We start from the raw sequence: 71,300 nt of genomic DNA on the forward strand, positions 1-71,300 counted from the left end.
GGATGTAGCCCAGGCCCTTCCTGGGGCCAGCCAAAGAGGGGCAGACTCAGCCCCTGATAGCTATACGGGCTGTCATTTCCAACCCAAACCTAAAAGCCTGCCCTTCACTCTCCAATTCTCCACTCTCCAATTCCCTCACACGCCTAGTAGGTCCACAGCCCAGACATGGCAGGGGAGATCAGCATGACGGTGGGTTCCAAGGAGGCCATGAGAGACCTGGGCTGAGCCGGAACTGCAGCCGTGTGCCAGCCTGAAGCCAGCCCTCTCCCCCATGGTCACCGCCAGCCAGAGCTCTTTGAAGCCAGATGGGACCCCACAAGGCAAGGCAGCAAGTTCTTGGCCTAGTGCAGAGGGAGAAAACCAAACTGGCTCCACCGTCCCACCTCCACCTGCTCTGTGCCTTAGGAAGGCAAGGAGCCCAAGTCCCCAGGACAGTGGTATCAGCTGTTGGGGAAGCACCGTTGTCCAGGTGAGGCCTCAGGCCGGAAGCTGTGTTTGTTCAGTGGGCTCGGGTAGTAGGTGGTCGTGTACACATTGGTCTGCTGCAATGGGTAGAAGTTGGCTCTATCATCGGGGATCAGGTTATTCTTATTCAGGGTCTGTGGGAGAAGGAAAGAACAAGAGAGGAAGGGGTGAAGGGAGAGACGGGGAAAGAGGACAGGCCAGAGCAAGGGAATCAGGAGCCAGTCAATGAGAGAACGTCTGGCTGCTGACACAGTGTTCTGCCCACCATGCCACTGCTCTCTCCCGAGTGCCCAGCCTAGTTATGTCCAGCGTAGGGCCAGGACCACTACACCCTTCACCCTGCCCTCTGCTTCTCCGAGAGGACTCCCACCTTGAATTCCATGGGTGTGTACTTCTCATTCTTGGGGGCACCCCCGCCCTTGTAATGCAGGTGGTTGGGGGTGGCGGGATGGACGAGCGTGGACTCCTGGGACTGGTGCCGGCAGTGCTGGCAGTACAGGTACACCGCCAAGGTCAGCAGCCCAGAGCCCATGAAGCAGGAGATGCCTGTGGCCACCAGGTGGAGGAGACTGAACTCTGGGAGAGAGAAGAGACAAGAGGTAAGGAAAGGGCCACTGTGAAGACCCCCAACTGCCCCCCAATAGGAGGCTCTGAGACATAAAGGGAAGGGCTTTGAAGCCAGAGTCATCAGAAACAGGAAGGCTGCGTGGCCTGTCCCCAGGGGCCTGTCTCACAGGACCACCTGTGGCTTGGGTCGGAGGAGGCAGCCAGTGGTGTGGAGTTGGGTGACTCTTCTTGAATACAGACTTGACCACCACTTCTTAGCTGAGGGGCATGGATGGAATTGCCCAGACTCTCCTACACGTGGTCTAAAGCAGTGCGGGACCTCAACAAGGTTTGTGGGTCTGGAGCGAGAAGTGGAGAGACTCCAGGTTTCAGAGTAGGTGGGTCTCCTTGTTGGGGGGGGGGGGCGTGGATCGTCATGAGGTGGGGCAGGTCCCTTTTACCTCCACAGCCAGTGGCCTCATCCGCACTGGAGGCAGGCAGGACCACTGCAGGAAGACAAGCAGAGTGGGTGTAAGAGGCCGGGAGCAGAGGACGTGAGTCCCTCCAGGGCGGTGTGTGTCTCGGAGGACCCCGGGTCAGCGCCGACCTGTGGGACTGCACCTGGGGACCTTCATTTTCCTTGGTCTCCCCCCAGGCCCCACCTCTGAGAAAGGTAGGCCCTTCCGTCAAATGAGGACGTGCAAAGGCCCAAAGTGTGCGAACCTCCCACCCCGGCATTTCATCCTGCACCCCGCAGGATGCTTCAGAAGGGGAAGGAAGCTGGGGCTCAGGGCAGGAAGGGTCAGTGTGAAGGTGCTGGCACCCCGCAGGATGCTTCAGAAGGGGAAGGAAGCTGGGGCTCAGGGCAGGAAGGGTTGGTGTGAAGGCGCTGGCTCAGAGACCTACCGGGCATCTCCCGGACACTTCAGAAGGGGAAGGAAGCTGGGGCTCAGGGCAGGAAGGGTCGGTGTGAAGGCGCTGGCTCAGAGACCTACCGGGCATCTCCCTGGAGGGGCAGGGGCGGCTCTGGCTGCTGTTTCCAGCACAAGTGCTGGGCCCGGGGACCAGCTCCTCGCAGTACCGGCCACGGCTTTGGACTCCATCCTCCGTGCATGCACTCCACTCAGACCATGGCGACCAGCCTTCTGTGTGTTGTGGGTTGGGACGAGGTTAACCACCCAGACCCCCTCAGTGGGGATGCGCAGGCTCCGCATTGCTCCCCAGGCCCTGCCAGATGCACTTCGTACCTGGGCAGGCCTGTGTGGCACACAGCGCCTCCTCCGTGTGCAGCCCGAGACAGATGTCCTCGCCCGGAGAGGGGGCGGGGCTGCTGCAGGAACGGGTGCGTTGATAGTGGCCGCCACCGCAGGAGGCTGAGCATGGGGACCAAGAGGTCCAGCAGGACCAGGCACCCCGCACTGCAAGGCGATGGGGTGGGTGAAGAGGGGCTGCAGGTGCAGGCATGGCCCAAGACAGTCTTCTACCCCAACCCAGGCTAGGCCTCTCAGGGCCACACTGCCCTCAACATCCGCCCTGCCCCAGCCCTACGGTCCACTGTTAGGGAGTCCCCCTCCCCTCAGGGGTGGCAGGAGAAATGCAGGCTGCAGAGGGGACACCAAAAACCAACTTCGCCTCAAATCAAGCTCCTTGTCTAGCTAACCCATTAAAGGAGAGAAAACAGCGACACGGAGGGTGAGGAAATGCCCTGGTCCCTGCGAGCAGCTGCCGTGTCCATGCTCAGGGCAGAAAATTGCTCTGGGGGCCCTGTACAGAGTTGGCAGGGAGGAGAGGTCTCCAAGCAGGAGTTAGTTGTAGCCTGGGGAGGCCTGGGAGTCTCCCCGATGGGGGTTCCCTGGGCGAGGGTTTCCCTGGGCCAAGATTCCTTAGTGGAGGATTACCTGGACAAGCTTGGGGGTTGCAGTCCTGGTACTCGGCAGCGTCACCCACGCACGGCAGGCCCCCGTTGCGGGGCTCCGGGTTTGTGCATGTTCTCTTGCGGACGCGGAAGCCCAGCTCACAGTCTCGGGAGCAGGAGGTCCACGGGCCCCAGGCGGCCCAGCCCCCGCTCACCGTGTGCGGGGAGGTGCCCCCGCTGCGCAGGAGCTCCTCCACCAAGGCTGGGGGGATACAGGGGGGCTGGCCTCAGCCACAGAGGGCTCCCACGGCAGCCCAAAGGCCTCCCGCCTTCTTCCAAACCGCACATCCCCTCCCTGCCCCCTCCTCCCCCAGCTCTCACTCCCGGCCCCGCCCCATCGCTCTGGGCCTGGGAGGGAGGGTGGCGGGTGGGGAGACGCAGGGCTGTACCGTCCGTGTCGCAGGCTCCAGAGCCGTCCGCGGGGCAGGTTCGGGTCTCCGTCCTCCTCCGGCCAAACTGCAGCCCGTGGGGGTCGGCCAGCGGCGCGCGGCACGTGAAGCGGAAGCGCTGCTCCTGCCGCGCCCCGCCCTGGGTCACGTTCACCGGTAGCCAGGGCGTCCACGGCGTGTTGCGCCGCACTTCGGGGCAGCCTTCATGGTTGCAAGTCTTGAACTCCTTCGGGAGGAGGACTGGTGCTCTTGCACAGCCTCGCAGCCCCAGGCCTGTCCCGCGCTCCGCCCCCCGCCCCTTCTCTGCACTCCCCTTGGCTCGAGGTCCAGGCATCCCGCGCCCGCCCCCGGCCCGGCCCTCACCACGCCGCAGCCCGGGCAGGAGTTGCCGTTCTCACAGGCCCGACGCCGCGATTGCACACCGCTCCCACAGTGGCTGCTGCACTTGCTCCAGGAGCCCCAGGATGCCCAGAAGATGGGCACCGGGCAAGGCGTGTTTTCGTTACAGAACCTGACGGGGAGAGGGGGAGGAGTCGTTACCCTAGGGAACGGGCACCCCTTTCCCTATGAGAGGTCACTGAGATTGCGAGACTGGGAAAACGAGGGTCCACTGGACCACCTGGAGAGTCCAGGCCACCTTCTAGGGGGCCCGGGAAGTCGGCGACCTCGGGGCTGGCTTGTCGCAGAAACCAACAGCCACGCCCTAGCTCACCGCTCCTCCCGGCTCTTGCCCACGCAGATGCGGCCCCCGTGGCGTGGAGCAGGGTTGCTGCAACTTCGCTGGCGGACCTGGAATCCAATCCCACAGGAGGTGCTGCATAGGGCCCACGATGACCACGGTGTCCACGCGCCGTTCCTGGTGGGGCCGGAGGGGATAGAGACAAATGACCCTCTGAGCTCTAGCTTCTCAGATCTAATCACATCTGCACGGATGGATTTTGTATTGTTGTCAGGAAGTGCGATTGACAGGAGATAGTTCCTAAGCAGGCCTTCTCAGGAATGACTTATTCATTCATTTGTTCACTCCTCAAACATGCACTGAGAGCCTTCTTCCATATATCAGGCTGTGCTTAGGGTTAGAGCACAAAGATATACCCACATGGCCTCTACTCGCAGGGGAAAAGGACATATTCTCTAGAGAAGGCCTTTGCCATCTGCAACCTTTGTTTCAGCCTTGTTGGTTGGCAGACCCTGGTATTCAAACCCATGCTCTCTCCCCTGTTCTACTACTGCACATGCTTTGCTCCAACCTCAAGACACCACCCACTCTTGTCTCCTTTGCCCCTAATTTTCAAATTTTGGCACTACCAGTTACTGGCTGTTTAAGGCTGGGCAAATTACCGAAACCTTCAGTGCCTCATCATACTCTTATCTTTAAATTAAGGATAATGATTGTATTCCTACCCCATGAGGTTGTGATGGTTAAATTAATAAATGTAGTGTATATAAAATTATTTTAAGAGTGTCAAGGATTATGGGTTATTTATTTTAATCACTTTAGGGAGTCCTCAGGTAGTAGGCAGTGTGCAAGCTCTCTCTCTCTCGCTCGCTCTAAATATATATATAATATGATCTCATTTAACCCTCCCAACAACCTTCAGGGTGGGCACTGTAACCCTCATTTAGAGAAGCTCAGAGTGGTTAGGTAGCTACCACCATCCCATGCTGTCCCTCCTGTTTGGGACTGCAAGGCTTGTTGAGGATATGATCTGGCTAGGGATAACTCCCACGCCTCTTTGTATGAAGAGCACCGCAAGGCAGAAAGTTCTCTCCCACTGGAGTGGAAACTCTCCCAGGGCTCATGTTTCCTGCCTCAGACATCAGCCACCTGTCCAGTGCCCTGCACAGCCCTGAGGTGTTTTCTGTCCCTTAGTGCAAACAGCTGGCTGGGGATGCCCCGTTCCCTCCATCCCCCCTCCCCCATTCCAAGGCCACCGCCAGCAAGCCCTGCGTCCTCACATACCTGGAGCAGTTGGCAACGTGGATGGCTGGCCCCAGGCAGTCACAGCCCCCACAGCGGGGTCGGGGGGAGTCACAGGCCCGGGCCCGACACAGGCAAGAAGCTGAGTTGTCCCCATCTAAGTGCTCACACGGTTGCCATGGTGACCATGGGCCGAAGCCCCCATCCCGAGTCACATTTCGCACCTGAAGACACACACCAGGAGCAGGACCCTGTCACACAAGGCAGGGGCAGGGAAGGTACAAGGTCCCAGGGCTGTGGGGACACTGATGGAGAGTCAGGGCCTGAATTCGGGGGAAGAGGTCCCTGGTGGGGGGGTACCAAAGGGTTCTCACAGGACATGCTGTGATGTTCTGGGTCCAGAGGCTCATGTTGGAGCTGTCCTCAAGCGTGCTGCAACGTTGCTGCTTCCCGTCCCAGCCGCAGTACGGGTCCCGTGCCCCCAGGCATGCCCTGCCAGACAGAGGTCCAGAGACTCAAGCCCGCTGGACTCCCACCATCACCTGCATCCCAAGAATACACCTGGACACTCTCCTCTGGGCACTTCTTTCATTCAGTTGTCCTCCACAATAATAACAAAGTTCACTGAGTACTTACTGTGTGCCAGGCATCGTTTTAAGCACTTTAGAAGCATGAATTAACTCAATACAACAACTCAGTGAGGAAGGTACTGTTATTATCTTCATGTTACATGGAGGAAACCCAGAGCCGACCATGGACTCACACTATGGTGCTCCAGAACTCACACACTTAGTCAAGAGATTACTGCCTTCCCTGAGTCTGGGTGCCCCACAGTCCTCATCTAGGGCCACAGGTGAAGATGTGGTGAACAGAAATCCAAAGAGGTAGTTCCTCCCTGCTAGACACTATGATTATAGTGATGGAAAGGCCCTTACAGATGATCTGGCCCAGTGGTTCTCAACCCTGGCTGCACGTTAGAATCACTCAAGGAGATTTTTTTAAAAAATTTCCTTCATTAAAAAAAAATAGTAGTTATTTATTTATTTGGCTGCGCCAGGTCTTAGTTGCGGCGTGAGAGATCTCTGTTGCGGAATGCGGGCTCTTAGTTGAGGCATGTGGGATCTAGTTCCCTGTCCAGGGATCGAACCCAGGTCCTCTGCATTGGGAGCGCAGTCTTAACCACTGGACCACCAGGGAAATCCCTAAAGGATCTTTTTTAAAAATACTGATACATGGGCCCACCCCAGACAAGAATTTCTGGGTGGGTGGGCTGGGGATTTAAAAGCTTGAGGTGGGGGGCTTCCCTGGTGGCACAGTGGCTGAGAGTCTGCCTGCCGATGCAGGGGACGCGGGTTCGTGCCCCGGTCCGGGAAGATCCCACATGCCGTGGAGCGGCTGGGCCCGTGAGCCATGGCTGCTGAGCCTGCGCGTCCGGAGCCTGTGCTCCGCAACAGGAGAGGCCAGAAACAGTGAGAGGCCCGCGTACCACAAAAAACAAAAATGCTTGAGGGTGCATTCCTCAGGTGATTGCAATGAACAGCATTAGAACTGCTGTTCCAGGGCCACTTCTGTCAGGGTTCTCAAGCCAAGAGATGAAGTGCCTTGTTCCAATCCATGACAGGATAAGAAAAGAGTGAAGAAAAACACAGAGTAGATGCTGGCCCCAGCCCCTCACTCAGGATCCCTTGCCCTCAGCCTCTCCTGCTCACAATTCTCCCAGAGAAGAAAGAGGAGACCAGATTCTCCATGGACACGCCTGCCCTGCCCTGCCCCATCCTGGCCGCCTGGGGACCTGCGAGACCCCCCTGGCACCAGCGCCTGAGCTCTTTTCTTCTCCACATTTGCTGCTTTTGGCCAAAGGCCACTCCAGAGCTTCCAGAGCAGAGAATGTTCTTAAGAAAATTAAAGCTCCAAGCACAGGAGAGTGAAAGTGTCTCTGACTATAGGAGTGGGTGGCAGTTTAGAGTTCCTTTCATAAAAGCAGCCATCAGACCAATAATATATCATCATGTCTTTTTTACTGCAGTGTCTCAAGCAGCCATTACAAAAGGCAACAGGTTCATTTCATGGGCTCTAAAGCAGGACAGAGATGGATGGTGAAATGTGCAAGCAGGCGGATTCCAGCACTGCGTAGCAAGGGTTTCACAATGGGAGCTGTCCAGGGTGGAGCTTGGGAGGAAGTGGCCATTACTTAAGATGGTAGTGGAACGGGGCCCAGACCCCCTGCCAGGGAGGGAGGTTGGGATAAGCTGGCAATAAGGGGCCCCTCCCTCCAGGGCAGCATGAAAGGCGTGCTGGAAGGAGGAAGGGGGCAGTTCTCCATGCATAAAACACCTGCTTTGTAGAGCCAGTCAGCCATTCACTCGCTCTGCTCGTCCTCCTGTGAGCACCAGTCTCTCTGGCCAGGCCAGGGTCCTGGTCGTGCCCCATGGGGCTGAAGTTTGCCTGAGTGAAAGGAGGGTGCTGGAGACAAGCCCCTGGATTCTGGACAGAGGAGGGGGCCTGAAGGGGCCTCTGCTTAACCACCCTCAGCTTCCTGCCAGCTTTGGAAGGAATGAGGATAGACGCAGGAAAGGTCTCTCATGGGACACAATAAAACCCCGTGACAAACTGCCTCACAACAGCATACATTCTGATATAGTGTGATGGGCAGTTGGCTCCCAGACTCCTGGAGTGCACAGCTTGCTGGCAGCACGGGCTTACTCTGGTCATTTTAGAACTTTGCAGTAATGAGACCGCACATTTTAGATCCACCTATAGCTTTATGGCAGGGTTTCCACTGTACATATCAAGGCCTCTTATCCCAAACTCAGGAAACCAAAAGTATCAGACGCCGCACTGACCTCTGTCTACCTTGCTGTTCCACCTGGCCACGTTTCGCGAACTCCCTGTCCCCTGTCTGCAGCACCACGTGAATGGGGAAACGTCCGGCATTGTCCCTCCTCTCGTTCCACTGCAGACCCCATCACGTCATATCTGGCCTAGAGCCACAGCAGCTCACGCTGGCCAACCATCTGCCCCGAGACAATGCTGCTCGCCACTGTCTGATTGATCTTTGTAAGACACCTATTCACACTGCCCATCACACCACTCCCCCGTTCAAAGACCACTTCAGTGCCTCCAGTCACAGGATTCAAGTCAAAATCCTCCCTTGGCATTCTCAGCTGGCCTCAATCCACTTTCCAGTCCCATTCCCCACTCCTCTCCTGCACCAGCCTGCTCTCAGGCCAAGCAATCAATCAACTGCAGGATCAGTCATGTGTAGCAGGCCACTTTGTGGCTGGGGCTGGGCATGGCCCCCTGGTGGAGCATAAAAAATACTGGGACATTGGACTTGCCTTCAAGGATTTACAACCTCTTAAAGAACACGGTACATGTGAAAAGTTTAATAACGACACAGCAGTTAAAGAAGCACATAAGAGAGAAATGCCATGCTTCATTGCCAAGCAGTGCTGTCTGTATTCAGCGTCACAAATCCTGAGACTCCAGAGAGCCCAGGAGACTGGAGGGCCCCTAAATGCATTTGCGGAGATAAAAAAGGAATAAGGACACTAGCTACCAATGATGACTCGCTGGACTAGGCACTTCGTGAGCATTATTCCCGATCCTTACAGCTCCTCTGCCAAAAGTAAATACCATCTGCTTCGTCACATTTCCCCCTATTTTCCCCAGGAGAAAGCCACAGCTCAAAAGGTTAAGTAAGTAACTTGCTCAATATCATATAGCTGGCAGATGACGAAGCTGAGATGGGGTCCCAGGTACATCCAGTTCCACCACGCAAGTCTCTCCCATTATACCCCATTCTCTCCCCACATGTCAGATTCAGGCCAAGGTCTCTCTCCCCAGCCAGACATCTAGAGCCCTGAGGGAAGTGAGAGTGTTCCAGACCTATTTCATCTTGCCTCCCTCTTCTCACACCGACAGCCCCGTGAAGTGCTCTGAGCGTGGGAGGGCTTCGCAAATGTTCGGTGCTCTGCTGATGGAGCCCTGTGCTGGGGCTGAGGGAAGCTTGGGTATCTGCCCACTGCGCTCACCTCCCCCGCACTCCCCGCTGTCACACCACGACCTTCTAGCCTCCTCCCTGGCCCTCCAGGCCTCTGCTCAGATCCCAGCACACTCCACCGGGGCTGGAAAACAACCCTTGGCAGCCTGGACGCCATTTGTCTCCCAAATCTTGAGGACAGATGGGCACAGCCAGGAGGTCCCTGTGTTGCAAAGGCCACAGAAGCCCACATGGCTGTGGCTATGCCAGCTAAAGGCCATTTTTGAATTATCTCCAAAATGAACGAGTGCAGCTCAGGGTAGCCTCACATGCTTAGGAGTCTGAGATACATTTGCATTTGGCTTTGGAACAGGCTTTTGTTTCCCCCTTAAACGTCAATGTCATTATTGCCAAATTTGTGAATCCACCTGAAGCTAAGGTATGGAGAACTGATTGCAGAAGCTGTTGGGAAGACAACGTCCCATCTCCACATGTTTCCTCACCTCCAACCCACCCATGCCAGGCCTTTCTGCCTCTTCTAAGTGGGGAAGTTACAGAAGCAAACTTGGGGCTGGCTCAAAGTATCATCTCCTATCTGCCCTCACATCTGCATAGCAAGTGCTGTGATTTCAAAGATAAAGACCACTCTCTGAACTGAAGGGACAGAGTAAATCACGTGGTCTAGAGATGGCCACGAGGCCCTAACTGTGGGCTTGACAACAGGGATAACGACAGCCACCACCGTTTGCTCAACACATATATTCCCCAGGTGAGTGCTAAGTGGTTTCGGCAGATTATCCCACTTATCCTTCACAAAAACCCTGCAGAGATTTTATGAGGAGGAAACCAAGGTTCAGAGAGGTTAAATGACTTGTCCAAAGGCACACAACTGGAGATTGCGCCAGGAATGCCATCCCAGGACGACCTGACTCCAAAGCTCCACCTCTTAAGCGCCAGCTCCCAGTGCGATCGGCAGGCATCTGCGTCTGGAGGCGCACCCGCCCGGCCGCCCGGCCGCCTTCCCGCGGCGCCCGCTTACCCCTGGCTGCGGTAGGTGGCACACCTCTCCAGCGGCACCCGCAGCACGCCGTCACTCAAGCCCACGAAGAGTGCGCGGGCGCTGTGCAGGATGCGCAGGCTGCGCAGCGGCTCCCGGCGCCCGGGGGGCAGCACGTGCAGCTCCTCCAGGTAGCAGCCGCGGAGGCTGCGGCTCGTCGTGGACAGCGCCTTCAGGATGGTGCCGGACTCTGGAGGGGCCAGATCAGGGTGGCCTTAAAGGCCCCAGAACCTCGCAGCCCAGACCCTGCCGCTCAACCTCCTCCCACCCCGAGCGCCGGCGGGGCGGGGCGGGGCGGGGCGGCCTCACCCGTGCCGATGTAGAGCACGTGGTAGAGCGTATCCTTGGCCTGCACAAGGTCCACCACGAGGTGTGAGAAGCGCACGCTGTCCTGGGTGACACAGGGCTCGGGTGTCACCGGCTGCACGGCCTCGCTCATCAGGAACAGGCGCTGTGCGTCCTGCAGGCTTCGCTCCGTCAGGTTCTCGTTGGGGCCCACCTCGGGCAGGGTGCCGCACTGCGGCAGGGAACCGGGTCACGCATGGCCAGCCGCCGGGCTGCGCGGTCCCGTATCCCTCCTTCCTCGCAACCCAGACTCTGATTCTCCAATCCCTTCTCCCCGCCCCCCAAAATCCCCCGCTAAGTGCCCTGCACCCTCTTCCAGGAAGATGTCTCATCTTTGGGAACTAAGGGAAAATGAGGCTGGGAAGACAGGATGAGGGACCTACCAGGGATGGAGAAGAGGACAAGGAAGATGAAAGGGGGGCTGGATTATCTAGAAACGGATCATATGAGTGTGGATAACAAGTGTCCTGTTATTTCATGCTGTCGCTGTAGGTGCCCCTCCCCCATGTTGGGCCAAGCCCTGCCTTCCTTCTCCCATGTCCCTATCAGCTCAAGGTTCTTATGCCTTCTAAACCAAAGCTGGAAGGCAACTACCATTTATTGAGCACCTACTACATTCTACAGACCACCTCAGGTGCATATCAACCCTCCAACGTATCTTTTAGGTCGATGGTATTATCCCCATGTACCAGATAAGGGTAAAGAGGCTCAAGGAGGTTGAGTGACTTGCCCAAGGTGACACAGAGAGGGCTAGATCTGGGTCAGGATTGTACTACTGAAAAGCCTGAGGTCTTACCCTGCTCCATTCTGCCTCCTGGTCAGGAAGTTGGATGGATATGCAAATCAACCATCTGCAGTTTTCTCTGTCCCATGGCTACTTCCCCTTCTCCACACTGGGGATGCTCACACCACCCATGGCTGGGCTCTGACCACTCCTGGCACTCAGAGATCCTCCAGGCATTAGTACCCATACTGGGTAGACTGCAAGCAAACTCCAGCTAAAAATCCCTGAATTCTGGCCAGATAGCTTGTGATTGCTCTCCTGGTTCCCTAAACTGAGTAGAGCTGAGGTCCCCCCTCCCTGCCTCTCTGGAGGTGAGGGGTCATATTTAGAGATGGCTCAGAGCAGGCTCCCTTGTTCTGCATCCCACCCACTCTCCCTTTCTTGCTCCACAGTCTTGAGGTTACTACCCTCTTAGGGAACCATCGCAGACCCCACAGATGGGCATAGATCAGCAGGGACACATTTGGTGGTTGCACTAAGTAGTTGGGAATCAGCTTGCGGTTGGTGGTCTGGGGGAGGGTGGTATGCGAGGAGAGGGAAAGGGGAGGAGAAGCTGTACCTGGAAATTGGGGATGGGGTTGGTGATGGGGAGCCAGGCAGCCCTGGGGTTCTCCTGGTAGCGAAACGGGCCATTGAAAGCCTGAGAGATGGCACTGAGGTTGAAGGCGCAGACAGCAGACGCGGCAATGCTGTTTCTGAAAGGCAAGAGATGGAGGCATGCTGCCTTCCCTGGAGGCCTCGGCACCTTCCCCTTAAATCCCATGGCCAGCTGTCAAATCACAGCATGGCACAGCTCCAAGGCTTACTAGGCACCTATGATGACTCTGGTTCCTTCCACACCACAGGGGTATCACAGAAGGAGGAAACATGGTTTTCACACCGTGGAAAGCCTCCGGTAAAGAAAGACCCACTGATGAGAAGCATCGGTAGATCCTTCTGTGCTACCTCCTCATCCCCTTCGTTTATTCAGTGGGAGGGTCAAATAAAGTCAATGGTTTTCAAACATTTTAGTCCCTGGCCCACTGTAAGAAATATATTTTATATTACAGCTCAGTAGGAGACACACATACATATTTGCAATGAATTTTCATGAAGCAATATGTACCCTTACTAAATACATTATACTCTGATATTTTTATTCCGATCGATTCTGCTTTATTTATTTTATTTAAAAAAAAGAGGGCTTCCCTGGTGGCGCAGGGGTTGAGAGTCCGCCTGCCGATGCAGGGGACACGGGCTTGTGCCCCGGTCCGGGAGGATCCCACATGCCACGGAGTGGCTGGGCCCGTGAGCCATGGCCGCTGAGCCTGCGCGTCCGGAGCCTGTGCTCCGCAACGGGAGGGGCCACAACAGTGAGAGGCCCGCGTACCGCAAAAAAAAAAAAAGAAAACCCAACAACAACTTCGTTGCCAAACCAGTGATCTATGCTGCAGCCCACCACCCGCAGCCAGATGACCTCTCAGATCCCTTTCAGTCATGGATTCAGACGTTTCTATGAGTCTGATGTGGGCAGTTCGGAGAGAGGATACCACTACACCAAGTGTTTCCAGGGCTGTTCTCTGGACTCAGTCCCTCTCCCAAATGTGTGCATTTCGCTCCCCTCTGCCTGGTCGCAGTCCCCACTGTCTCCTCCAGGATGCTGCACTGTCCCTGCAGCCCGTCCGGTCTCCTCTGATCCATTATCCACACAGCAGCCGGAGTGAGTGTTACAAAATGCACATCTGAGCTAGTCCCTGTCCTCCTTCAAACCCTCCAATAACATCTCCTTACTCTTAGGATAAAGATCAAAACCCTTAAAGCAGTCTACAAGGCCCTTCCAAGAATAATCCTCCCATGCCCACCCCTCGGCTGACTCTCCCGTCTTCACCTGCCAGGTTCCTGCCACATGGGTCTCCTCTCAGTTCCTCAAACATTTTTTCCCACCCCAAGCTTTGCACATGTTGTTCCCTCGGGCTGCAACGCTCCTCTCCCCTAGCTACAGGATGATTCCCAGTCATCCTGTAGATGTCACTTTCTACAGGAAGCCTTCCCTGATCATCGACCCTCCACACTGATCACAGCTTCTCTGCACACTGCCCTTTCCCTCTGTAGGATTTATTACAGTTAAAACTGGCCCTTCTCGAGAATGTAAGGTCCTTATGGGCAGAGTCAGGGCTGCTCTTGCCCACTGGTGTGTCCCCCATCCCCCTGACCTCCACCATGACAAGAACCTGGGGCATGGTGAAGGTACACAATATATTAAACAATTTGCAGTCTACACTAATGCTATTTTCCCTTGATGCGTCTGCAGTGACTCCTGCCCTTTGCTCACGGCTGCCCACCTTCTGCTGCTGACAGCGGGCTGGTCACTAAGTCCCCGCTGTCAGCTCATGGCCTGTGTGGGCTGTGCTGCGTGTCTGTCCCCTGGCTTGGATGGCTTCTCTGCTCCAGCTTCCCTGCTTTACTCTCCTCCCTGTCCACCCCCTTAGACTATCCTTCCTGTAGCTAACCTGGCCCTCATCCAGTGCCTGCTATCTGGGGCCCTAGGTAAGCAAACTCCACTCTATGCTTCATATGTTTCTGTCCTTACAAAGAACCCAGCACAGCATCCTGTACAACAAATGTGCTTCTTGGTCTCTGCCGCCCATTCAGCATTCTCTATAAAAAAATCACCCGAATGGGTCAGCCTTTAAACAGAAGAGGCTGTGGAAGGAGGGTCTCATGATCTCCATGAGGGTTACCCTTCCTCACACTTAGGAAACAAAAGGGGTTCTAATTCCCGGCCTGGGTTTTCCAGGGCAGTCGGGATTGCCAGAAGACTCTGATCGATTTAGCAGGATCATGGAGTCCTGAGGTTGGAAGGGTAAAGAGTCCCCTCTGAGCCTCCCCGACGGGAAGCTGCTGGACCCTCCTGAGGCTGCCATCCCCTCACTGAAGGCAGCCTATTTCACTTTCATCACCAGCAAGTTCTTCCTTCCCGGAGCCACAATCCAGCTCCTTTTACTTTCTTCATATCTGGCCTAGGCCTGCCAGTCACAGCAACCCAGAACAAGGGCTCACCTCTCAGGAGGCAGCGAGTCACAAAATCCTCAGAGGACCCAGTGCAGAAGGCACAGCAATCCCCATTTTACAGAAAGAGAAACAAGGGCTCAGAGGGGGACCTGCCCAAAGCCATCAGGCTTCGAAGCAGTTCAGAGCGCACTCCTGACATCCGGGGTGGGGGGAGGGCAGGGACTCACACATTAGTGGTGAAGACCCCGTAGATGAGGTCCTGCTCCGGCAGGTGGAAGGCACTCTGCAGCTCGTTGTAGTAGAAGGGGACCTCACCCGGGCGGGAGCAGTTGAGCCGGGCCTTCATGAACGTGGTCCAAGTGTCCTCCAGCAGGAACCGGCCCCCCATGTCATTCTTGCACACGCGGGCCACCCGAGAGTACACGGTGCGTCCACAGTCATGCTCCACCGCGTTCTCCCGCAGCAAGAAGTACGCGAACAGCCCGATATCATAGGCTGCTACAAAGTTTGGCTCTGGGGGCAGAAGAGGAACAGGGGTGGGTCAGGCCAGGAGGGAGGAAGGGGCAGAGTTGGGAGTACTCGACTACTTCCATTTCCTCAGATGGGCATCCTGACAACCCCCCACCAGCTTGGTGACCTGGGGGCTCTAACCCTGTTCCCACCTCCATCACAAAGTGCAGTTATAATAATAGTTAACATGGATGACTGAGCACTCACTGTGTACCAGACACTGTTATAAGTACTTTATATGGGTTAACCCGTTTGGTCCTCTTAACAAGCTATGAGGTATATACTATGATCGTCCCCATATTACAGATGAGACCATTGTGGCACAGAGAGGTCAAGTACTTGCTCAAGGCCACACAGCTCGTTAGTGGAGAAGCAGGGATTCAACTCCAAGGGGCAAGAAACTCAAATCACCCTCCTCCGATCTCTTCTTTCCCATAACCTTTCCTCCTCATCAATTCCTAACTCTTTCTCTACCTTCGTAGCCTGCCCTCTGTCTGCTCTGGGTCCTCAGGACACCTGTGATTTCATCCACAGTCCCTCTCCAACATGCTGTGGTCCTTGGGCGACCATCTGCCCCACTCTGGTTGGGCCGGAAGGAAACTGATGGGGGTCAGGGTGGGCTGGCTGGCTTAGGACCAGGGGAGCCCCCCGGGGCTGGATCTCCTTACCATTGAGCCACTTGGAGTTATACTGGGCGGTACGAAGCGGTGGTCTGCTGCCCAGGCTGCGGTAGATGGCGGGGTCCCGACCTGAGAAGTCGATAACCGTGGCTGCGTAGAGCTCCCCCTGGGAGGAGATGACGGCTGTGGAGTTGTGGCGCGGGTCGTAGGGGCAGCGGGCCACACCGTTGATCTTCTCCACGGTCCGGCTGAGGTTCCCCACCTGGGGATAATGGGGAGATGGGGCGCTTTTCCCCGAGACCCTGGGGCTGCCTGTTCTTTCCCCCGGCAGAGTTTTGTTTCCTCCTGGGTCCCTGGTCTCTCTAGGCCTCTGCTTCCCTCCCCCTCCTCCTCACTGCCCACCCCACAGTCCCTCTGAGGGAGCATCCGTCATGGAGGGGAAGGTGTGCCAAGAGTCAGGGCAATTGCCATAATTGCCTCACCTCTAAGGTGAGGTTGAATTTTGATGAACAACGAATAATTTTTTAGTGTAAGGATGCCCCCAATCTTGCCTGGGACATTACTGATACTAACATACTCTTTGTTTTTTACCTGAAATTCAAATCTAACTGGGCATCCTTTTCGTTTTGGTTTTTGTGTTGAACTGACAGCCCCATTCCCAGGCTGTGTGCCTGAGTGAGGGAACCTCTTGGTGTCCCCCTCTGTCTGCCGGACGCTGCACAGCCCTCACCTGTCTGCTGGAGCACACTGGCGAAAAGGCATTTGTCCCACACATGAACACTTTCCGGCCAGTGACAATCAGGACTCGCACGTAGTTCTGACACTCCTCCTGAAGCAACAAAGGGGAAGTAATAGAGGGACGAGCTCTCCAGCTGCAGAGCTGGGTGTCTTTCCGTCACGCCACTGCACCGCAAATATTCGAAAGCACTCTGCTCCAGATCCACCGCACTCTGAAGCTGAGGTTGCATCTGTGGATGTCTCCCCTGCCCCCCACCTCCCTCCCGGGCTGGCTCCCTGTCTCACCACCCACTCAGATGCTCAGGCTGCATCCTCGCCTGCACCAGGAGCCCCTGGCTCCTCCAGGCTGGGCCTCTCATGCAGGTGGCCTCGTGCCCACACGGTGCCCCTCCACCCCTACAACCACAAGCCTCCCGCCGGCTCTAAGCCAGGCCCCTGGCTGCCAAGGCCACGTACCTCGGTCTTCCCTTTGCTTTGGCAGGAGCGGCGCGTGTCCTCGTTGGAGGCCCACTCTGTGGCCTGTGGGAGGAGCACACAGACATCACACGGCTGTGCCCCTCACAGCCAGAGCAGGCAGCAGCCGTGGCTGGAGAGGACAGAGAGCTGGGAAAGGGCCAGCCACGGACTGCAGGGTAAGGTTCCTCTCACAACATCCACGTGGACCCGGCAGGGCTGCCGGACTCCTTACCCCTAGACAACCCCTCAGCCCAAAACCCTCTACACCTGCTCGGGTCGGGGAAGCCTGGAGTAAAAACCGCCTTAGCCCACATCGTCCCCACGTGGCTCTGGCCTGGGACCTCCCCACCCCTTCCTTCCCCAGGTTAGCCAAGGAACTTTGAGTGGCCAAGGACCTTCATTCCCACCCCAGGCCCTGAGTGGGAGATCGGAATTGTGCCTCCAGTATGTGCCAGATGTCCCTCGAATGAATGGGAGGCAGGGAGGGAGGAAAGGCTAGATCGGCCAATCTTAGATACAGGAGATCGATTTCACCGGCCCACTACAACGCTGCAAAGTTCTGCATGACTTGCCGCTGGTATGTGGTAGAGCAGAGATTGGAACCCACATCCCTGGTTCAAAGGCTACGTGTTTTTTTCCTCTTCATCCCACTGTCTCAAGGACCTAGGACTTCCCCTTTCTTACTTGCTACCCTCGCCCCACCTCTGTACAGGCTGCTTCCTTTTTTCCCTGTAGTATCACTCATGCTCTATCGTGGGGTCATGTTTTGGGGACACAGCTTCCACTCAGGGACTCAAAGGACATTGCATGTTCTCCAGTGCCCAGGGCTTTAGGAGAGGGCTGTCCCCACCAGAAAACGCTGTTCCCCTGCATCTGTTCTGCCTATGCTCTCTGAGAGCCCTCCCAGTCACCGAAGAGCAGCTGGAGGGAGAAGTGATACCCTTCACGTCCAGGCAGTGTCAGCCCTGGAGTGTGGCTCATCATATACTTCTGGGGCACATGTACAAACATGAACTGCCCACCTGTCCTGGGAGAGGGAGCCCTGAGCAAGCAGCTCCTCTATCCAAATGGGCAAACAAAAAAAAAAAGAAAAAGAAAGAAAAACAACCCACCTGCTTCTAATTTCTAACAAAGCTCCTTCTAGGCGTGCAGTCACTGCCTGCCGAGCTCCAGGACCCAGGATGTGGGAGGGAAAGAGGTGCTGGGAGCCGAAGCGGCTGGGCTGCTCTCTGCAGTCCAGGCTGCAGCTCACCCGCAGCCCCAGGGCGCCTGCCTGGTGGGGCAGTGGCAGGGCTGACTTCTGCAGACCCTGGATTTGGGAGCTGGGTGGTGAGTTTGGTCATGCCTCCATCAGATCGATGACCAGGCTGGGCTCATCCTGCCATGCCAGGCCTGGAGCTCAGGTCTCTGCTTCCAGACCTTGGAGAAGGGCAAATGACCCCTGGCCTCTGGCCACAGAGCCATGGGCTTCTGGCCAGGAACAATGGAGCCATTGTCATACTCAACACCACATCAGCTCCAAGACTGAGCCTGATGTGAGAAGAAAGAGGGATATGAACAAGCAAACTCAGGGCCTCTGGGGGCAGAAAAGGGCAATGACCCACATATACTGCCGATGTCCAGGCCTAAAGCTCTGGACAGTGGGTGGCTGCAGGGGGACTGTGTGGACAAAGGGGCCTTGGGGTCCCTGAGCACCAGGGCACTTTAAAGGGGTCAGCCTTATTTCTAAGGGGGTGGGAAACCCATTGTGAGGGTTGGGGCTCATGGGGGACAGCTGTGTACAATCAAAAGGTGCAGACAAAGTCACATGGAGCTGAGCACCAGGACAGGCACTTGACACACCGCTCTCTTCATTTTACAGGTGAGGAAAATGAAGCTCAGAGAAGCTGAGCAATTTTCCCAAGGTCACAAAGCTAGTAAGCAACAAACCCAAGATGCAAAGGCAGACAGCTGACACTAGAGCTAAGCTCCCTCTGTTACATCCTGCAGCCTCTCACAGTGAGTACATTTCTCAAACCAAAAGTTAGAACATATGGCCTGAAAAGAATATGTATATTTATAATGACAACAGCACAGAACAGGCTTGAGTCATTTTATTTATTTTTATTTTAAAAAATATTTTTATCAAAATAATGATGCGCAGAGTTGAAAACGTTAAATAGTATGAAAAAGTAATTTAAGAAGCCCCCAGCAACCGCCTCTTCCCACACCCCAGCCCCATTTCCCAAGGAAACTACTTGAGACTCCTTTAGCTATTTTTCTGTATGTGTTTTTTTAAAAATCCAATTTCTCAAAAATATGTGTCATGGGCTTCCCTGGTGGCGCAGTGGTTGAGAGTCCGCCTGCCGATGCAGGGGACATGGGTTCATGCCCCGGTCCGGGAGGATCCCACATGCTGCGGAGCGGCTGGGCCCGTGAGCCATGGCCGCTGGGCCCGCGCGTCCAGAGCCTGTGCTCCGCAACGGGAGAGGCCACAACAGTGAGAGGCCCACGTACCGCAAAATAAAAATATATATGTGTGTCAATCTCAGACTTCATCTTCTGACTTCCTGTTATGGAGGTGAAGATTTTTTTCCACTTACCCACCCCCATTTCTCCCCACCCCAAAGCACACATACATTTCCCCTCTCCCTGTCCTCCCATTATAATTATGTAATATTAATTATTTAATATTTTAATATAATTATTTAATACTTTAAAATCAACACCGGTATTTACTTTATTGTGAATGTGTGAAAATTGTTCACTGCTACCAACTAGAACCCCAGATTTCACTGAATGTAAGACACCATCTATCGTAATAGGAACCATGAAGAAAGAAAACATACTGCCGAACTCCTTTATTACTTATATTTTTAAAGTAAGTTTATTGGAAGTGCTCTTATTTAGATATATATTTAATCAGATATTAATCTTGTGCACACAAAAAAGAAAAATGTAAGCAAAATTAATTAAATATTCTTAAACCTTCTCTGAACTCAGAGTTCATCTCTTCTGAATCACTTTTCTATTGTCATCAGTGCTCATTTTCTGTTGTTTTGTTTGTTTGCTTGTTTTAGACTATCGTTTTTTGAACCACCCAGGAAGCCAGTGATGCAGCAATTCTTCAAGAGTATTCCTCTCTGGTTTCCAGAATTTTCTTCCAAGTCATGGCCCCCATTCTGCAGGTTGGATGCTGGCACCTTCTTGATCTTACCAGCAGGTGTCCACAGAAGGTTTTCTGACCAACCAGGACTCCTAGTTCCTCCTCATATGATTCTAAAATGGTTTGTGGGCTGAGATATCAATGGGTGGCTGTTGCTGGGTGAGAACACCAGGAATAATGACCAAGTTCACACCTTCACAGGTAGAGACAACTCCATCAGGACTGTGGTCTGGCCAATGGTGACTGTAAGATGCCTTTGACAGAAAGACATGGCCTGACTTCAGACTCAGTAAAATGTGAAAACATATGCCTCTGAGAATCAATGAAATATACCTATTCTGATGAGGTATCCTTTCTTGACCAACTTTTTGTTTTTCCTGGACTGAATAATTGTCTTGATTTTCTTCATTGGCTTGTTTTACAACGTACCTATCACTGATTTTTCCCTAATGCCCAACAGTCCCTCTCAATATCATCTGCTAACTGTACACACAAATGGTTCAGCTAACCTATTAATTCCCATTCTCTTCCTCCTTCCAGCCTCCAGCCTCCTGCCCCAGTGTGACCTGGTTGCTCTTGAGGTCTCCCGTTTGGCTGTTAACCTGGGGCTTACCTCCACCCCTCTCCTGTTTGCTGAATCCTGTGTTTTCCCTTTCTTGAATTACTTGCTTATTTTGGTAGAACACATCTCCAGTATCTTCCTATGAAAAGGAACATGGTAGATCAATTTTTTAAAATTCTTGCATGTCTGATTCATTCTATCTTCATACTTGATTGATCATTTTGGTATAGAATTCTAAGTTGAAAATAATTTTCACTCAGAATTGTAAAGGCATTTATTCCTCCATTGTCTTCTAGATTCCAGTGTTGCTACTGAGAAGTCTGGTGTAATTCTTATTCCCAATCTTTTGTAGTGATCGTTTTCTTTTCCTTTTTCTCTTTAGAAAGAAAAGCTAAAAGCTTTTAGAATCACCTTTGATAACAGTATCCTGAAATTCACAGTGATGTGCCTTAGTGCAGGGTCTCTTTTGGGAACTCAGTCAGCCCTTTCAATGTGAAGACTCATCCTCTATTTTGGCAAATTTTCTTATGTTATTTCATCCATAATTTCTTCCTCATTTTTTTCTCTGTTCTCTTTTTTGTAACTCTTATTAATCCAATCCACTGTTGGCCCTTGTGCATTGATCCTCTAGTTTTCTGTTATTTCTCATTTTTTCTCTGTTTTTCATTTCTTTTTTTTTTGTTCTAATTTCTGAGAGATATTTCTTCAACTTTATCTTCTAATCCTTCCATTCAATTTTTATTTCCCCAATCACTTTTTAAATTTTCATTTTTAATTTAATGTTTTATAAACAAAATATATTCTTATATCTCAGAAGATTCTAATTAGTTTTTAAAGTTAATTTACAAAGTGTTTTCTTGTATGTCTTGCATTGTCCCTGTTTCTTACAGCTTCCTTCATTCTGTTTGCTTGTTTGTTTTGATCTTTCCCTTTCACTGTAGAGGCTTTCCTCAAATGTCTGGTGATTTTTGGCTATTGATATTTTAAAATAAATCATTAACCATTTCCCACTGAAAGGAGCCAAGGTTTCTTGGAGTAACGACTAATTCTAGGTCTGGGGCAGGAAATGTACAAGGTGAGCCTAGATATCTCCTCACACCAAATAGTAAGGAAGCAAAGACCACTAGGGTCATAGTGTCACAGGGCCAGGAGCCAATTTGAAGAGGCCCCCTACTGGCGAAAGATGGGATAGTCATGAGAGATAAATGTAATAGGTTGCAACACCCACAATGTTTAAAGCCATGAGTCTGTAATAATAATAAAATTAAATTAACTGATCATCATTGACAGATACTTCCAAGCCAGTTCATTATTTGAAAACTGGTGAATAAAGACAGAGTATCAAATATTTATCCTGCCTTTTCTATATGACTGTATCATTGGGTAATCAAATAGGAGATGAGGAGAAGTTTCTCCTTGTAGAAGTAGTCCGGCTAATATACTGTAATACCTAAAGAATTAATGGATCTGGGAAACAATCATCAATGGCTGCTAACATTAAAAAAAATAAACAGAGAAAATCGGATACTATGTACCACCTAAAAAAGTACACAATAACACCTCTGAAGTAATCTTGCCAGAATCTAAACTAAATAAAGTCTTTAAATCTAACAATCAATTCACAGATGATACAGGGAACAGAGGAATACATTAAATTGTACCATTTGGATTACAATCAGCAAAGTCAGGATTGTGGGAAACACTATAGGACAAATGACCAGTTTTCTTCAATAAATAAATTGCACAAAGAGAGAAAAAGAAATATTGTTCTAGCCCCGTACCCCATCAGTGCGATTTCACCTTTCCTGGAATCTCCAAATTTGGAGGCTCACCAGTTGGGTCTTTAAAGAAAGGGTCTTAAAGCAGGAGGCATAACCCTCCCAGACTTCAGACAATACTACAAAGCTACAGTAATCAAAACAACGTGGCATTGGCACAAAAACAGACAGATGGATAAGTGGAACAGAATAGAGAGCCCAGAAAAAAACCCACACCGTAGGGTCAATTAATCTTTGACAAAGGAGGCAAGAATATAAAATGGGAAAAAAGTCTCTTCAGAAAGTTGTGCTGGGGAAGTTGGACAGCTGCATGCAAATCAATGAAGTTAGAAGACACCCTTACACCATGCACAAAAATAAACTCAAAACAGCTTAAAGACTTAAACATAAGATATGACACCATAAAACTCCTAGAAGAGAGCATAGGCAAAACATTCTCTGACATAAACTGTACCAATGTTTTCTTAGGTCAGTCTCCAAAGGCAATAGAAGTAAAAACAAAAATAAACAAATGGGACCTACTCAAACTTACAAGTTTTTGCACAGCAAATGAAACCACAAACAAAATGAAAAGACAACCTACGGACTGGGAGAAAATATTTGCAAATGATGCGACCAACGAGGGCTTAATTTCCAAAATATACAAACAGCTCATGCAACTCAACAACAAAAAAACCCAAACAACCCAATTGAAAAATGGGCAGAAGACCTAAATAGACATTTCTCCAAAGAAGACATACAGATGGCCAATAGGCACATCAAAAGATGCTCAGTATTGCTAATTATTAGAGAAATGCAAATCAAAACTACAAGGTACCAGCTCACACCTGTCAGAATGTCCATCATTAAAAAGTTTATAAATAACAAACGCTGGAGAGGGTGTGGAGAACAGGGAACACTCTTACACTGTTGGTGGGAATGTAAACTGGTGCAGCAGCTATGGAAAAAGTATGGAGGTTCCTCAAAAAAACTAAAACTAGAGTTGCCACATGATCCAGCAATTCCACTCCTGGGTGTATATCCAGACAAAAGTATAATTCAAGAAGATACATGCACCCCTATGTTCACAGCAGCACTATTTACAATAGCCAAGACATGGAAACAACCTAAATGTCCATCAACAGATGAATGAATAAAGAAGATGTGGCATATATAGACAATGGAACGTTACTCAGCCATCAAAAAGAATGAAATAATGCCATTTGCAGCAACATGGATGAACCTAGAGATTAGCATAATGAACAAAGTCAGAAAGAGAAAGACAAATACCATATGATATCACTTATATGTGGAATCTAAAATATGGCACAAATGAACATATCTACAATACAGAACGACTCACAGACATAGAGAATAGAGTTGTGGTTGCCAAGGCGGGGGAGGGGAGGGAAGGAATGGGAGTTTGGGATTAGCAGAGGCAAATTATTATATACAGGATGGATAAACAACAAGGTCCTACTGTATAGCACAGGGGACTATATTCAATATCCTGTGACAAAACAAAATGGAAAGGATTATGAAAAAGTATATATATATATATGTATAACTGAGTCACTTTGCTGCACAGAAGAAATTAGCACAACTTTGCAAATCAACTACACTTCAATAAAATTTTTTTTAATGAAAAAAAAAGGGTCTTAATCTCCCTTTATTGGAGGAGGGGGAGATGGAGGAAGGGATTACTGTGTGGGATGGGACAGGAGATTTGGGTTCTGACCTCTCAATTTAGATAATTTCAACCATTTCCCCCTTTTAGCCTTGTACCTCATCCTCACATTCCACAATATCCAACACCCCAATTTCTGAGGCCTTCTGGGGAGTCATCATGCTTTTCTGGCATATCTCCCTCTGTAAACTGTTCTGCTCTACTAAATTGGTTATGATTTGCGCCATCCATTTTCCACCTTCCCAGAATACATTTAATCTCTTCTCTACTGACATCTCTTTTGTTCTCTCTGTCATTGCAGATCTGTACCTTTTAAAATTTCTCACTGTCCTTTTAGTGAATTTTGTGAAGGAGTGGAGATAAGATGTGTATGATCAATCGGCCATGCAGAACGCCTTAAACTAGGACTGTCCCAGAAATTCCAGGACGGCAGTCTCTAGCAAAGAGAAACTGCATGGTTTTCTGGTATGGGGAGAGCAGTTGAGACAGCCAGGAATTGGATAATCTCCTTACAGACTCAGCAGCACCCCTGGACACCAGAGATGATGGCTGAACATTAAAACAGCTGAGCATTAAGTCCACCACTCATCAGAGTTTAGATTTCAAAAAACTATGGAGCTGCCAGCTTAGTTTGGACAATGTGGAGACAACTAGAAAAGAGCTCAGGATCAGCCTCGCCATCTGCCCAGGCGCAAACAAAGCCCCATGTGCATCCTGATGCGTATGTGCAGAACAGCCCCCATGTCTGCACATGCAGGACATGTGGCAGCCCAAGATCATACATCCATTGCCATTAGGCCTCCAGCCATGTCATCCTCTGGAACTGCTGTGGCACAGGTGGCTCATGAGCTCCTGATTGACCAATGCAAGTAAGCTTATCATTCAGCATCCCCCTGGCACTGTCGACCACTCGCCACCTTTTCTTTCCCACACCAGTTTATTAAGTTACAGTGATAAATGACAATCACTGGTGAGCTGATTTGGTTTCCCCTCCCCTTCTGCAAGCACGGGCGTGTGCGCGCGCGCGCGCGCGCGCACACACACGTAGGCACGCACGCACCCTGCCCCCTCTGCCGCTACCTGCATCTCTCCTCCCTTGTTGCTTAGAGACTTGGAAGGAAGCTGGGTTTTTCTATTTTCCTTAAGGCAGAGTAGTTTACACAAATTATTTAACAGGGGTTAGGTACTTAGAAGTCCTTTTAATGGACACTGGTTTGCATAAACTGTTTGCATTTAGATTTTTCTTTAAGGGATGTTAATTATTTAAACTATCAATAAAGCACTGAGGTTTAAGTTTGGTTAAATCATACCCTGGGGCCACGTGGGAGGATCAGTTGTCTGTAATGGAGATTTATAACTGCGAGTGTGCACCAGGCAGGACGGAGAGTAAAGGAAGCTGGGCTGGGGAGCAGGGAGGCCTTGACCCTGTCTCCTCTTTTCAGCAAAGGGGTGCAGCTCATTTTTAGCACTTAGTTGCTGTGAGCCAATTGTGATAGCAGATGCTGTGGACTGAAAGCTTATAAACAGGAACCCAAAGCCCCAGACAGGGCAATGGAGGAGCGCTCAATGAAGTCCAGCTTTCATGGTCAAAAGGCAGGGCTTTCTCATCAGAGTACAAACCAGGAGACCAGAGGCTGAGGTCGGCCTCCTGCCTGGTCGAGGGGATGCTGGACAACCCGCTCTAACTTCTCTCTCGTTCCCTCCTCTTTGTGGCTAGGTGGTTCCCCCTATGGTGAGGAGGTGGGGATGTGAACATGAATTGTATTTATTTATCTCCTTAGCTCTGTTACAAAGAATCCAATCTGAACTCCTGGAGTCAGGCCCTAAGAGACACCCTGGGAAGGTGGTAAAACCAATTCCTGGTGCAGCTGTGGCTGGTCTGCAGAAAAGCCTTCAGAAAAGCCCCAGAGGCCCAGCTCCTGCCTCAATCATGAGTGACAGGGCTGGCAGAAGGTACCTTCCCATGGCTGAGACCAGAGCCACACGGAGCAGAATGAACCAAACGCCAGGCCTCAGCTTCAAGCCGGAGGGTCCTAACATCTGGTAAGGGACGGGACCCAGGACCTGCAGGTCAACTGTCAAGGACACCTGGGGAAGCCGAACCAGTTGGGCAGCATCTACAAAAAAGGCCTTAACATCCTAGAGCAGTGGTTCCTATATCTGGCTGCACAAAGGAATCACCTGGGAGCCTTTAAAAATCCCAGTGCCCGGCTGTACCCTAGAACAGAACCTCTTGGGCATCAGTGCTTTGTAAAGCTCCTCTGGTGATTCTAGCGGGCAACCGAGGGAGAACCAGTGTCTAGAGTCAGGCTAGCTCCAGTCCCATCCTGATTTATGCTACCCAGCTCTGCAAGCCAGAAACCTAGATGGTACCACTGTAGTCCAAGCCTTCGCTAAGCCCTCCAGGGCTGCCAGCTTCCCAACTCTAGGGGTCACCTTCACGCAGAAGACAATGTGCCTGGTGCTCTGTGGAGCCGTGTGATGCTGTGACGCTATGATTCTGCCACCTGGAGATCATTTCCTTTCTTCTCTCCACCCCCACTCTGCTGCCTTAATTCAATTGTCCCCATCAATCACCGGGATTGTTGCCGTTTCTCCTAACGAGCTCCTCTGCTAATGCATTCTCTGCATTGGGCTGGGTGATCTGAACACCAAATCTGTTCATGCCACTTCTCAGCTTATACCTCTTTGCCTTCAAAATAAAATATGGACCCCTCTGCTCAGCCATGAAGAACCTCTGTGATGTAGCCTCTCTCTCTTCCTGGGCCTCATCTCCTACCTTTATCCCACTCCCACCCCATGATCCTGCCACACTGGCCCCCTCAGTGCTCCATGCTATTTCACACCTTGTCTCCTCCTTAGCTGCCTGGCCAACCCCCATCCTTCAAACTGCTGCCCAAGGGCAGCTCTCTGGGAAGACTTTTCAGACCCTGCGGAGCCTGGGGGTTCCTCATGCCTCTGGGCACCTGGCACCTGGCATGCCCCCCTTCTTACATGCTTCCCACAGCACTGCCATTATTTCTGTGCATCTGTCTCTCTTTCCCCACTTTGGCCACTTTACTGGTCCAGAAGACTTTCATTTGCTGACCATGGGAACTTAATAAAAAGCCAACTTTCTCCTGAGCATAAGGCAGGACCCTTGGATCCACTTCCTCCCACCCACTTTGGACCATCTGTGCACTGGCTGCCCCCAGGCCCTGACCTGCAGGGTTTGGCACCTTGGCTTCATTTCCCATGGACGTCACTTGGAAACTAGGCTCTGGCTGGGCTGCTTGTGACCAACCAAGCTGGCAGGACATGGGATGCTGCCTCTGGGAATTTACTCCACCTTGCTCCAGCCCAGGCCCCAGGAACATGTCCCACCCAGGAAAGGGGATCCTTCATGATCTCTTCTGTGCTTGCTCCTTCAGGCAAGACACAGAGCCTGATCCACCTTGGGATCTCAAATGCCTAGTACCAGGCCTGGGACAGCACCCAGCATATAGTAGGCATTCCGTAAATGTTTGTTAACGTTTATTAAAAATGGATGAATGGAATTTCTTTTCAATTTCCCCTAGTTCTTCCTGGCTCCTCCTTTTGGATGGTCACACCTTTTCTGCTCCCTGCGGAGCACCTCCTCTGTGGCAACCAGCTGCAATGGCCCCTGGGGGTCTAGACCCAGGTGCAGCTAGAAGAAACTAGACCAGAGTGTCACACTAGCTCACCAAGGAGGTCTCCCCTTCCCCAACTGCCCTTTGTAGTGAAACACGATACCAAATAGCCCAGGCCCTGACTAACTCCTTGTACCATTCTCTAATTAGGTTCTGTGTATCACTCATCATCTTTTCCTGGCTGTGCTGTGAGCTTGTCTTATAGCCCCTCCTCCCCCAGCTCACTTTTTTTTTTTTTTTTTTTTTGGCGGTACGCGGGCCTCTCACTGTTGTGGCCTCTCCCGTTGCGGAGCACAGGCTCCGGACGCGCAGGCTCAGCGGCCATGGCTCACGGGCCTAGCCGCTCCGCGGCATGTGGGATCTTCCCGGACCGGGGCACGAACCCGTGTCCCCTGCATCGGCAGGCGTACTCTCAACCACTACGCCACCAGGGAAGCCCCCAGCTCACTTTTGATACACAGCAATTGCTCAAGGAACACTTGATCGCTGGAGACCAGCAAGCCTCCCCTGGACGCGGGAACTGAGGCCTCCCCTCACTGACAAAGAGATGGCCTTCCTTTCTCTAGAACGTCCAGCCTCTGCAGAGGTGATACGGCATCTGTTTCTCAATCTGGGATAGATGTTCTGGATCCAGGAGTCCCATCAAAGTGCTTCCCAAAGCACTCAGGGAATGATGCTGGGGGAGTCCTTGGCAGCAGAGAACGAATCAGTCGCAGCTCAGTGAAAACGCTGAGCTACAATGGGATCACTCAGGCCAGGCTAAGAAAGGAACCGGGGCCACCCTTTCCCTCGAGGCCCAAACCCAGAGACCTCCTGTGGATTTAGCAGCTGGACTTAGCATGACCAGCCGTTCCAGTTTGCCCAGTACTGTACTGGTTCTAGTGAAAGTCCTGCGTCCTGGGACCCCTCAGTCTAGGCAAACAGGAGCACCTAGCTCCTGTCCTCACAACGCAGGAGCCCCGCGTGTGCCCCCCGTGTTTCTGTGGCCACGCCCCCCACTTCCAAATATCTTCCCAGCCATTACCCCCACTGCCAGTGTGAGTCCACAGCCAGTGAAAAGAACACAGGGCTCCTGTTTTCAACCCTGGGGGTTGAATTCTGAATCCCACTCCTTGTGCTGCCCTGGCCCCAGCCCCCAAATACCAGGGAAATTACAGGGAAGGGAAGCAAATGTACCTGAAGGAGGGAGACATTGGCAAGGCTGAGTCTGAAGAGGTAGTTCCTGTGAAAACAGAAACAGAGATGGTAAGTCAGGCTGGTTCTGCAGGTACGTCTCCAGGAACAGCTTCCTGGCTCCTGCCTCATGGGGTGCCAGGACTGGGTGCCGACTGCAGACGGCTGACAGTGGGCCGACCCCAGGGAGAGCTTCACCTCCATTTGCTCATTTAATCTGCACTGCCACGCCGGGAGTAGAGAGAAAACTCCATTTTACAGAAGAGGAAACAGTTTGGGTAAATGGCCCAAATCATAGAGATAGTAAGTGCAGGATGTGGGATTGAAACCCAGACGCATCTGCTCCCAAAGCCCACACTGTCTCTGTTCCCCGCCATCCCAGCAGGCCCAGGGCACAGCCTCCCACACCCCCTTCCCAACCATGGAACCTGTTTCTGTTCAACATAAAGCCTCATGGAGCTCTTGTGGGGACCCAGGCAGGTCATCTTCCTCCTTCCCTCGGCCACCTCCCCGGCCCAGCCTGTCTCCTCTTGCCCAAACTGCCCCTCTGCCACTTCGTGCTTCCTCTCCTCCACATCGCCACCTGCACGGGGCTGCCAGATTCATCCTCCTCAAACACTGCTTTCATCATATCAGCCTGCTGCTCGAAAACCTTAAATAAGGAAACTTATATCCACACAAAAACCTGCACACGGATGTTTATAACAGCTTTATTCATAATTGCCAGAACTTGGAAGCAACCAAAATGTCCTTCAGTAGTTGCGTGGGTAAACTGTGGTGCATCAAGACAATGGAATATTACTCAGTGTTAAAAAGAAATGAGCTATCAAGCCATGGAAAGACGTAAGGAAGCTTGAATACATATTACTAAGTGAAAAAAGCCAATCTGGAAAGGTTATATGCTGTATGATTTCATTATATGATATTCCGGGAAAAGGCAGAACTATGGAGACATTAAAACGATCAGCGGTTGCCAGGGGGTGGGGTGGCGGCGGGGATGAACAGGCAGAGCACAGGGGACTTTTAGGGCAGTGAAACTACTAGGTATGTTACCCTAATGATGAGTACATGATATTATACATTTGTCCAGACCCACAGAATGTACACCACCAAGAGTGAACCTTAAGGTAAACTCCGGGCTTTGGGTGATGATGATGTGTCAGTGTAGGTTCATCAGTTGTAACAAATGCACCTGCGGTGGAGGCTACTGGGGGTGAGGGAAGGTGGGCCTGCGTGGGGCGGGGGTGTCTATGGGAACTCTCTGTACCTTCCTGTCAAGTTTGCTGCCAACCTAAAACTGCTCTAAAAAAAAAAAAAGTCTTAATTAAAAAAAAAAAGTATAGCTTATACTCCATTTAAAGTTATTATAAAATATTGGCTTTATTTCCCTGTGCTGTACAGTTTATTCTTGTGGCTTATTTATTCTATAGATAATAGTTTCTCTTAATCCCCGACTCCTATCTCGCCGCCCTCCTTTCCTCTCCCCACTGGTAACCAGTAGTTTGTCCTCTATATCTGTGAGTCTGTTTCTGTTTTGCTATATAAATTCGTTTGTTTTATTTTTTAGATTCCACATATAAATGATAACATTTGGTGTTTGTCGTTCTCTGTCTTATTTCAAAGGCATCAGGAGTCTAAAAACTACATAAGTAAAGCTGGTGGACTCTGAATCAGGTGGAAGGATGGCATTAATGTCAGCTTCCTGACTGCAGTGTTGTATTATGGTTATGCAAGATGTTACCACTGTGTGGGGGGGAATGGGGTGAAGGATATAAGGATGCGATCTCTGTATTATTTCTTACAACTGCACGTAAATCTACCATTATCTCAACATAAAAAGTAAAACAATGATTCTCTTCGCTTGGAAAATAAGGTCCACACTCTTGTATACTTGCATATGTAGAGATTACTTTCAAGAGGACATGCAAACTCACCACAGGGCACGCCTCCAGTGAGGGGTCCTGCTTGGTGTATAGTGGGCTGGCCCTGCTTTTCACTTTTGTACCTTCTGAATGTTATACCATAACACATATCACTGATGCAAAGTAATAAGTTAATTTCAAAATTAAAAAAATAAAATGCATTCAGCCCCAGCTTCTTAATAGCCCTGTGATGTTGGCAGCATCACATAACCCGGACTTTACGGATGAGGAAACTGAGGCTCACAGGTCAAGATTACCCAGGACAAGAATGCAGCTCATCTGGTCCAGAGCTCCGTCCTCGACTTGCCTCCTTTTCACGTGGCAAATGAAGGGGTGGGGCCACTCAGGAAAGCCCAGAAGTCAAGGATGGTCAGCTACACAGTGGAGCCTGGAGGCATCCAACCCAGTGACCATCCTCCCTCACCCCAGACCTGCTGAATCAGAACCCCTGGGGCGGAGAGCTTCTGAAAAACAGCAGTGCAGTTGGAGGTGGTAACGTGGGTTGGCAGAAAAAACTCTAGCCCTGAGGTTAGGGGACCTGGGTTCTCGTCCCCAGACTCTGTTGTCATCTTGTTTACGTGGTCGTGGGAAGGTCACCTTCCCCACTCCAGCCTCTGCTTCCTCATGTTGAAATCGAGGACAGCTGGATTAGGCCAGTGATTCTGAAACTCCAGTGTTCATCAGGCTTACCTGGAGCGCTTGTTAAAACACAGGTTGCTGGGCCCCACCTCCAGAGTTTCTGACTCATCAGGTCTGGGGTAGGGCCCAAGAATTTGATTTCTAACAAGTTTCCCAATGCTGCGGATGCTTCTGGTCCCACTGGAACAGACCATCTCTAAGCTCCCTTCCCTACCAGAGCTGAAGGTCTATGATTTTGAGGACTCTCTCCTCCTACTCTGCTCTGTAAAGTCTCTACAAGTCCTCCCTAGAGTGTATTACCCCTTGAATACCAGATCTGGGCAGTGGGGCTAACTGATATCAGGAAACAGGGAGGTGAGGTCCTTCATGAAAGAAGCACATGGCCCGTGTCCCATGTCCCAGGTGCAGGCAGCCAGCCAGCCAGCAGGGGGCTCCTGGGCACCTTCTCTGCATGGGGAGGACACCAGCTAGGTAGGTCCTGGCAGGATGGCAAGGACAGGGGCTGGGAGGTTGCCAGCAGGCATTCCTGCCCTTGATAACTGCCAGACCCTGAGGAATGTGTCTTGCTGAGATCTGGAGGTCACTTCCTTCCCACCTCCCCCCACCTACCCATCCACTGCTTCCTTTTCTGGGGGACTGACATTCAGACACAGAGAGGGCCTGGTAGGGCGGAATAGGAGCCCAGGGTGAGGGTCTGCCCACAGAGGGTCATGCCAAATGATATTCCCTCCACTCAATTCGCTTAGAATTGATCCCCCAGTCCTGGCCCCAACCCTCCTGTACCTCATTACCTGGCTCCCACGATGAGCTGGTTTCTGGAAGGATCCAGAGCGAGCTGGGAGAAATCTTGGGCTCCAGGGTAGGTGAAGTTAGAGACCCATGGCTTCAGATCTGGGGGAGGGAGAAGCAGCCATTCGGTTACTGTTGGCCCAGGGGCTCCCAGCTGCACCAGCATCGGACCCAAGAACGGAAGGGCTGCAGTGAGGCAGAGGCACCCCAGAGATCTGGGTTCTGCCTGCCCACCTGTGTGAGCAGCCGGCTGGGGGACAGGGAGTGGGGGTGGTGTCACTGCTCCTGCTTTGTTCCCTAGCTCAGAGAAGGGCTCCACCCACCCCCTAGCTGCACAAAGGGACACCTGTAATCATCCTTGACCCCCCGAGACCCTCACCAGCCACGCCAAACATACTGGCAAATCCTGTCCGTTCTCTGAAATCCATCCATCTCGCCCTCTGCACCCTATTCCCCAGCCAAGCCACCATCATCTCTTGCCTGAACTGATGCCAACAGCATCCTAACTGGCATGGCTTCCACTCTTGCCCCTCCAGCCCATTTCCCACAGGCAACAACGTGATCTCTCTAAAATGCAAATCTGGTTATGTCACTCTCTAGCTTAGAACTCTTTAATAGCTCCCAGTTTCCTCCAGGAAAAGTCCCAACTCCTTTGGGTTCTGGTCCACTGTCCTCCCAAGTAGAATGAATGCCTGGCACATTAGTGATCTAGTGATCCACTGAAAGAATGCAGCTTCTGCTTATACATTCCCCCTTAAACCCTCCACTCCAGCCACACTCAACCAGAACACAGTGCACATCTCCAGATCTATCCCACAAGAGCCTGCAAACCTTTGCAATTCTATTCTTCCTCAGTGGAACAGTTCCTGTTTGTCCCCGTCCCCACCCCACCTCCTCCAAGAAGCCTTCCTTGACTCCCCCACGCAAGGTGACGGGCTCCCATAGACCTCTTCTTGACTGCCATCAAAGCTCCTATCTCACTGGGTGTCTAATCTGGTAGTTTGCCCTGGGGGACAAGGAAAATCTTGCTTCTGGGAGCTCTAGCCTCCTCCCAGCAGCTGGAAGTATTTGAATGAATGTATGAATAATCGTCAACTCCCTTTTGTACAAGAAGCCTCAGGTTTTCAGACAAGACTCCACAGAGGTGGAAGGAATGGAGGGTGGGTGGGCAGTGCCCATCTCTGTCTCCAAGAAGAATCCTCCCAGCCAAGGCCAAAGTCTTTCATGGGGACCAGGTGGGCAGAGGAGACCTCGAAGCCCTCTGGATGGATGGGGCAGTGGTCTGGAGAGGGTACACCTGGGGAACAGTGCCCAGCTGACTTTCCCTCCAAATGGAGAACCACTTCCCCCATCTTGGCTCACAGCCCCTTAATAGCTCTCCTTCAGCTCCTTCTTCATGGATGTGAGGGAACTGACCAGTAAAGAGAGAAAGCTGTGGGGCAGAGGAACTTTCCCGCCGATAGGGTAAAGATGAGGGGAATGTGAGGAGGCCCTGAGATTTCTTCCTCACAGTGTATTAGTAACTGGCTCCCAGAAGGCCCAGAGTAGTGTGTGTGTGTGTGTGTGTGTGTGTGTGTGTGTGTGTGTGTGTGTGTGTGTGCACGCGCGCACGTGCACGTGCATGCGTGTGTGTGTAATCCAAGGGAAATAAATCAGTGCTCATTATCCCTCCACTACAGAGTAAAAGCAGCGCTTCATTTCTGCACGGCAGGCAAACACTTAATCGCTCCCTGGAGAACGGAAGGTTTTGCGAGTTGGATGTTTTTCAGAAAACTGTGATATGGACGATTACAAAAAAGAAGAAAGAAAAACTGCAGCAAAATGAAGCAAATCCTTTGTGTCTGCCTCTGCCCTCAGCAGGTGACTATAGGTTGGCAAGAACCATCACGAAGTTGCAATGGCATTTGGGTGATCACAGTATAAGGAGTGGATGTGGAGTCGGGTAGGCCAGGTTTTTAGCTGACCTCAGGGCTGCTCTCAGAAATCCTGATAGGATATCATGCTACCTTAGAGACTAAGCCAAGGGTCCTCCTTCTCCAGGAAGCCTTCCTGGATTATAACCTCTCCATCCTGATCTTATTTTGTTCCATATTCTCTCCACCCTTCGTGTTCCATTCATACTGCATGATTTGTCACTCTGAATGTGCTCATCTGTTTTCCGGGTGGGGTGTGTGTGTGTGTGTGAGGGGTTGCCATCCCCAGCATACTGGGTGTTCTTCAATAGTAGCAACTGGCTTGCACTTTAATCCCCTTCTTCCATTCTGACAGGGGTATTCCAGATGTGGGCAGCTGAACAGGGGAAGACGTGGCATGACTGGTCTGCGGCAAACCAGGAGAAACTCCATCTGGAGATGGCTCAGCTCAGCCTTCATTCCAACCCTTTCTTGGGGAGAAGGGAGAGGAAGAGGAAACAGGGCAGGAGCCAGGAAGACAGTGGGAGGTGCGGGTGGAGGAGGGGGGGCGGTCCCTTCCAGTTTCTGTCCCTCTTCCTTACCCCGAAGTGACTGACAAGGGCAAGGGGGAAGGGGCAAGGGGGGAGATGCAGCGGGCACAGCGTGGTGATCCTGGGGGAGCTGTCTTTGGAAGGGAGCCAGCTTCCTCTTATTACACAGGCAAACAGGACCAGAGGGAAAGCTGTTGTTAAAACACCGAGCACGTTCTGAGCTCCATGTGCAGTGAACGCTTTGGACAGTGACTTTAAGAGAAAAATGACATTCTCCATGACGTGCCTGTGATTTTAATTATAGTCAATTCAATTACCCACTTTGTGGATTAACCACTGCCAGTGTGAACTCCATACTGGCTTCTCCCCGCCACCTCGACAGACCAAGCTGTGGCAAAAGGAATAACGTGCAGGCCGGAGAGAAACACAGGTGGATCCCCTTAAAAGAAACCCATAGGAGAAAATTTAACCTTACAAAACAGAAAAACGTCTGTCAGATTCTGCAATTGGCAGCTCCTCTGGGGTATTTAGGGGTTATTCACAGATCAGCCAGGTGTCAGGGGAGAGGGAAACTCACAGCTACAGGGTTAGAAGCCTACTCAACTGTCAGAAGTAAAATGTAACATCTGGAAGCTGGGGGTTGGCACGGGGCTGGATTATGGCAGCTTCTCTGGAACACGGCATCACCCAGAACATAGTCACCCAACATGAATGGAGTCCCTAGTGTGTGCCCAGCAGAACTAAAGGATGTGGGGAGACAAGAGGACCAGCCCTCATCCAGGACTAACTGCACTGGGGGACCAAAGGGAGCGACATTTAAGGAACAACAGGGACATGAGTGCTCAAAGGAAACTTCTTCACCTCTGAGGCCCCGCAGCGTCCAGCTCCGTGCCTGGAGTCAGGTATTGGGTCAGGGGCCCAAGAAAAATTTGGCCAATAGACAGGAAAACCCAAAGCCAACAGAAAGAGGGAACGGGTGAATTTTGGGGAGGCCAGGAGGCCTGAGGAGGAAAAACAGAGATGACGCCCGTCTCCAGGGCTGTCAGTCTAGGACGGACCATCTCTGCTCACCTGGGGCTCAGGGGATTTCTTAGTCACTCTGTGTCAACTGCCTATGGCACTCTGGGCCTCATTCCTTCCTTCTGAAAGGGGGCGGGGTGGGAAGTCAGTTTCATTCAAGTAATTTACAGCTGAAGATCAGAAATGGTGTCAAGGAAGCCAGGCTTTCAAGGAACACATCCTCCACCTCTCCACCCTCCTCCCATCACCAGCCAGTTTGTTCCAGTACAGATCAGCCTGGCTGGGTGACAGGGATTTCCCTGCTCTCCTTCCATTGTCCATGGCCCCAGGATCAGCCAGGCCAACCGTGCCCCAGCAAAGCCCCTGAGAAGAAAGGGCTCATTAGGAGCTGCCACAGGCGGCCCCCGCATGAGGACACGCTCAGGATTCTGCTCCTTCGTCCCTCCCTGCAGTGACAGCCTGCAGAAGCCATCAGAAGTCGGAGGGTGTGCGTGCGTTTTGTAGGTTTAAGGACATTACTAATTTGCTCTAATCCACTTAAGCCTTCGAAGGCTCAGATCCCAGCTCAAACAAGACAGCACGGAGAAGACAGCTGGAAACCCTCCTCCCGGAGACAGGAGCCAGCCCACAGATGGGAATCCCACACATCTGAAACGCCTCCAGCCTCCCCACCTCGCTGCCCCAACTCCTATCCATACTGCCTTCCCCACCCGCTGAATCCCATGCCCGCCTCGGTCTTATGGATTCATTTCTCCACTCTGGTTTCCATCTTGCCTCTCTCAGCTGGCTGTGTGGAATCACAGAGGATGGGCTGCCGCGCATCTGACGGTGGACGCACCTGGTCCCTTTGCGGCGGGGAATGGGAAGAGCCCGGGATGGAGTCAGGAGGCAGACATGGAGATCTGGCTCTGACAAGTCGCTCCAACCGTCTACACCTCAGCCCTCCCCATTTGTAAACAGAGGTGACAGCCCTTGCCCTGCCTCGCTGCCAGTGTTATTGTGAAGAGGAAATAGGATGGCTGTTTATCACTTAAGAACATGGGGACCCCTGAGACCACATCTGCAGATCCCAGTGTGAGCTCCATCATGGAGTGTCGACGTGGTCCTAACACCCCCAGTGACCACCAAACCGGCTAACAGGCTGAGGGAGAACGTGCAGGATGCTCCAGGATGTGTGTTTTGTTATGATTTTAGATGATCATCGAATGTATATACTAATTTTAGAAACTTATTGAGAACTTATGGACCCCTCAGAATATGTCCAGCGACTCACAAACTCCAGTCTGGGAAAGACTATGATAAGACACTCTCATGCCCTTCCTTGACAGAAGGAGTTATTTGTCATCAAGGCCCCTTTCCCTGGGGGCTCCCAAGGCGCCGAAGACAGGCATCCCTGCAGCCATCGTAGAGCACAGGGAACCTTTCCAGAGACCTCTAGGCACTTCCTAATGAGTGAGTCAGCTTCATTCTTTCCCAGGGTAGCCAAGAAATAGAGCTTGTGCTTCCAGAAGAGCTGGAAGCACAAGATGACCAACCAACCCTTGGCTACAGCACCCTGGGCATCTATAACCTCATTCTCCGGCAAAGGAATTCCAGAGAAAGACCACCTCCTCCCCCAGGGAAAAACAGATGAAGGGCCTGAACAAATTGTCTGGAGACTAAAATCAGACCCCTCGAGCCCATGGCTGCCCATCCTTCTTACATCTATCCCCAGAGGAAGAGTCTCCCGTACCCTACAAGAAATGACTTCCAACAGCCAAAGAGACACTAAGTCCTTCAGGACACAGTTACTGCAAAAAAGGACCGAGAGGGAAGTGGCTCTCACCTGCAAAGGCCACGATGGGGTGTTCCCTCAGGGAGCACAGCTGCTGCTCACTGCTGGGTTCACTGGCGACATCCTGGGAGCTGGCGAGGTGCACCACCAGCAGCGTGAGGCTGGGCGGCAGCAGGGTGACAGCCAGGGGTCCCGGGAACACCATGGTGGGCCCCTCTGTACTCCCAGCTCCTGGAGGCGGGCTGGGGGGAGACCTGAAATGCAAACACTCACTCTCACCACACACTCCCTCGGCGGTGCCCACCTCTCCCGATCTCCTCCGTGCCTGTCGGTAGCCCCGCGGGATCTGTTTGTTTGTCTGTTTAAATAAATTTAATTTTTTTTACCATACTTAAGAGTCTGCTCTGCTCTAGTAATGTAAAGTTATAGATCATACCTTGAAAGCTAATTTCCCTTGTAATGGTATTTTGGACAAAACTGACAAATTATAGAGCTTTTTCTATTATGATCCCAAATGGCTTAAAATTTATTTTAATGATAAAGGTGGTATCTTAGGGATTTTAATAAATGGAGTTAGGACAAGTGGGTAGTCATTTGTAAAAAGATAAATTTAGATCCATAACTCACACCAACTAGGAAAAATTCCACTGGATGAAAGGTTTAAATGTTAAGGATAAAACCAGAAAAATACTAGAAGAAAATGTGGGCAGAATTCTTCATAACCTTGGAGTGGAGAACCACGACTCCAAATCCAGAAGCTATTAAAGAAAAGATGGACAAATTTACCTACATAAAACCCACAAACTTCTGCATGCTCCCTCTCTCCCCAAAACAAACATCAAGGCAAATGACAAGAAAGGGAAAAAGATTTGCAGTTCATGTCAGAGACAAGGGGCTAATATTCCTAATATACAAAGAATTCCTGAGAATTAAGAGGAGAAAGACCAACAGTCCAGTAGAAAAATGGCAAAGAATATAAATACAAACAGGACTTAAAAATATGAACGACGCTATTCTCACTCATAATAAGAGCAACACAAATGAAAACTTGGACTGAGATACCGTTGTTCACCTGTCAGTTTAGCACATATCCAAGTGAGATGACAGCTCTTGGTGAGGCAGTGGAAAAAGGGGCGCTCTCATATACTGCTGGTGGGTGGGCAAAATTGTACAACCCGATGGAGAGGGATTTGGCAGCATCTGGCAAAACAACAGAGGCATCTACCCTTTGACCTAATTCCTGGGAGTAAAGCGGTCGCCCGATCCACAAGCTGTGACCAGTCTGAGATAACATAAATGAATTTGGAGAGTGGTTTTTAAAACCTTTATAGTAATTTGACAGAGCAAATTTTTATTTATTTATTTTTTTGCGGTACGCGGGCCTCTCACTGCTGTGGCCTCTCCCGTTGCGGAGCACAGGCTTCGGACGCGCAGGCTCAGCGGCCATGGCTTACGGGCCCAGCTGCTCCGTGGCATGTGGGATCTTCCCAGACCCGGGCACGAACCCGTGTCCCCTGCATCGGCAGGCGGACTCTCAACCACTGTGCCACCAGGGAAACCCGACAGAGCAATTTTTATGTCTATTGGATGTAATAACAAAATATGTGGACTTGTATTTTGCCTAGATTTTTTTTTTCAATTCACTCCTCAAGGAATTTGCTTTTATTGAATTTTACATAAGTATCCATCTGCGACAGATTGTAAATTGAAAGGGAAAACCTGCTCCTTCACCACAGTTAGTTAAGAAACAAAAATAGACTATAAGCGCACCTGCACACAGGCAAAGTGACTTATGCACAAGATTATTCCTTGTGGTATTTTTTGAAATAACAAAAGACAGGAAACAACCAAATATCCAGCAACTGGAGACTGCTTAAATGAGCCACGCTATGTCTTTGGAAGGGAATACGATGCAGCTCCAGAAAAGAATGGGGGTTTGCACCAGATCTTGCTATGGAGGAATCTCCAGGTATAGTAAGTGAAAAAAGAAAGGTGCAAAACAGTGTAATAGCACCTTTTGTGTAAAAAAAGAGGGTAGAGGACTTCCCTGGTGGCGCAGTGGTTAAGAATCTGCCTGCCAATGCAGGAGACATGGGTTCAAGCCCTGGTCCGGGAAGATCTCACATGTCGCAGAGCAACTAAGTCTGTAGGCCACAACTACTGAGCCTGTGTTCTAGAGCCCATGAGCCACAACTGCTGAGCCCGTGTGCCCAGAGCCCGTGCTCCGCAATAAGAGAAGCCCCCGCTCACCGCAACTAGAGAAAAACCCGTGCGCAGCAACGAAGACCCAACACAGCCAAAAATAAAAATAAATAATAGATAAATTTCTTAAAAAAGAGGGTAGAAATAAGAATATATATTTATATTTGCTATATTAGCATTACGATACAATGGAAAAATAAACCAAAACTAATTCTTTAAAAAATGGTTACTTAAGAGTAGCAAAATGGTGATCCAGTCTTCTCAATATATACCTTTTTATTTTATTTTCATTTTTGAATATTAAATATGTTTAATACCTATTCAATAAAAATTTTAAAACCTTTTAAAAATTAGTGTTGGTTCCCTGAAACTTCTAATATGGAGCTGCCCAACGGTTCCTCTGGAGCCTGACCCAGACCCTCTGAATCAGTTCCCACCTCTTTCCTTCCCCGGGCCATCCAATGTGTCACCAAGCCCTGTTGATCCCACATCCCTCACATGTCCTTAACCCACTCAGTGACCTCTTTGATGTCACTTTCATTATCTGTGAAGTGAAAGGTTGAACTAGATCAGGGATTCCCCGTTGGGATCGGAGCAAATCAGAATCACTTCCACTGGGGGCGGAGTCCTGGGGCCAGCAGGTAAGTGATCCCAAAGGTGATTGTGATGAGCCTCCCCAAGCCCTAGAGGCCCCTGGGTTTCCTTCATGCTCTTTTTGCTCCTAACCCCTCCTTTCTCTTCCCTCCCTACTGCCACTACTTACTCAAGGTCTGGAAAGCTACAGCAGGATGATTTTCTTCTTAAGTTTCCTCACTTGTGTGTGCAATGGTATTAAAACCTATTACTGCATTGCTGCAAGGCTTCCAGAAGTACCCCAGTGACTACACCGTCCATGCACCCTTGCCCTACCCCATCCTGCACCCCACGGGTCATTAGTCCCCAGAGCACCTCTTTCATTCCTTCATTCTCAGGCTCAATTCTGTCCCTCCCCAGAAGAGCCTGGCCATCTCTCTGAGCAGAGACCCTCTGGGAGGGAGGTTTGGCTCAAACTTATTCCCTGAAGCGATGTTTCACACGCTTGCTCACTAGAACTTATTCCTCAGTGCTAAGCTGGGTCCTTCCTGCTGCAAAGGGCTTGGCACTGCTGTCCCGTCCTGGGTGCCCATCATCTCCTTTCCTTGACTCTGATTCCTGGCCGTGGGGGAGTGTGGAATCAACAGGCAAGGCCAACCCTCTGGAGCCAGCCAACCTGAGTTTAAATCCCAGCCTTCTCCTTACCAGTTGTGCGACTCTAGGAAAAAATACCTAACCTCTCCCTGCCTTAGTTTCTCCGAATTGGGAGTGAGCATAACAATATCAACTCCCTCAGCAGTTGTAAAAGTTAAGGGAGTTACAGGTGGCTGTATCTGCGGGTTCTTCCTCTAACCAACCATGGATTGAAAATATTTGGGGGAAAAAAATTCCAGAAATTTCCAAAAAGCAAAACTTGAACTTGCCATGCTCCCAGCAACTATTTACATAGCATTTGCATTGCATTAGGTATTATAAGTAATCTAGAGATGATTTAAAGTATATGAGAGGATGTGCATAGGTTATATGCAGATACTACACCATTTTATATAAGGTAGTTGAGCATCTGAGGGTTTTGGTATGGGGGCGCTGTTTCTGGAACCAATCCCCATTGGATACTGGAGTGTATTACCTTTTTTTGTTTTTTTTAAACATCTTTATTGGAGTATAATTGCTTTACAATGGTGTGTTAGTTTCTGCTGTATAACAAAGTGAATCAGCTATACATATACATATATCCCCATATCTCCTCCCTCTTGCGTCTCCCTCCCTACCTTTTAAAGGCCTAGAACAGTGCCCGGCAGAGAGTGAGCATCAATTAGAGCTATTCTGGTGCCCCGAAGGAAGAGAAGGGGAGGGGGGAAACACGGGACTGGGGAAATCCCCTTGCGCCTTTGGTGGATGCCTTTTATTCTTTCCTCCACTCTCCCTCCCCCTCCCTGTTCTGTGTCTGGATTGCAGCGGGAGCCTCCTTCCCTCTGGTCAATGGGGGAAACTGGCAGAAGATGGGGAGGCAGAGGGAGGGAGGGAGGAAGGAGGCAGCAGAGTGGGCCGCTGCATCCCTCCACAGAAGGTCAGAGCTCATTCCTGCAGCTTCTCGGCCTCCAGGTTTCCACGATCGCTCCCCACTTCCTCCCTTCAGGGTGGGGGTGTACGGCCCCCTGGTTATCAGCCCGAGGGTATTGCACAGTGAGCCTTCCCATATGGTTCCGCAAACCCTTCCCACACCTCTGTCAACAGTTCCTTTATTAAACTGGCCTCACATTTCCCAGTTTGCGTGTGCCATCTGTTTCCTATGGGGACTCTGACTGATATTAACACCTAATTGTCAATGTTCAATGCATATGCAAGCATACTCTTTTTAGACCTTAGCTGGGGCTTTTCTTCCTTTGGCCTCTCAGGACATGGAAGGTGGTAAGGCAGCTGCCCTCCCCCCATTATTCCCAACCCTCCCCCTGCCCTACGCTTCTTTCCCAGGCCTCCCTGCCACTCCCAGAGTCCCCAGGTCTGGCCCTCTGCGTGGCCAGATTCTGAGTCCCCCCCAGCCTGAATTAGGAGCACATCCTAGGCCCCTTCCTCTCCCCCAGACCCCAGGCCTAAAAATACCTAATTTCCGCAGCAGAAGTTCTGCTCACATTACGGTTTTCATGTAAATATGTCCTCCAGCTCCCTCCTGAATCAATAATTGCTAGATTAATATCACTCTGTCCACCTGGCCCCAGCACAGCACATCTGCTGCCTGAGGAGAAGGGAAGGGTACACGGCACAGGAATGAGGGCGGGAAGGACTGAGGGCAGAACCTGGATTCCCATCTCCGCTGCTCAGGCGAGGGAGGAGAAAAGAGGGAGAGAGAGCCCGAGCAGTCGATGGACATGTAAGCGGCCGCAGACCACAGTCACCCAGCGACAGGCAGACTCTGATCAGGGAGCAGACAGGAAGAGTCTTTGTTCCGGTGAGGGTTCTGATTCTGAGGATGTGGGGTGGCGGAGGTGTTGACTTCGCAATGCCACAGGGGCCGTGCCCAGCCTATTTGACCACCACCTTCAAGGACCTCCTCTGCCCTTGGCAAAGAAGCCGGGAGATCCTAAGAGGGGTACAGAGGAGGGACAGAAGGAACCGGGTGGCAAGGGATGGGGCGGGAGCATGGGGTGCAGATGGCCAGGGCTCCGTGAACCAGGGCCTGGAGATGCCAGCAGAGCAGGGGCTGCCATAGTGAAAAAAGGAGGCAGTTAACCTCCACATCACTGAGGGTCTGACCTCTTGAACCCTTCCTAGATCCTTGGGGTGGGGCCTGACTTCCCAACTCCCGAGAATTCCCCATCTTTGGAAATGATCTATGCCCCCATCCACACGTTAAAGGGGTGGACCCTCAGCAGCCTTACACACCTTATCCCCGCCCCCCCACCATAGCTGCCTGCACCCAGGGAAGTCACATGGTCAAAACAGACCAATCAGATGCTCTCCCTGGCCATTTGGGTGTATGCTTCCCACCCCCAACCCCAGGGTCAAGTCAGTCTTTTCAGAGGAACTTGGAACACTAATGGCCCCATGGGGGCGCTGTCTTCCACCTGTCCTGTGGGCTGAGGAGAGGAGCAGAAGTCAGAGACCAGTGGCAGGAGAGAGCAGTCTCCCTGGGACGCGGCCAGCCTTCTAGTTCCCAGTTCTAGCCCTTTCCTGAGGTCTAACTACGTTCTACTTCCGTGAGCCACCCGCTCCCAGATCCTTGTAATCAAAGTCCCTGTTTTTGCCTAAGCTTGTTGGAGTTGTGTCAGACCAGGAGTCGCCTGCACACTGTTGCCTCTTGGGTGTCCATTCTTGCCCTCCTTCTTCCTAAAGGCGCCTGTGCATCACTGGGGGTGAGGTGGGGGCAGCTTGCCCTGCTCAGGGCCTGTCCTGGCCTTCAGACCAGTGGCCAGTGAGATGCGCAAGGAAGTCACTTGGGGCCTGCGGGGACGTATCTGAGAAGGCTCCTTCCCCGCCTGGCCTGAAGATAGGACAGCCTTGCATCTTTAGGTGACCTCTAGCCACGTGATAAGGATCGTGGTGCGAAAGACAGGTGGAACCTGGGCTGTTGATGACAGAATCAGCTCTGCTCTGCCTACCGCCAGGCGTCTCTCTCATGTTTGACCATCACACTTCTGTGTCTGTTCCTTGTTTGTAAAATGGGGAGAATAATAATACCTCCCTCACAGAGTTGCTGCAAACATTGAATGAGTTATTTTGTCTAGTATGCTTAGATCAGCACCTGCCACAAAGCAGATGCTGTATAAGTGTTGGCTATTATTATTATTACTGAATAATTCACTCCTAATTTAAGCTCTTTTTTTCAGGCCTCAGATATCATTAGCCAAGCACGATTCCTATTCCACACAGTCTGGTTTCTCATACCTACAACCAACACGCCTAAGACAAACAGAAATTTCTATTTCTATTATGTTTTTCTAGTCTGACATGAAAATAATCACAGCATTTCTCCACTAGCAGTGCATAGCAGAGGTCATCCCACCTTCTTGAGGCTAGTACAGTACCACGGCAAGTCTGGAGCTTGGCAGGCTGCGGGACCTGAGTGCAAATCTTAGTTCTGTCACCTGTAAAATACGGCTAATATGTCCTTGCCTTGGATAGAATGATTGTCACGCTCCCAGAACTAAGTCTAGCACAGAGTAGGTCTTTTATGAAATCCATTTGTATGAAAGTTTCATGTACATAAAACATTCAACTAGTCACTTAAATGTCTTCCCAGGTTCACCCATGCATTTGTTAATACAATACTTTACGGAGCATTTGCTGAATACCTACTATGTGCAGGTTCCTATATAGATAAAGGATGTGAGGGAGGTGGAACGTCACAGGATAAAAGTTTGGCCCCTACCTTCAAGGAGCTTACGGTTCACTAGAGGAGCGGAGACAGTTGCCCATGGCACGAGAAGTCACTAGGCAGAGACAGTGACCTGGACCTGGGGTCTGGATGGTAAGGGGTCACTGGAAGCCTGTACTTCACCCTGTCTCCAAGCGCTTGGCACTGGCACTGGGGTGGGGTGCTCTAGGAGAGGGGGAGGGAGAGCAGCACAAGCTGACTTGCTATTTTCGGAAACCCTCAGTGACAAGGAAAGCATTTTCCCAAAGCCTTGGCCAGAGCTTCTGTTGCCTTCTCTCCTGCTGCTGCCCCAATTCCCTGTGGTCCTCAATATGGGGTCACTGTAATGGTGCCTGGAGCCGTGTGAATGTGTGTGTGTGTGTGTGTGTGTGTGTGTGTGTGTGTGTGCGTGTGTGAGAGAGAGAGAATGCACACCCACGCGGACCGCCCCTTGAGACTCCTCGCCTTCTATGGGACTTGTCCAGGGCTCATTTTCCCAGCTCAGATAGTGGGAGGAGGATTAGCTGCAACTGTGGGAGGGGATGAAATTGCTGACAGAGAGTGAAGGAGAGAGAAAGAAGGGCAGAGGGCCAGGTCTGGGGCTGTTGGAAGGCCCACAGTCCTAGAGGGACCTTTGCTCCTGTCTGGCTCTCTGGGGCGAAGGAGGAGGGAGACAGGGGTGGAGAGAGAGAGAGAGAGAGAGAGAGTGTGTGTGTGTGTGTGTGTGTGAGATGCACAACCAGGCCCTCCCTGCTTGCCAGAGCCCACTGCCCACACCTGCCTCTGGCAAGAGACGCTGAAAGGCCGCACTGAGGACCATCGGATCATCCGCCATTCCATTCAGTTTAAGGATGAACGAGGGGGTGTCCCAGTTCTCCTGCAGGTTATGGTCCCACAAGAGATTGAAGCATGAGGAAAGGATGAGCAGGAAGCAGATTCCAAGGTGCCCTGGGAAAGGGAAGTGAGAGGATGCCAGTGGGATGAAGGTCTATATCCTCATGTAGAAGGTAGAACTCAAATAGGGCCTTGAGGGAAGAAGAGGAGCTCGCTCAGCCGTCGGGGCAAAGCGCATTCCAGACTGTCGGAATGGTAGGTAAGTGCACAGGCAGAGACTTGGCCCTTGTCCATCCTCGCATAATCTAGCGAGGCTGGAGAAATGGGCAGCAGGAGATGAGTCTGCAAAGGAAGACCAAGGCAAAATCATGGAGACTTTAGCATGAACCTGAAGCATCAGGAGGTTTTCTTCTGCTGAAAAGGAGGACATGTCGATGGTTTGGGGCAGGGGAAGGATGTGGCTGGATCTGTGCTTTGGAAAGTTAGGTGGCAGCGGGCAGCGGGTGGGATGGGTTAGAGCAGGCCACCTGTCTGCAGGACAACTCTGAGAAGTGGAATTAGGTGCACTCAGAGCACAGGTGGATCTCAGCCCCCACTGGCACCCAGTGGAGAACACAACAGCCCAGCTGCAGTGGGTGGCCCTGCATAGAAGCCGGGAGGGTCTGGACGACCAGGTAGGAGGGACATGGGTCACAGAGCTGAACCAAGGCAGCGGTGGAGACCACTCAAATTACTGCTGCAAGGGGGTTGTCTCCAGAGCAGCCAGGGCTCTCTTTTCATTTGACTGATAAAAAAAAGGTATAATGAGAAAGGAAAAGACAACCTATGACCTCGAATAAACGTGGCTGCTGCCTGTTGAGACTGTGCCAGGCACTGTGCTAAGCTCTTTCCCTGCAAGATCTCACAGCAGTTTGGCAAGAAAGCTGAGAGGTGCCAAGAGATCACCATTCCCAGCTGCTGAGAGGAAACAGAGGTGAGCAAAACTGAGGAGCATGCCCAAGCTCCCAGCACCAGGTGATATCAGAGTGGGGATTTGAATCCGGGACTGTGTGCTGCAGAAGCCCACTTCTCGGCCACTCCACACACCGCCCTCCCATGAGGAGGACCGGCCCCAGCCCTCCTGGCACCTGCCGAGCCCTGGCTGCGTACACTCTCTAAGCAGCCTTTGGAGTTTCATTTGGTTTCCTGAGTCGGCTTCCAGACCAGGGAGAGCGCTTTCCGGCGATTAAGCCGACTTCCGGCCGCAAATCAGTCTCCTGTGAGTTTGGCTGTGGAGGCCAGTTTTTCCAGGTCCTGAGCGGCTCTGGAGAAAGACATTCCAGAGGTTGGACGGTCAGGGCAGGGTCCAGAGCCCCACACCCAGGGCACTGACAGTTGCTTGGCAGCCCTGGGCTCCAGCCTAGACTGGACAGCCAGGGGCCAGGGTGGGTGGGAGAGAGTGAGATGCTCCTTTCCGTCCCCACCTCAGCTCAGCCCTCGAGCCCTTGGGGACCCTCAGGGAAGGGGGCTCAGCTGGTTCTCCGTCCCGGGCCCCTCCCTCCTTGCTTCGATTCAAAGTCTCCACTTGGCTGCCTGCCTGGGAAAGGAGAAAAAGAGAAGGAAAAGAAAAGAAGAGGAAATAGGGGGAACCAAGAGCAGGAAAGAATGCAATCTGCCTGCGGTCTGGTGGGGAGGGAAAGGTGTGGGGAGGGGGGCGCTCCTCCCTCCCCCTCCCCCTGCCCCTGCCCAGGACCAGGAATGCCATCTTCCCACCCACCCATCACTCACCACTTGGGGGGCAAAGCTTAGCCAAGCTCAGCACAAAGATAAAATTGAGATGCAGATTCCTTCCCATTGCTCTGAATAGAGCAGATTGGATACGGATTTCTCTCTTTTCTTCCCATCTAGACCATCTGGTCGACGGGGCCCCAGAGAAGGTTGGGACCAGGTGGGGGAGGGGCAGAGGCTCGGAAAGACTTCCCAGCACTTTCCAGCTCTGGAACCTGAGGGTGAGGGTATGGGATGCCACCCCCACCCCTAACCCCTTTCCCAGGGGCAAGTTCATTCCCTGTCTTTGCACTCTGCTGTCCGGGCTGGGCCGGGCTAGGCTGGCGTCTCCTCTCCTTGGTCTATTCCTAGCAAACTCCAAGTCATGCATCTGTCCCATCAGTGTTTGGCATGCTTCCTGCAGTCCCACCTGCATCCCCCTAACTGCAAGTAAACCTATGGGGAAGATAAAAGGAAAAGTGTGATCACAGACAGTTTAATAGGAAGGGCTCTTAAAGATCATTTGGTTCAACCCTGTATTTTATAGATGAGGAAAGTGAAGCTTGAGATTGGGCAGGGAGCTGGTGGGAAAACCAAGACTAAATAATAACAACAAAGACCATGTTATTATGTATCAGGCAGTGCTCTATGCTCTTTATATTATGCCATTTAACCCACACAATAATCCTATGGAGCAGGTACTATTCTCATCCCCATTTCATGGGGAAACTGAGGCGCAGACCAGCTAAGTAACTCACATAAGGTCAAACAGGTAGAAGTCAGACCCAAACCCAGGCAGCCGAGCTCCAGAGCCTGCCCCTTGCACAGTCTCAGTGCACCACACAGGAAAATGGCATTATTGGACAAAGCCTTGTGAGCAGAGTCCGGGCCTGGAGGGCTTCTTGCCGGAGCTCAGGCTGCTCCGGCAAACATTTGCAGACGGGAAAAGCTTAAAAGTGCAGTCCACAGCCATTCTGCATTTATCATCAGTCTGGACTTGCTCCTATGAACAGAGTATGTCAACACGAGGTCAGGACTGAAAACAAGAATAGAAAGGGAATATTTACATCACTTTGCACAACAAGCAAGTGTGAACCTCGTGAGGGCGACTCTGTAGGGGACGGCATGTGGGTGGAGGCGGGCGGACCAGACACAGGAGGAGAGAACCTGGCATTCAGGGACACGCCACGGATTGGAACCAGGACCCTGCCTCACGGTTGCAGCGCAGCTTAAATGAAATAAGGTGAGCAGCATATTTGGTTCATACCTTGTCGGACAAATACTGTGAACGGTGGTGGCGGTGCTCACCCTAAGGTGGTATGTCCATGAGTAGGAGTTTTTTTCTGTTTTCCAAACATTCTGTAATATTTAATTGTTTTGGCAAGGAGAAGGAAACAAAGGAGACTTGCCTACTTTAATTGCTGGAATTAAATGCTAAGTATGTTGCCAAACGCAAATCAAGCTTATCTATTCATTAGAGCAGCCTCCTTTGTGGGCAAGCTCCCCATGGAAATATTTTGCTATCAGATAGGCAGTTTCTGTATAAAATGACAACTGCATTTGAAAACATTCCTACAGCTCAAAAACAGCCCACGAGTCCAGCTAAAGGCCTGGGCTTCCTTGGGGTTTCAATGACAGATCCGCTTGCTCAAAAGAAACCTTTGTGGGGAGGGTCCATTTCTATTCACTCACCAGAGCATGGTTCTCAACACCTGGAGAGGCAGTTCTAGAGCCCAAAGAACCCCTACAGGAAGGCGTGGTGCTGATGGTCACCCACAGCGCGAGTGTTCCTAATCCCACTGACTTTAAAATGGTTAAAATAGGTTGGTGGGACTGTAAAACGGTGCAGCTGCCATGGAAAACTGCATGGCAGTGCCTCAAGAAAAATATAAATAGAATTACCATGTGATCCAGCGATTTCACTTCTGGGTACAGGCATACGTCATCGTATTGCGCTTTGCTTTGTTGTGCCTATAGCAGATACTGTTTTGTTTTTGCTTGTTTGTTTGTTTGTTTGAACAAATTGAAGGTTTGTGGCAACCCTACCTTGAACACATCTATCGGTGCCATTTTCCAACAGCATTTGCTCACTTCATTTCCTCTGCTCTCTGTCACATTTTGGTAATTCTTGCAATATTTCAAACTTTTGCATTATTATTATATTTGTTATGGTGACCTGTGATCAGTGCCCTCTGGGGTTACTATTGTCATTGTTTTGGCTTTTTTTTTTTTTTTTTTCCCCCGCTTGTGCGGCTTGTGGGCTGTTAGTTTCACACCAGGGACTGAACCCGGGCCCCGGCAGTGAAAGCGCTGAGTCCTAACCACTGGATCACCAGGGAACTTCCTGTTTTGGCTTTTTTTTTTTTTTTTTTCCTTTGTGGTACGCGGGCCTCTCACTGTTGTGGCCCCTCCCGTTGCGGAGCACAGGCTCCAGACGCGCAGGCTCCACGGCATGTGGGATCCTCCCGGACCGGGGCACGAACCTGTTTCCCCTGCATCAGCAGGCGGACTCTCAACCACTGCGCCACCAGGGAAGCCCTGTTGTGGCATTTTTTAGCAATAAAGTATTTTAAATCAAGGTATGTACAATTTTGTAGACATAATGCTGTTGCACACAATAGCCTACAGTATAGTGTAAACGTAACTCTCATACCCACTGTGAAACCAAAAAATTCGTGTGACTTGCTTTATCACAATATTCACTTTATTCCTGTGATCTGGAACTGAACCCACAACATCTCCAAGCTATGCCTGTATATACCCCCCAAAATTGAAAGCAGGGACTCGAAAAGATATTTGTACACCCACATTCATAACAGCATTACTCTCAACAGCCAAAAGGGGAAGCAACCCAAGTGTCTATCAAAAGATGAATGAATAAACAAAATGTAGTATAAACATACAATGGAATATTATTCAGCCTTACAAAGGAAGAAACTTTTATACACACTACAACATGACCAACCTTGAAGACATTATGGTGAATGACATAAGCCAGACACAAAAGGACAAATATTGTATGATTCTACTCATATGAAGGGTCGTCAGATTCACAGAGACAGAAAGTAGAATGACGGTTGCCAGGGGCTGGGGAGAGAGGAGAATGGAGAGCTGCGATTTACTGGGTACAGGGTTTCAGTTTGCAGGATGAAAAGAGTTCTGCAGATGGGTGATGGTGACGGTTGAACAACAATGTAAATGTTCATAATACTACTGAACTGTACACAAAAATGGTTAAGATGGTAAGTTTTATGTTGTGTGTATGCTACCACAATTTTTTTTAAAAGAGCTCCTAAAATCCACGGGATTGAGGACCAGGAGATCCCAGGGGGTGTGTGGCTGACCCCCCAGCCCCACCCCAGAGGATCGGGTCTTCTCCCACTCTCCCCGCAGTGTGGCGTCCACTGCCAGACGCTCACTCCCCCGCAGGGCATGCTTGCTACTGATCAGTGAGTGAAGTGAGCCCCCTACTGTCCATCGCACCTTGGCTACCTGGCTGGGGCATCACGCAGCCCAGTCCTAGGTGTGGGCAACAGGAGTTAGATGCAGACCCAGGACTAGCTGAAACCACAGGGGGCAATTCTGGGTGAGTCCCTGGATATCCAGTGAACAAGGCAAAAGAGACAGGTTAGGTGTGAGGCCTGACGTCCAGGCGAACCGTGCGCTGGCCGCTGTCTTCATTTCCTGTTCCTGCTGTAACCAATTACCATGGACCTGGTGGCTTCAAAGAACACACATTTATTCCCTTCCAGTCTGTAGGTTAGAAGTCTGCCATGGGTCTCACTGGACTGAAATCACGGTGTAGGCAGAGCTGCATTCCTTTCTGGAGGCTCTAGGGGAGGATCCATTTCCTTGCTTTTCCCAGCTTCTAGAGGCCGCCCACATTCCATCTTCAGAGCCAGCGAAACTGCCTCTCTCTAACCCTTCTTTGGTAGTTACATGGCCCTCTATCACAGCTGGGAAAGCTTCTCTACTTTTAAGGACCCTTGTGATCACAATGGGACAACCTGGATATTCCAGGATGCTCTCCCATCTCAAGGTCCTTAACTGAATCACAGCTGCAAAGCCCTTTTGCTACATAAGGTAACACATTCACAGGTTCCAGGGATAAGGACAGGGATGTCTTGGGTGGGCCATTATTCTGCCTCCTACACCCACCACACGTACTCCCACCCAGTCATTCAAACGCAGCAAAGATTTCTGGCATCTGGAGACTCATCTGTGCCTGAATTTCTAAAGAAGGAAGAGAAGTAGCAGGTAAAAATCACCATTAAGTCACCGCCACAGTCTTGGGGAGGAAGAAAGAGGCTACTGCTGAGGGGACGGTCAGGGAGCTCAGAGGCTGAGGGGGTGGGGAGAGAGGACCAGAGATGGGAGATGACAGCGCAGGGAAGGGGAGCAGTGTGTCCCCTGGGAAAGAAGGAGGTCACAAAATGCAAAGGGAACACCGCGGGGAAAGACTTTACAGGTGAACTGCACTCCAGACAAAGAAATTCATGCACATTGGCACAAAAGTTTTACCAAAGGGTGATTATTATTCACTTCCCAAAAGGATTTTCTAAAGCATTCTTCAAGTAATGAGTTCCACTGTGTTCTTAAAATAGGATTTACACCCAATTTTTCAGTAACACATAAAGGGATGCTTGTAAATCTATGGAAATGAAGTGAAACCAGTAACATCTGCTGCCTTCTGTGCTGGTGGCGTCTGAGGGAGCAGGAAGGAACTGCCGGTGGGAGGGACGGGCTCAGACTCCAGCCTCCACTTAATCCTCAGGCAACCTTCCCTCCTTTCACACATGCACGACCCAAGGGTAGAGGTGAGGGAAGGAAAGCCACAGGTCAGGCTCTCTGACTCCAGAGCCTGGTTCCTTCTGCCTTTCCTTAGAGAGATTTTTTTGGAGCAGTGGAGCTGTGTGTCTGTGGCAGCAGAAGAAGCTACATCCTTCCTATGTGCACACAACCTGCTTCCCCATTTCTGGGATGATACTGAAATTTCCAGTTAGGGAAAAAGCCTTTCATTCTAAAGTTATTAGACAGAAGGTTCCAAATGGCCTGAAAGGGGTGAAACTGCCATGATGTAAATGGCTGACTTCCTGTCTCTTTGGGGAGTCAGCAAACACGCCACACCAGCAGGAACAAGGGCTTTGGCCATAGAGCCTGCTGGAAACACTCCTTGGGCTGCACAGCAGATAATATAGATGACAGTGCCATAAAAATCTTGGACCCTGGGCTTCCCTGGTGGCGCGGTGGTTGAGAGTCCGCCTGCCGATGCAGGGGACACGGGTTTGTGCTCCGGTCCAGGAAGATCCCACATGCCACAGAGCGGCTGGGCCCGTGAGCCATGGCCGCTGAGCCTGCGTGTCCGGAGCCTATGCTCCGCAACAGGAGAGGCCACAACAGTGAGAGGCCCGTGTACTGCAAAAAAAAAAAAAAAAATCTTGGACCCTGTACCTACTTTTCTGTCATGACACTGTCCAGGTTCCCTGAAACCTCTCACTTGGCCGTAACTCTCATTTCTAGTTCTTTCTCCCAGATCTGTGATTCTCCAAGGCTCTCCTCTCAATCCCCTCTTCTCTCACTCTGACTGCTCTGGGCGGTCCCTGCTCCTTCCTCTCCAGGGTTTCCACTTCCACCCCAGCTCCATCACCTCCACCTCGCCAGCCCTACTCTTCTGGACTCCAGACCACAAGGCCATCTCCATCTCAGTGGCACCCAGACATTTCTACTGCAGCCTGCCCGAAATGAAACTTTCACCTTTCTCCCTAAACCTGCTCCTCCCACATCCCCCATTTCTGTCAATGGGACCTCCCCCAGCCCCACCCCCTGCCCCTCAGGTATCCTGACTCACATCTCAGCATTCCCAGATCCCCTCTCCCTCATCTCCCATGTCCAACCCATTGTCAAGTCCTGGCACTTGTACTTCAACACTGGATCCCAAACCCAGGGATGGCGGGCAACACATGAGCTAAGTGCACGGGGCGGGGTGGGGGGATGAGGGGGGGAGGGACAGGGGCAGGGGAGGTGGGACAGGACATCCCCATCTGGACAGAACAGCTGGGACTCAGCTCTCCTCTTCTCCAGACTGTTGCCTTCCCAGGACAGGGGCCCAGATCCACCCATTTGTAAAGAAAGTCTGTGCTTCTGGATTTATGTGAAATTCCTTTATTTTTAAGTGCAAGCAATTACTTGCATTTTCGGAAATCCCGATGTGTGCCAAACAAAATTTGTCTGTCTGTGAACTCAGGGCTCTTTCCCCTTCAGTCTCTCTCCCGCTCTTCCATCTCTCCGTCCCCAGTGCCAGTATGCCAATATGTCCTCACTACCTCCCGGCCAAGGGGACCACCTCCTCAAGGTCTCCCTGGGCCATTTTCTTCCATCTTCCCTCTGCTGATCTCAGGCCCCATTGAGCCAATGTTGGGCTTTCCAGCCTTAGGGTCAGGCCCTCCAAAGGCGGGGAGAATGGTGAGGGTGAAAGAGACAGAGAAGAGGAGGCTGATGCCACTCAGGGTGACAGAGCCATTAACTAACAAAGTTAAACATCTGGCGTTTAATTAACACCTTCCCTCCTCTTTCATCCTCCCTCCCGTCTTCCTTTTCCAGCGACTCCCTGGTGGGTGAAACTGAAGCAGAAACCAGGAGGGCAGACTTGGGAAATGGGATGGGTGGTCCTGGCTGGAGGCAGGGCAGGGGAGGGGAGGGGAGTGATGGTCCCCGTGCGCTGAAGGGGAAGAGGACAGGCTGGGAAGAAGCAGGTTTGTGCTTCATCAGGAGTCACTCCGATTCATCCAGAAGTCTCTTTCTTTCTTTCTTTTCTTAAATTTATTTATCTATTTTTGGCTGCTTTGGGTCTTTGTTGCTGCGTGTGGGCTTTCTCTAGTTGCATTGAGCGGGGGCTACTCTTCGTTGCAGTGCGTGGGCTTCTCATTGCGGTGGCTTCTCCTGTTGCGGAGCGCAGGCTCTATCTAGGCGCGTGGGCTTCAGTAGTTGTGGCATGTGGGCTCTAGAGCACAGGCTCAGTAGTTGTGGTGCACGGGCTTAGTTGCTCCACAGCATGTGGGATCTTCCTGGACCAGGGCTAGAACCCGTGTCCCCTGCATTAGCAGGTGGATTCTTAACCACTGTGCCACCAGGGAAGCCCCATCCAGAAGTTTCTTGAGCAGAAGCTCAGTGCCTAGGATTGCACAAGGAAGTCCACAGCTCTCCTGCAGCAACACTGCTGGTTGCCTCCCTGATATTCATTCCCCCATCGTCCTCAGTAACGAACCCCATGTTGCACAGAGTGGCAACGTTCCCAGTGCCAGGTGAGATGCTTCCCAACCTCTCCTGCAGTTAGGGGTGGCCATGTGCATAGTTCTGGCCAATGAGAACTAAGCAGGCAACTACAGATTCTGGAAAAGTGCTGCTTTCTTTACAAGAGACTAGACTCAGCTGTCTCTAACCCCTTCCTTCCTGCCATGCAGAAAAATGCGATGTCCTGAGCTATAGCAGCCATTTCAATCCTATGAGAGACAGACCAGGAGGACAAACGGCTCCCCTGACGCTGCTGAGCCGGTGAGCGAAGACCAGCAGCTGCTGCCACCTCCAAACCTCTTGTTAAGTGATTAAATAAGTCCTTATGTCTAAAGTTATTTTAAGCAGTGTTTTCTGTTTCTTGCAGCCAAAAACATTCCTAAGTGATACACTCCCTCCTGCAGAACCTCTGCTTTCCGGGGAGATATCGAACCGACCCCTTGTTTAATTAGAGTTGAGTGAAGTCAAGAGCAGACACTGGTGCTCAGAGCATTTGCCAGCCTGAACTGCCCAGGACCTGGGATGAGGGACTGGACAATTGACAGCAGTGTGGGCCATGTCTGCGTTAGACTGTGAGCTCCGAGGGGAGCCCTCTCATCACCGCCTCCCCAGAGCCAAGCACAGAGCTTGCCATGCAGTGGGAGCTCAGCTGACATGTGTTTGTGAATGAATACATAAATGGATGGATGTGCCACTTCCTGGCACAGGTGTCCCAGTGACAACCAGCTGGCAGGAAGGGACTGTCTAGCAGCTAGCTTGAATCTAACTGATTCAAGACCCATCCTTCTCCGAAAGCCAGCCTGGAATCCCTCTCCCCTTCAGAAGCTCCCCCATACCCTGCTCCTACTATGCCCACCTACCGTCTTATTTGGCAATAGATCAAACCTCCCCATTTGTTACATATTTGGCTCCTAGATTAGACTGAAAGCCTCTTAGGCAGACGCCGCAACCCTTTAAAAGCCCCCACAAAATACCAGTGTCTTGAACACAGAAGATTGTTGATAAATATTTTCATTTGAGGTTGATGCTTTGGAAGGGTGCTAAGACGTTGATGATTTAAAGAGTTGTTCAGAAAAGAGTTCCCCTAAAAGGAATAGTTCCCTGATATCTGTAGTACACCTGAAATTTTACTATTAGAAATGGACGACTTTGACTAGCTAAGTCACCATAAAGTAAAACACTTAACCACCTTAGCAGCAGTTTGTATAATGGGAATAATAATAACAAAACGGGTTCTTAGTGCCCTCATGAGAATCCAATTAACATGAAAACTCATTTTAAGAATGCTTATTAAAATAAGCATTTAATAGTCAAGGAAGAATTACCCCAGCAATTAATCACTTTTATTAAAATAAATTTATTTATTTTATTTATTTATTTTTGGCCGTGTTGGGTCTTCGTTGCTGCACGCGGGCTTTCTCTAGTTGCGGCGAGTGGGGGCTACTCTTTGTTGCGGTGCGTGGGCTTCTCATTGCGGTGGCTTCTCTTTGTTGCAGAGAACAGGCTCTAGGTACTCGGGCTTCAGTAGTTGTGGCACATGGGCTCAGTAGTTGTGGCGCATGAGCTTAGTTGCTCTGCTGCATGTGGGATCTTCCTGGAGCAGGGCTCGAACCCGTGTCCCCTGCACTGGCAGGCGGATTCTTAACCGCTGCGCCACCAGGGAAGTCCCTATGAGGAATTTCTTGAGTTTAATTAATGTGATGTTTCATGGAGAGAAAGAGGAGAGGACAAATGTGGGAGTGGAAGAGCTCTGTAGCAGGTGCTGTTGGTGCCCTGCCAGACCCCCATTTCTGGGCCAGCGTACCCATTCCCCATCTCCTAGCAAACTCTTCCAGAGGCCAGCCCTTAGCCTAGGACAGTCTCCTCACGGAGACAAGCATGGGAGACTAGTGGGCAATCACTGGCTGATGTAGGAGTATAAAAGCCCAGCCCCGTCTCCGTGTAGCAACTTCTGTGGTGCAACTCTCACTTCAGGGCTCCCAGTCGGATCAGGCAGTCTTCCTCAATAGCGCATTTTCCCCTGGCTTTGTCCTCTGCTCTGTCTTGCTTCCCTCACGCCCTCTCAGATGCTTCACAAACACACTCCTAGCCAACCACTTACATGAGAATCTCACTCAGGCTCTGCTTCTAGGGAACCTGCCCAAAGACAAGCCCTTAGGAGGCCTTCGCACAGCAAGGCCGACAAGGAGGTAGGGGAAGAAGTGAACCAGGGACAGGACCAAACTGCACATTTGTTTGGCCCAGGGCTCTGCCCCTTCACCATGTATGCAAAGCACAGTATGGGCCGGGCCAGCCCTCAACCCCCTCCAGGGCTGGAGCCTTGAGCAGAGCTGCCGTCTGCACCTTCATTTCCCCATGCTCTCCTGATCTCCAAGGCCCCACGACGTTTTCCTGGAAAGCTGTAAATCCAAAAATCAACTGGTCTCCACATCACCAGATATCAGGATGGGTCCCCAGGCACGTTTAGCCGCATAGACTCACACAGGATTAGCATAGAAAGGGCCTTGGGAGACTGTGTAACTCCCCTTCATACTCTAATCTGGATTATACGTCTGCATCCGTGTTCTCCCCTCTCATTATAATTGTGATAATTATGGTCTGCTTTATCCTGCTCTAAACCGTTTACACAGCTGGACAGATTTAGAAATGCACGGATGCTAATCCCCCTCCCTTGGCCCTTTTCTCAGGGCTTATCTCCCCAGAAGCAATGAACCTGAGTTAGAAGGGATGGCGGTCCTGGGGGTGACTTGCAGTGCAGTGGGGTGGGTGTTGAAAGGGCCCAGGTGCTCTGCCTCTTAGCTTGGAGCCGGGGAAGGTGGCTGTCTGCATCCCAACCTCCCCTCCAACACAACTGGAAATACCAAGTTTTGTAAGAGAGGGCAGAGGGAAATCAGGTAAATTTGGAGCTTCCTGAGGTTAGTAATGCCTCGTGAGGACCTCTGAGGTCATCCTGTCCGTTCCCCCAGGCTCCAGGTAGGACAGCTCCTGCCCACGGCGGGGCAGCTGGATTTGGGGATGGGAGGGGTCACTTCACATCAACCGCATCTCTTACTGACCGCATCAGTGTCTGGCACTCATCAGTGTCACGACATTGTGTCTTTTCTGCACCAGGAACCAACGCTTATCAAGGGCCCTAATAAATGCCAAGGGCCTCAAGAATTGGTGGAGGACACTTTCTGTCTCTTTGGGGACAGATGATTCCATGGTCTTCTGCTCACTGGTTAATACTTACATCTGAATCCATTTTCCTCACCAATGACCCGCAACCTGCCAAATCCCAGATACCAGGTCTTCTGGTGATAATACCTGATTTCTGCTCTCTAATAATTATAATTATATCTAAGCTGTATTGTTTTCTTTATTCTATGACAGTGTGCTAATTGTTTTACAACTGTTATCTTATTTGATCCTCACCATATGCCTATAAAATAGGCTTTATTAAATAGACCTTTCACCAAAGAAGATATACAGATTGCCAACAGACACATGAAAGAATGCTCAACATCATTAATCATTAGAGAAATGCAAATCAAAACTACAGTGAGATACCATCTCACACTGGTCAGAATGGCTATCATCAAAAAATCTACAAACAATAAATGCTGGAGAGGGTGTGGAGAAAAGGGAACCCTCTTGCACTGTTGGTGGGAATATAAATTGATACAGCCACTATGGAGAACAGTACAGAGGTTCCTTAAAAAACTAAAAATAGAACTACCATACGACCTAGCAATCTCACTACTGGGCGTATACCCTGAGAAAACCATAATTCAAAGTCATGTACCAAAATGTTCATTGCAGCTCTATTTACAATAGCCAGGACGTGGAAGCAACCGAAGTGTCCATCGACAGATGAATGGATAAAGAAGATGTGGCACATACATACAATGGAATATTACTCAGCCATAAAAAGGAACGAAACTGAGTTATTTGTAGTGAGGTGGGTGGACCTAGAGTCTGTCATACAGCGTGAAGTAAGTCAGAAAGAGAAAAACAAATACTGTATGCTAACACATATATATAGAATCTAAAAAAAAAAAAGTCATGAAGAACCTAGGGGCAAGACAGGAATAAAGATGCAGACCTACTAGAGAATGGACTTGAGGACACGGGGAGGGGGAAGGGTAAGCTGGGACAAAGTGAGAGAGTGGCATGTACATATATACGCTACCAAACGTAAAATAGATAGCTAATGGGAAGCAGCCGCATAGCACAGGGAGATCAGCTCGGTGCTTTGTGATCACCTAGAGGGGTGGGAGGGAGGGTGGGAGGGAGGGAGATGCAAGAGGGAAGAGATATGAGAACATATGTATATGTATAACTGATTCACTTTGTTATAAAGCAGAAACTAACACATCATTGTAAAGCAATTATACTCCAGTAAAGATGTTAAAAAAAAAAGAAGACTTTATTGTCTTTTGACAGGTGAGAAAGCTGAGAGGTTGGGTTGCTTGCCCAGAGTCACAGGATCTGGCCTCAGGTCCATTCAAGGCTAAAGCCCATGTGCTTAGCCAGCCTGCTTCCCATCTCCTTACAGGGCTACTGGAGAGTCAATTCCCTCAGGAAGGAAGGAGGGGGGCTTGGTGCTCTGTCCAGCTGTGGAGGTGCAGAGCTGGGAAGCTTCCCGGGCCTTCTCCTCACCTCTGTCCCCAAGGCTGCACCCAGCTCAGCTCCTCTCCCACTGCCCAGAGCTTCTTCCCTACATCCCATCCCGTGCTGGGTTCTGGATCCATTTTCTTTAGCTCTCCTGGCTGGGAATGCCTGCTGCTGTCAGGGCAATTGATCATTATTTTCTGTTCCAACACCTCTGCAGTGAGAGCTCCCATCTTGCTCCACCCCCAGACATCACAGCCCCTGGGTCCTCGCAGCCCTCCCGGAGTCCACCCGTATTTACACTTGTGGGGTAAGCAAAGTCCTCCGTGGCCTCCTGAGCTGCTTACAGCCGCAGGACCTGGTGCCCCCGGCCCCTTCCGCTCCTCCACGTTAGCCATCCCCTTCCAGTCACTGCTCATCAGCCGGCCAACTGCGGAGGTGGCAGAGAGCAGCGAGGCAGATAATCCAAGGTAGCAGGGAATGTAAAAAATCATCTCTCTTAGGCTGTGGAGGGTATTTTTGGACCTACAGTTAAATGTGGGTGTGTGTGATGTGCTGGGAATTCACAACACTTCAAACCAAATCCTGAAGTGAAATCAGCAGAACCTGACTGCTGGGTTTAGGAATTAGAAAATCATCTACCCTGTTCCTATTTCCTGCTGGGCTGGGTAGCTCAGTGTCTCAGCTGACGTTCAGGATCAGCTGAAGCGGAGCTGCTGACTCTCTGGAAGACAGACCCACACCGTCCCCTGACCTGGAGCCCGCGCCGCAAACTTGGATGCCGCTAGGGGCTGGGCAGCCACGTGAGTGAGGCCAGCTGGGGTAACACGGGAGGGCGTGGCCAAGTGAGGACTGGACCCCTCAGAAGGGCACGGCCACTCCTCAGGGCAGCTGCTGCTCATCTCCAGCTGATGACAGGAGCCCAACAAAACACATCTGTGAAAGCATTTGGCCCACTGACAACCGGTTTGCAATCTCTAGCCCCTCGGTTCTCACACTTCAGCGTGCATCAGAATCTCCTAGGGGCTTGTTAAAGTCGATTGCTGGGACTCGTCCCCAGAGTTTCTGATTTGGTAGTTCTGAGGTGGAGCCCAAGAATTTGCATTTCTAACAAGTTCCCAGGTGATGCCGAGTCCAGGACCACACTGTGGGAATAACTGTTCTAGCCTTGTAGTTATATAACAGGGGAATCTTACACTTCCTTACCTTTAATATTTAATATCCCTCCTGTGTGAACTCAACAGGTAACCATGTCCTTAAGAAGCTGAAAGTCAGATGTACACTGAGGAAGGATGGGCACATGTTTATGAAATGTCAACTATGCCTCAGAAGCGTCCTTCAACGATACCTTATTGAGTCACTGCAGCATTCCTGCAAGGGAAGTGTTACTGCCCCACTTCCCTGCTGAGGATCTAAGGCATAGAGATGTTCATGACTTGCCCAAGGCACACAGCTAGTAAGTGACAGTTCTGGGACTAAGCCTAACTCCAGTGCCCATGCTTTTGCCAAGCCATCCAACTCCACAGAGAAACAAGTCCCCTCTTCAGAACACGCCTTCTTTCTGGGGGTGGAGCAGAATAGCCTCCTCTTTGGGGGTCCTCTAAGTCTGTCCACTGGGGCAACTCTCACAGGAAGGGCTGGAACAAGAGGCAGAAGACACTATAGGCATCCTCTGCCTCCTTCTAAAGGGAAGGATCAACAAAGACCTGCTCCTTGGGATTCCCAGAAGACAGGATGGGCCAACTCTGGGGCAGCAGTGGCCCTAGGAATGCCGTGCCTGAGGAAGCCACTCTTCAACAAAGCACCTTAGTCCTTGGCAATACAGCAGAGCAAGATGGGGCAAGTGTGTGGTTAATGTCTGTAAACTCCTAAGGAGAGGAACTTTGTCTGTTTTGCTCAGCCTATATCCCTAGCTTCTAACACATCACCTGATGTGTAGTTGACACTGAATTATTTGTTGAATGAGAATGACTGAATGGTGGAACAAAGGGTAGGGAATCTTTGCTCTTAGCCAAAGGGACTTTGGATAATGTGCCCACTCATGGCTGAAAGTCTAGACACTCATAAAGCAGCCAGCCTTGAAAAAGAAGATGTGGCAGGTGACAATTCTGCTCCAAGTAGTGGACTGGAAATGTTTTCCAAATCCAGTGTGGGCTGAGAAGCAAAGACATTAAGAGGTCCGCCAAGGGCTGACAAGAATAATGTCATGTTCACCTTTGGATCCCCAGCCCCTATGCATGTTAAATGAATGAGTGAGAGTCTCCCATCCTGAATGCCCCAATGGGGACAGTTCACACAGTGCTGCAAGAGGGTGGCATGCCTCTGCGGAGGAAGATTCCCCGAGGCTTTCGGGAAGGCAAATAGGGTGGGGTGAGAAGGGCGTGGACTTGAGTGGAAAGGCCTGGCTCTCCCTGAACTAGTCAACAGTCACCCCCAGCGGGAGCAGTGCCTTAATCACTGGGCCATTGCCTCCCTTCTCTTTAAAACAGGGATAACAATGACAAACACAACAATAGCACCAATAACAACTACTTCATAGACTTGTGGTAAAGATGAAAAGCTTGTTGACCCTATGAATTCACTGAGGGTCAGGCCAGGTCTGGGTCACTTCCCAATCTGCGTAGGTTTGAGAAGAGTCCCTCCCCCCTCCAGGCAGAAAGTTCTTCCACTATCTAACTTGCCTTCCTCTTACAGCAACTTCAACCATCTTACTCCGCTGTCCATGGTGACAGGGGCTAGGATGGCAGTTGGTGGGACCTTTCTACAATACTGGTTCTCCAGCACTCCCCAAAAACCAGCAGTAGCAGCCTGGCTGGAGTCATGCATTAATATCGTGTGTGCGCTGACTTAACGTACGATTTGTGCAAATCAATGCAACTCTAAACTACATGGTAACATATGGGTTCGTTGCCCAGTGTGCAGCATGCCAGCCCTTTTCCATGCCATCCAGCACACTCCTGATCAATCCCCTCATTGTGTGCACAAAACTCAGCCTGGACCAGTCATCCCCAGAAATGCAATCAAAGAAAAGTTGTTCTTGGACTATACACTATTTGGCATTATCTGTGCTATGGTTTGACTTTATACAGCTCTTCGTTTAATCCACTAGTTCCAGATGATCCCATTGATGCTCTTGGGCAAATAGGTCCAGCACTGGGGAGAGAGGAGTCAGTGAGAGTGGTTGGGATGCTGGGCTGGGTGCAGTTGAGATGTCTCAGCAGAAAGGAGAGTGGTAGGGATCACGCATATTCCCTTCCCTGGATGGGCTCTTGCCGTGCCTCACAACCAGGACCCCATCAGATCCCCTGTAAATTCTGCAGGCAGGTTGCCATCGCTTCCATTTAACAGATGAGAATGTGGAGGCCCTGAGAGGGGCCACAGATCCAAAGGTTCCGAGTGGGAAGTTGACCCAGATCTGCCCTCCCCACTGCATCCAGCTCCCGGATGCAGCAGCCTTTGCCCCAAGTCAAGCACTGATGCCTCACACTGGCTTCGAGCAACTTGGGGCTGGGAGCCTGAAATTAAGAGAGCCCCTACCGACCAATGACAGGTAATTCAGAGTGTCTACATACATTGTTTCAGAAATCTGGGAGCTAGAAGGGACTGAATCCCAAGGTCCCCAGAAAAACCACTCTTAACACCCTCTTTGGGGAGCGAGCGGCATTGTGACCAGGGCAGGAACAAGAAGCGATGGCTACTCACTCCAGTCTGGGTCCCTGGCCTCCCTGACTCCAGCCTGTGTTCAGGTTACATTTTGTCCTTCTCTCCCCTCCCACCCTCGGCTTCCCAGTCAGGGATGCCAAGCGGGCCTGGGCCTCCAGACCCCTGAGAGAGCCAGCCAATGAGCTTCCAAGTCCAGGGTGCATGAGCTGGTCCCTTTCAGCTTCTGAGATGCAGCCAGCTGAGGACAGGACCCCAAACCTCTGTGCTGCAAGTGTGTCTCCTCCCCTACCCCAAGGTGAGGAGGGAAGAGAAGGCTGGCTATAGAAGGTGCTGGAGTCTGCCCCTTTCTCCTTGTAGAGAGGAAGAATGAAAAGGAGTTGGGAGTGGTGGAGGGAGAAGGAGGGAGGGGTGAACAAGGACAGGGACTAGAAGAGAACAAGGAAAACTGACCAGCTCATCTGTTAAGAAGCTTTTTTTCCTTTTGGTTTATGTTATTGCTCTTATTATGGTGTTTGGGCAACAAATAAAACAGTGAAGGGTTAAGAGGCTAGAGTCTGTGTCGGAGTCCTGTGATGCTGCAGACTTGGTGGGCTGCAGATTCCCAGGGTGGGCAGACAGCTTGGAGTCCAGTGTGGGGATGGAGGCAAGGAGGCAGGGAGTGATCCCAGGATTCCTCAGGTCCCCTCTAGGGTGTCCTACTGGTAGCCTGAGAGTTTTCATCACCAGGCTCAGTGTCTGGTGATCTGGGTCCTGCCAGCTCAGATTCCTGAACTTCCAAACCATAATTGTGTCCCACCTCCTCGGGATAAGGTCAGGGGCTATCTGGGAGACAACTGTCATTCCCCGAGCACACCACATCAGCGCCCAGATCCACCCGGCAGCAAACGTTGGCTGAGGGAAGCCGGGAGAAAGGGCTCGGGCACACCATCCCCCTTCTGTTCGCCACACATGCCTCGTGCTGCAGCCCAGGGAGGGAGAAGGCTCACAGGTGGTTGAGTGATGGGGCGGGTCAGCTGCCACAGAGACCAGGGTCCCGCAGCCCCACTGTCCAGCTCCAGCAAGAAGCCTTTCTGGGAACTGCCCCCACCCCCCCGCGCCTTGCCAGCCAAGCCCCATCTCTCCTGCACAGACCCGTGAAAGAAGATGGGTCTGAATAAAGACAAGGCCTGAGGCTGCATCCCCACCACTGCCCCAAACACACCCTCAACCTGCAAGTGTGCATGCACTGACCTGTGCACACGCACACCCGCTCAGAGGCCTGAGGTTCAGCTTCATTCCCATGCGGCTTCTCCTGCAGGTGCAATAACGGAGCCTCACTACTGCCTCAGCCCTTGGCACCTACGAAGCAGGTGACTGGTCCTTCTAGTTTGGGGGTGAGGGTGTAGGGCATGTGCTCGGGGACCTTTTAGGTGCACAGGCCGTGGGGCCTGGTGAGGGGCAGAACAGAGCTTTCGCCTTGGGCCAGCGGATGAGAGGAGAGGAGGGGGTTCTTTAAGAGAAGTACAGTGAGCTCTTTCTGACCCAGTATGAAAGCAGCCCTTCTTAGAGACAGAAAGATGGTCAAGCTCTGACAAAGCCCTTCTGGTGCTTAATGAATGTCTCTCTTTAAACCTGGTCATTGGTGCCAAAGCCCCTTAAGCTCCACATTCATGGAGCCCAGTTATAATAAGAATAACAGCTCACAGGCTTACTATTTGCAGGCATTTTTCTATAAGGACTTTATTACTCACTCTGCAGGTCTTGCCCCTCCCAAACCCCCATCTCCATTTCCATCATGGAACTGCCTGGGCATAGACTGGCCATGGTCGGGGCCAGTTAGAGGAGCATCTGAAATGCAGGAATTTGGGGGAGGTGCCTGGAAGTATCCTCTGCTCAGGCCCAAGGACCGCAGGGACATAGAAGGGAACAGGAAGCAATGCCATTTTTCTCCTGGAAGCTTTAGTCAAGTGGCTGCAGGTGTGGCCTGCAGGCAGCTGTGGCAGCAGAGCACTGGTCGGGGAGGGACAGAGCGTGGGCGCTGGGAGGGGGCAGGGGTAGGGGGTGTGGAGGGAGGCACAGCTGAGGCCCTGCCTGCCAGGAAAGTAGCCTCTGCCGGCCGGTGGGGAAGGAAAGTGGTGAATGCTCCCTTGTCCAGCCGCTCCTCTCCTGGCTCAGGCCTCAGCCCAGCAGGGGAAGCGCCGGGAACACTGATGCCTACCCGAAGAGGTGGGGACCAAAGCAGGGACCTGCTGGCCTCCTCCTCCAGGCCACCCTCCCTGCCTTTGTGTGCGCACTCACACAAAACGCACAGCCCTGCGTTCACGTCCCAACCTGGGCATCCCTTAACCTCTCCAGTCAGTTTCCTCATCTGTAAGACCACGCAGGGCAGTGTGAAGATTAAAAAGATAATGTTTGCAAAAGCACACGGCACCGGCTGGCACCTAGAAAGCACTCGATAAGTGTCTGCCATTACTTTATCATCATTATTAGTGCTGTGATTATGTGCACCCTCAACATTGCTCACTCCAGATGCTCACAATAGCCTCCCAAGTACGCTCCCTATATCTTTCATCTCTCCTCTCCAATCCAGCCCACACAGAGCTGCCGGAACAACAGTGAACAGCGATGATTTGGTCCCATTATTCTGCTGCTAATAAGCCTCCACCAGCTCCCCACTGCCTACATGATCAAAACCAAATGCTCTTTCCATCTGGCACGAACTACCCTTCCTGGCTCCTCTCTGGCCATTTCCTCTCCATCCCCACCTCCTCAGCTCATCCCCAAACTAGCTATCCCTCATGCACTTGCCCACCCCTGCGCCTGTGCTTCTACAATTCCCTCCACACAGAACGCCTTCTCCTCCAATGAAAACCTCCCATCCTTCAAGGCTCACACAAATACACACTCTCCCACGAAGCCTATTCTGACCCTGGCACAGCTAACGAACGGCTTCCTCTGCTGACAGACGCGGCACATGGTTTATACTACTCTCAGCACTTACCCACCCTGTGTTTGGCTGTGTATGCGAGGGAAGTGCTTCTAAAAGTGTGGTCCCTGGAGCAGCAACATCTGCACCCCCTGGAAACTTGTCAGAAATGCAAATTCTCATGTCCCAGCCTAGACCTACTGGATTAGAAAGTCTGGGGAGGAGGCCCAGTAACCCAGACTCTGATGAACTCTCAGTTGGGGAACCATTGGTGTAGGGTACCCATACCCTACAGGTGGTGGCTGGTACACAGAGAGAAGTGATGGGTTAGATCAGATCACCTGGGTAGCTTTGAAAAGATACTGCTGCCTGCAGAGATCCTGATTTAATTGGTCTGGGGTGGGACCTACGTATCCATGGTTTTTGCCTCCCAAACTTTTATAAGTATTTTCAAATATATAAAGCAGTTAAAAGATTGTACAGTGAACACCTGTATACCCACCACCTAGATTCCATCATTAACATTTTGCTGTATTCGCTTTCTCACATACCTATCCATCATCCCTCTATCCATGCATTCATCCATTTTATTTTTTGATACATTTCAAAGTTGGAGACATCCTACACATCATCCAAATACATGTAAGTGATTCAAAAGCCCTCCAGGTGTTTCCACCGTGCAGCCAGGGCTGCTCTGACCTCGGCTGGCAACCTCTGCCAGCCTCCTAGCCTCAGCTGCCACTGTGAGATGATGGGTCATGATGATGCCTGCTCTGCCTCCCCATCGTTGCAGGATAGAAGGAGATCACACCTGAGAAAGCCCTTTGCAAAGGGCTTTGTAATTAACAGGAAACAACTGCTGACTCCAGGCTGGAAAGAGCTGTCATGGGTTGTTAAATAAAATACAGGATGTCCAGTGAAATTTGAATTGCAGATAAATGACAAAGAACTTCTTTTAGTATAAGTATGTCCCAAATATTGCATGAGGTATACTTATGCTAACATATGTTTCATTGCTTACCTGAATTTTAAATTTCACTGGGCATCCTGTATTTTTTTTCTTTTTTTTTTTGCGGTACGCGGGCCTCTCACTGCTGTGGCCTCTCCCGCTGTGGAGCACAGGCTCTGGACGCACCGGCTCAGCGGCCATGGCTCACGGGCCCAGCCACTCCGCAGCAGGTGGGATCTTCCCGGACCAGGGCACGAACCCGTGTCCCCTGCATTGGCAGGCGGACTCGCAACCACTGCGCCACCAGGGAAGCCCAGGGAATCCTCTATTTTTACTCGCTAAGTCTGGCAACAGGAGCTAAGCCCTGTCCTGTGGAGGGTAGCAGGGTTGGGACCCTCCACCCAGAGCAGAGTCAGGTCTAGGCAATGGCACCTACTGGTCTGCCCAGTCAGCCTCTCTGGGCCTTGGAGCATGTGACTGCAGAGCCAGGGCTGGTGGGCAGGGCCAGGCAGGGGTCTGCTCTAAGCTGTCATCTGCCCACATGTGACTGTGGTAGCCAGAGCCTTGCATACAGCAAACCAGTGTATTAGCCAGGATTCTCTAGACAAACAGAAGTAGTAGGATCTATACCGTTGGCTATCTGTATCTATATCTATAAAGAGGGAGGAAGAGAGAGAGGTTGATTGATTGATTTTAAGGAATTGGCTTATGTGATTATAGAGGCTGGCAGGTCCAAAATCTGCAGGGTGGGCTGGCAGGCTAAAGGCTCAGGGAAAAGCAGATGCTGCAGTTCAAATCTGAAGGCCATCTCCTGGCGGAAGTCCCTCTTGCTCGAGGGGAGGTCAATCTTTGTTCTATTCAGGCCTTCAACTGATTGGAGCCCATTCACGTGATAGAGGGCAACCTGCTTTATTCAAAGTCCACCAAATTAACAGTTTTAAATTAAAACTGGATGTTTTTATTTCATCCAAAAACATCCTCACAGAAATATCCAGAATAATGTCTGACCAAATATCTGGGCACTGTGGCCCAGTCAAGTTGACACAAAATTAACCATCATAGTCAGCAAGTCTCAAACATTAGGGCACAAAAGTATCACTTGGAGGAAACTCATTAAAATGCAGATCACCAGGCTCCACCCAGAGATTCTGATGCATTAGGTCTGCCACAGCACCCAGGAGGCAGCATTTTAACCATCATTCCAGATGGTTCCAATCCAAAAGCTCCATGGGCCCACCTTGGGAAGTACTGCAGTTGGACTCAATAAATATTTGCCAACTACAGGAATGCTGAAGGCGATAGTGTGGGTGGGAAGGCGTCCAAGCCCGGGCTGGGCCACCCCTGCAAGACTGTCCTGGGGGTTCTGGTGCGGGTGCAGTGATGGCAGATGGGGAGTCTGTCAGCTAGTGCTGTCCCTGAAGGGGATCCACAGCAGTGTCTGCAGACAGACACGGCAGACGTAGGGCAACACTTGTGCCTATACCAGCCCTGGCGCTAACCCAAAAGGCAAACCCCTGAACCTCTCCTGAGCCCACTCGGACCCTGAAGTGCCCCTCTCTCTCCCATGTGAGTGGAGCTGGTGGACGTGCTCAGCCTCTCACAAGCCGATGAGGTCATGGCTCAGGAATCTGTGTGCAGTCGGTTGCCCCTGAAAAGAACCGCTCACTCAGCTGGGGAAAGGAGCAGCTGAATGTTCACAGGCCCGCGGGGGAGGCAAGGCGCGGGCTGCGGGGGACCCACAGCATCCCAGACACCAGCGGGCTAGCCCCCTTCCTCTCCTGCAGAAAGAGGAAAATCGATCCAGGACAGAAGCTTATATGACATAGCTTGTTTGTTAATGGACCCCCATAGACCATGGGTCAAAGTTATGTCCTTGAAAACCTCAAGAGCTACATGGTACCAGCCTGGGAGCGGAGGGAGTTAGGCAGAAAGAGAAACTCAGGGGTTGACGAGGCTTATTTCCCAGCCCTGGCATCTCCCCGTAACATAGGGTTAGCAGGATGGAGGCCTCCGCCAGGTGGCCCAGAGTGAAGCTCTGCGGGGGTAGATCGGAAGGACGGGGCTTCCTGCTGGAGGACTTGTTCATCCTCAGTACCGTGCACGTGCCTGATGCAGAGAAGGTATGGGTTCCGTAAATGCACGTTTAGCTCAACTGGGCACAGGGCAGGAGAGGAGGCTGATGGCTATTCCTTCTTCCAGACCCTCGCCCCCTGACACTGTGTCCTGCAGCTCTGGGCTGCTCTGTTTCAGCCACATCAGTGTGATCACAAGGCTACCGTGCTCCCTTCACTCCTGTCATCCTGACCAGGTCCTGCTGACCTTCTTCAGCCAGCCCTGCAATTGACTGCACAGTGGCTGGATGGGGGTTCAGAGGGAGATGTGGGATACAAAGAACATCTCGAAAAGAAAGGCTGAAGGACGGGGACTCTGCAGCCTGGGAAAAGGACAAGAATATCAGCGGGATGGGGGAGGCGGGGCGTGGGGTGGGGACTGGTGTCAAAATTCTCAAGACTCTGAAGGGCAGTCACCTAGAGGGGATGACCAGAGATGCCCTTCACTCTACAGACAAAGCAAGCAGAGAGCGTGAGACAAATCAGAACCGAAGCCAAGGGCAGGCCCGGGTCCTCCATCTCTTTTCTCCCTCGGGCTGCCTCCAGGAGAGAAGAGAAGCCCGCCCACAGCCCAGCATCCCCTGAACACCCATTGCGGCTTGTCACCCATGAACATTTCCACACTCTCCCTGAGTCTACTCCTATATTTAGCTTATGCCACGTCCGGGGGTTATGAGTTCCATATAAGTTTACTACCTGCTGTGTAAATAGCACTTACTTTCATTTGTGCTAAAGCTGCCTTTTGCCAGCTTCAAGGGCTGCCTGCCACCTCGTTCAGATTTCAGGGACTTTGGAGATCAAGTCCATATGTCACTTCAGCCACAGCCTTAATAGGCAGAGGAGATTCACAATCGGGATGGCCTCCACCTCACACTTCCTTCCTGCTGGAGTCCTGGTAGACTTTCAATCTCACCTCAGACAGACGATCCCTTAAAGAAGGAACACGGACCACATGCCCCATTTTGCCCAGGTCAGAACCAAACGCCAGGCTGTTTCCAACACCCTCAACCGTAACCGTGGCCGTTTGGCTGGTCTTTCTGTCCAAACCAGCGCACGGGGACAGAGCCGTTAGGGGAGGGTTTCCAACAACTCCTGAGATCTGCTGGGCTGTGTCACAGCATTGGTAACTCCCAACTTGTGGACATGACTTTATGTATTTTCCCTGAATGTGCGGCCTTACACACAGGGGTAAAGCGAAAGTGACCCTTTGTTGGGCCCTACGCACCAGCTGACCTGACACTGCATCAGTTGGAAGTTTTTGATGTCATCTACCTTTTCTAGTGGATTCTGCCATCAGCTCTCCCACCCCAACCCCCAAGCAAAAAAGTACCATTTCCTTTCTGTTTTGTTCTTAAGCCAGCCTCTGACTCACGACACAAACCCCTGCGGTCCCAGGACGGGTTACTGAGGCACGGATCCAAGGGGCCCTGGAAGGTCTCCCTGTCCTGGGTGGGGACGCTGGCAGGGCAGCGGTGAGTGCACGCTCACCTTCCCTGTGAGCTCCGAGGCCAGGACAAGGCGAGCCTTCTGGCTAACAAGGCTCCTCCTGGAGGAGGGGCAGTGGCTCAGATTACTATAATTTTTAAATTGTGGTGAAATGTACATCACATGAATTTACTATTTAAACCATTTTTAAGTGTACAGTGTGGCATTAAGTACATTCACACTGCTACCATCACCACCAGCCATCACCAGAACTTTCATCTTCTCCAACTGAAACTCTATACACGTTCCACACGAACTCCCCGTTCCCCCTCCCCCCGGCCCCTGGTGACTACTATTCTACTTTCCATCTCTACGAATCTGGCTACACTGAGCACCTCGTATAAGTGGAATCACTCATTTATTTGTCCTTTTGTGACTGGCATATTTCACTTAGCATAATGTCCTCAAGGTTCATCCACGCTGTAGCATGTGTCACCAAATTATTTTTTAAGGCATGCCACCAGGTAGCATTTTGGGGGCCTGGTGAATTATGAATGGACACAGTTTCAGGAGCGGCCCCATCAATGTGGGCACATGCACACACTCGGCTCCTGCAAGTTCAGGCGTGTAAATGCCCACGTGCTTGCACACGCCCCTCCACATGATCTCCGCGAAGCTCAGAGGGCCGCCCCCCCACCCTTTAGGAGCAGATCTCAGACCTCCTTGTGCAGTAGAGACACCTGAAGATCTGGTCACACTGTGGAGACTCCCATTGGGCAGGGCACAGCAGGCGATGCTGGGCCAGGGGATGGGGCACCTCACAGGGCTGCTGCGTGTGCAGCAAGGGAAGGACCTGATGCCAGCCCGAGCTCCTGTGCAGCCAGCCTGCCCTGGACCACTTCTTGTGGAAACCAACAGGGGAAGGCTCTGTGGGGAAATTGGGTCACCATGACCCCGAGGGTACACCTGGCCTGTGAAAGTCAACTCTAATCCCTACCCCCTGCCCATCCTTCTCCCCCTGACTGACCCCTGGACAGTATACGCCAAGGGCAAGACAGTGTGCTGGGGGTCTGCTTGGAGGAGAGGCGGCCAAGCAAGGAGTTCTGGGGAACGAAGACAAGAACTCCAAGGCTGTCACACAGGCAGAGCCTGACATCGGCCACTGGGTTTCTGAGCAGAGACAGAGAGCACTTCTGGAGCAGGGAAGGCTCCTCAGAGGAGGTGGCACTTGGTCTCAACAGAATTATGACAGTAGATACAGAAGACGCAGGAAAGAGAGGTGTGACTTTGCAAGTCAGCCAAGATGCAGTGTGACATGCAGGGACGGAGAGACTCCGAGTCAGGATTCTGGGTACGATGCCAAGTGCTTTGCATT

At 51.3% G+C, this 71,300-nt stretch overlaps 1 protein-coding gene across 2 annotated transcripts; it reads right to left on the reverse strand.

Moving 5' to 3' along the window:
* Positions 1–440: 440 nt before the first annotated feature.
* On the reverse strand, positions 441–37,512 carry SEMA5B (semaphorin 5B; the record flags this gene model as incomplete). Of its 2 annotated transcripts, none has more annotated exons than XM_082839856.1 (21): positions 441–599; positions 836–1,041; positions 1,473–1,517; positions 2,007–2,156; positions 2,259–2,429; positions 2,910–3,128; positions 3,316–3,541; positions 3,679–3,826; positions 4,028–4,171; positions 5,279–5,460; positions 5,611–5,728; positions 10,258–10,465; positions 10,585–10,792; positions 11,964–12,099; positions 14,623–14,908; positions 15,574–15,787; positions 16,256–16,354; positions 16,720–16,782; positions 28,697–28,742; positions 32,046–32,145; positions 37,332–37,512. In XM_082839856.1, the coding sequence occupies 21 exons, from the start codon at positions 37,483–37,485 to the stop codon at positions 441–443; spliced, it is 3,282 nt and encodes a 1,093-aa protein (XP_082695982.1). The 2 variants fall into 2 exon arrangements, with proteins under 2 accessions (XP_082695982.1, XP_082695981.1); XM_082839855.1 differs by having other exon boundaries at positions 2,259–2,321; positions 37,332–37,485.
* Between the last annotated feature and the right edge of the window lie 33,788 nt (positions 37,513–71,300).

Source organism: Leucopleurus acutus, assembly GCF_964270905.1.
Source record: "Leucopleurus acutus genome assembly, chromosome: 5".
Taxonomy (NCBI): domain Eukaryota; kingdom Metazoa; phylum Chordata; class Mammalia; order Artiodactyla; family Delphinidae; genus Leucopleurus; species Leucopleurus acutus.